The sequence below is a fragment of the Glycine max genome, chromosome 20, assembly GCF_000004515.6.
Source record: "Glycine max cultivar Williams 82 chromosome 20, Glycine_max_v4.0, whole genome shotgun sequence".
Taxonomy (NCBI): domain Eukaryota; kingdom Viridiplantae; phylum Streptophyta; class Magnoliopsida; order Fabales; family Fabaceae; genus Glycine; species Glycine max.
In genome coordinates, this window is record NC_038256.2 from 39,811,488 (window position 1) to 39,862,525 (window position 51,038).

At 31.9% G+C, this 51,038-nt stretch overlaps 7 protein-coding genes, 1 long non-coding RNA gene and 1 pseudogene across 13 annotated transcripts in view; 4 read left to right on the forward strand and 5 right to left on the reverse strand.

Moving 5' to 3' along the window:
* The window catches only part of LOC100794453 (pectin acetylesterase 9), a 9,957-nt gene extending 6,912 nt beyond the window's left edge, over window positions 1-3,045 (reverse strand). Inside the window, exons 1-2 of one of the 2 annotated variants that reach the window (XM_006606059.4) lie at window positions 2,372-3,041; window positions 2,206-2,288 (exon numbers count right to left, since the gene is read on the reverse strand). In XM_006606059.4, coding sequence (XP_006606122.1) covers window positions 2,206-2,288; window positions 2,372-2,507 — 219 coding nt within the window. In that variant the 5' untranslated portion in view covers window positions 2,508-3,041. Of the gene's footprint in view, window positions 1-2,205; window positions 2,289-2,371 lie in introns of both variants that reach the window. The other variant, XM_014772930.3, reaches the window with a different exon arrangement.
* Window positions 3,046-10,406: 7,361 nt separating this feature from the next.
* Window positions 10,407-14,292, forward strand: LOC100794976 (signal peptide peptidase-like 1-like). Of its 3 annotated transcripts, none has more exons than NM_001289268.2 (4): window positions 10,407-10,474; window positions 10,951-11,876; window positions 12,563-12,763; window positions 14,079-14,292. In NM_001289268.2, exons 2-4 carry the CDS (start codon window positions 11,076-11,078, stop codon window positions 14,193-14,195), a joined length of 1,119 nt encoding a protein of 372 aa, NP_001276197.2. In that variant the 5' UTR covers window positions 10,407-10,474; window positions 10,951-11,075; the 3' UTR covers window positions 14,196-14,292. The 3 variants fall into 3 exon arrangements, with proteins under 3 accessions (NP_001276197.2, XP_006606124.1, XP_040868990.1); XM_006606061.4 differs by having other exon boundaries at window positions 10,473-10,763; XM_041013056.1 differs by lacking the exon at window positions 10,407-10,474 and adding an exon at window positions 10,506-10,622.
* Window positions 14,293-20,492: 6,200 nt separating this feature from the next.
* Window positions 20,493-25,295, forward strand: LOC100785821 (protein NLP6). 3 transcript variants are annotated; one of them, XM_006606062.4, is made up of 5 exons: window positions 20,493-20,935; window positions 21,652-22,223; window positions 22,443-22,490; window positions 22,609-23,545; window positions 23,885-25,295. In XM_006606062.4, exons 1-5 carry the CDS (start codon window positions 20,668-20,670, stop codon window positions 25,033-25,035), a joined length of 2,976 nt encoding a protein of 991 aa, XP_006606125.1. In that variant the 5' UTR covers window positions 20,493-20,667; the 3' UTR covers window positions 25,036-25,295. The 3 variants fall into 3 exon arrangements, with proteins under 3 accessions (XP_006606125.1, XP_014628304.1, XP_006606126.1); XM_014772818.3 differs by having other exon boundaries at window positions 20,529-20,935; window positions 21,670-22,223; XM_006606063.4 differs by having other exon boundaries at window positions 20,561-20,935; window positions 21,639-22,223.
* Window positions 25,296-29,122: 3,827 nt separating this feature from the next.
* On the forward strand, window positions 29,123-34,350 carry LOC100786338 (uncharacterized; annotated as a pseudogene).
* A 515-nt stretch (window positions 34,351-34,865) lies between these two features.
* Window positions 34,866-36,362, reverse strand: LOC100795507 (60S ribosomal protein L36-3). The gene is made up of 4 exons (XM_006606064.4): window positions 36,230-36,362; window positions 35,998-36,103; window positions 35,161-35,360; window positions 34,866-35,057 (listed from the first exon to the last, which is right to left on the reverse strand). The coding sequence occupies exons 2-4, from the start codon at window positions 36,097-36,099 to the stop codon at window positions 35,027-35,029; spliced, it is 333 nt and encodes a 110-aa protein (XP_006606127.1). The 5' UTR covers window positions 36,100-36,103; window positions 36,230-36,362; the 3' UTR covers window positions 34,866-35,026.
* Window positions 36,363-38,092: 1,730 nt separating this feature from the next.
* On the reverse strand, window positions 38,093-39,695 carry LOC100796037 (60S ribosomal protein L36-3). The gene is made up of 4 exons (XM_003556064.5): window positions 39,539-39,695; window positions 39,315-39,420; window positions 38,416-38,615; window positions 38,093-38,288 (listed from the first exon to the last, which is right to left on the reverse strand). Exons 2-4 carry the CDS (start codon window positions 39,414-39,416, stop codon window positions 38,258-38,260), a joined length of 333 nt encoding a protein of 110 aa, XP_003556112.1. The 5' UTR covers window positions 39,417-39,420; window positions 39,539-39,695; the 3' UTR covers window positions 38,093-38,257.
* A 3,851-nt stretch (window positions 39,696-43,546) lies between these two features.
* Window positions 43,547-45,059, reverse strand: LOC100786871 (histone-lysine N-methyltransferase SUVR3). Its single transcript, XM_003555337.4, has 2 exons — window positions 44,411-45,059; window positions 43,547-43,999 (listed from the first exon to the last, which is right to left on the reverse strand). The coding sequence occupies exons 1-2, from the start codon at window positions 45,057-45,059 to the stop codon at window positions 43,611-43,613; spliced, it is 1,038 nt and encodes a 345-aa protein (XP_003555385.2). The 3' UTR covers window positions 43,547-43,610.
* Window positions 45,060-45,125: 66 nt separating this feature from the next.
* Window positions 45,126-47,198, forward strand: LOC121174304 (uncharacterized). Its single transcript, XR_005890300.1, has 3 exons — window positions 45,126-45,793; window positions 46,044-46,172; window positions 46,708-47,198. It is a non-coding gene; the product is annotated as an uncharacterized lncRNA (long non-coding RNA).
* A 208-nt stretch (window positions 47,199-47,406) lies between these two features.
* Window positions 47,407-50,566, reverse strand: LOC100787413 (uncharacterized protein At3g49055). Its single transcript, XM_006606065.4, has 5 exons — window positions 49,634-50,566; window positions 49,206-49,282; window positions 48,791-48,902; window positions 48,579-48,695; window positions 47,407-47,865 (listed from the first exon to the last, which is right to left on the reverse strand). The coding sequence occupies exons 1-5, from the start codon at window positions 50,312-50,314 to the stop codon at window positions 47,524-47,526; spliced, it is 1,329 nt and encodes a 442-aa protein (XP_006606128.1). The 5' UTR covers window positions 50,315-50,566; the 3' UTR covers window positions 47,407-47,523.
* Window positions 50,567-51,038: the final 472 nt, after the last annotated feature.

A 51,038-nucleotide genomic window follows, 5' to 3' on the forward strand; every position in this document is an offset into this window, starting at 1 on the left:
TAATTTAATACCAAGACCTCCATTTTAATTGAATGGGTTTACTAAAACAAATATTATATTGTAGACAAGAGTTAACTTAAATTAGAGGAATCAACATGTTATTAGGTTGAATAAAGATGAATTTGAATTTATTAAGCAAATTTTCATGTTTAAGCCGGGTGCATAGAAAAAATATTGTGTAAAAAAAAGATTGCATTAAAGTTGATTGATTAAATCATTTGACAAAAATAAATCATCAACAAAATCAATAAATATTTTATATTATTAGCAAGATGACCTAAAAATTAAATATAAAAAGAATTAATATTAATAATATAAATTTAACGTAAATTTTCAAACTTATTTTATTTAAAGACAATCTTAATTAATCATAAATAAATTTTAACTTTTTTACAATTGTTAAAATTCAGCCTTTTCTAAACATTTTTATGATAAATTATATCATTTTATTATAATATTTATTAAATATATTTTATTTTTGAAATTATATATAAATTTAATTGAAAGTATAAGTAATATAAAATTAAGTATAATATTGTTAATATAAAATTAGAAAATAATAAAATAAAAAGTTCAAGAAAATAAATGAAAATTTAATTTAAAAATAAAACTTTAAAAATAAAACTTTAAAATCATTACTAATTTAAGCATTTATTAAAATATAAAATACATAGAATATAATGATAAAATCATGTATCACAAGAATAAATAATATATAATATAATACATATTCATGTTTAAAAATGACTAATCAAGCAGCATGAAAAAATGGCTAATCAAGTATATAATTTAAAATTTTACCCAAAAAAAATTATAATTTAAAACTTGATAACTTTTACTAATTAAATATTTTATCATATAATATAGCATTGCATTAAACAAATTGGCTCTATGAATTTTATTTATAATATTATTTATTAGTTTAAATATCTTTAAGGAATATAAATTTAAGTATGAAAGATTAAATATAAAAATTTATAAAAAATAATAATTTTAGAGAAGAAATATTTAAGATTTGAGAGAAGAAAAGAAATTGTAAGAGAAAAGGAATTTAAAAAAAATAAAGCTGTGAATTAGAAAGTTAAAGTTTAAATTTTAAAATTGAATACATATATAACATTTAAAATATTAATAATTTAAGATTTTATAAAAACATACAATAAATGTATGTATCACAAAATAAATAAAATATAATAATAAGCATCTTCACGTTTAAAAATGATTAATCAAATATATTGTATACAAATTGACAAGTTTTGATAATATTTTATCACAAAACCTAACATTATATTAAAACATTGATTATATAAACTTTATTTATAAAATTATAGTACATCGTTTTAAAACTATTAATTATCCTTTTTATTAATATATTAAGATTAACTAACATATATTATCAATACATAAAAATAAAATAAAAAATCATATTTTAATCATTAATTACTTTTCAGTTTTCAAAAAATTTTACAAAAATATAATATTACTACCTATTACTCTTAAAGTTTTTCATATAAATTAAGAAAATAAATATTTCAAAAAAAATAATATTTATTAGGAAATAATTTTATTGAAATTTGTATTATTTTTCTTAATTTCAATAAATGTTATCAACATTTTCAACATAATATCATTTATCACAAAATAAAATTAAAATAAATATTTAAATATGTCGTTAGAATATGAATCAAATTAGAAATACTAGTACAAGATTACTGGATTTCCTAGAGATAAACTAACAAAACTCTATCCGCCAATAAAGATCGAGCACGTAAGCAAAGATTGTATCTGTTGGACCTGTGTAGCGTGTAGTTAAACAGCAGATTCCAGTTCCCCAAAGCACTGCGCGCGCAAAACTCTAGGCAGACGACAAAAAAGCCACTGTCGTATGGCATTTCGAAACCAACCAATAATCAATCATCCCTCTCACGGCGGTCTCACCCCCTTCTCCCCACCATCGCCACTTTTTCAAACGCCACCAAAAAACAACACTGCAACTTACTCGTTTTATTCTTTTTCAACACAATTAGTCAATTACACTAGCAAGATGCAAACAACTCATACACAACAAAAATGAATAAATATATTACATATCATATCATATAATATGAGTAGTATATTACTATATCCTTCCCATACACATGGCATGAACATGTTTTAATTAATTTTTCGATCTTATTTTGAAGAGGTAGAGGAAGTTCGGCGTACCTCAAATTGTAGAAGCCAGTTGTCTTTACCAGCTCCAAATCCTCTGTGCAAGTGATACGCCGGTAAACTTCCGTCCAAACAAACTACAAGATAATTCCGATTCTCCAAATTTTAATAAATAATAATAATGATAATAATACAAATTAATTAATTATCATGAACTTACGAGCGCCACTAGCACGAGCGCTTGGAACGAGCGTCATGTTCACGAGAAGCCTCTGTTGTTGTTGTTGCGAGCAAACGCGCCATGGCTCCACCGTGAATAGACACAAGAATGCGAACGCGAGATTCATCTTGATCATCTTCGTAGAGAAGAAAGGAATCGTGTGTTATTGTTGTTTTTTTTCGGGGATTCGGAGTCGCTTGGGAAAAGGAGAATCGAGAAAGCTGAGATCTAGAAATAAGCGCGTTGTTTTGCTTTTTGTCTGGACTTGGAGGAATGAATAATCAACAATGGATTCAGATTAACGGAGTTTCCTCATGTATAGTGTTTGGAAATCCACGTAAGTGAAGTGGACGCCACATGAATTGCTTCAACGCAATGGATAAAGATTAATTCGGGTCGCAATCAGCGTTATAAAAATAGTTTGGCGCAAGCGGAATATGAGAGCTAGAAAGGGGAAAAAGGAAACCGTGGAAGGAATGGAACTGGAGAATATGTGAGTGTGGAGTTCCGAATTGCGGTTAATGGAAGCTTACGAAACGGCGTCGTTTTGGTCAGTGTTGGTGTTGGAGATAGAAAAGAAAAGAGAGGAGGGGGGAAGGAGTTGGAGATTGGGACAAGGTGGACGTGAAGGCGTGAAGGGGAATTAAGGAGGGAAAATGGATGAGAAGGAAGGAAATGGACGAAAGCTTTGAGGTTCCAAGTGTGTGGAATGGACCCACCACGTAACAGAATATGGACCAAGATGATGGCAACCAAACCATGTTTGCTGCTGCCGTGGGGCTTGGTTTTTGGTGAAATTCAATCTTCAAGCAATAGTTCACTTTTTTGTACAAATAAATTAAGATCAAAATTCCTAATTAAAATAAAGTGTAAAGATATAAATTTTATTATTTATTTCTCCCCTTTTAAATTCTCTTTTCCAGCAAACAAACTGCTAGACGCTAAATCTAAATGCATTATATAGAGAAAGATAATTGTACTCGAATCAAGTATGAAACTTTCTTTTTAAATATCTAATTCAGATTACTAATTATAATGAAGTAATTTTGCATCAATTCATCCCTCAAGGAGTGGTATTAATGTAGTAATCTAATAGATGCAAAATTAGTCACTCTAGAAATCCTTAACATGTTATTATTGATGTTTCAATGATAAATATTTTTATAGATTGTTCTTTTTTACAAGATTGTATTCATCTTATAAGCTCAACTCAGTTATATTTTTCATTTCTTTTAATGTACATGATGCGATCATTTGTTTTTAATTTTGGTTAATAATGGCAGGGTCTAGAAATTTAGTTTCTCAATTATTAGTGTACAGATATTCTGTTAAAACCCTCCAATGTTATCACATGACTTTAGAACTACAATTTATGGAACGTGGCGTGAGTAATGGACATATATATATATATATATATATATATATATATATAAGTGGGAATTTCGGGTAAGTAACCACTTTCTTTGAAGTGTAGACTTAATTGTACAGCTGTGTTGTCTTTGATGAGACGAGGCTGGAAAAAGAAAGCAAGAGGTGTAGACTTTTGTAGTCTGGGGACTTATCGTGGTAGGTCCATTTTGTTGGCCAACTTGTGTTGTGCGTATAACTAATCTCACTTGGTGCATGACTCTAGGGTTGATGAAGCACTTAGATTAATGTTTTTTTTTTTTTACTAAGACAATTATATTGGAGTTGATAAGATTTTTATGGATGAAAAATTTTCTCATAAATATTTAATACAATTATTCACATATGAGACATCTAATTATTTTGTTTTTTTATCACAAATAATGTGAGTGATGAGGATATAATCTTTTTACTTCTTCCTTGTATGAATGCGATAAGATCGATTTTGACGGTAAGCAAAGAGATCATTGGTATAACTAACTAAATTAGGCAGGATGCCCCTTCTAATTAAAGCGCAGACATGTATTTTAATTTTTAAAGGACAAAATATATTATGAGTGTGACTGTGTGAGAGAGAAAGAGAGTTTTTTCTTCCTTTTTTTTTTTTACATGTGTCTTTTTTTGGTTACAAGAGAAAGAGAGTTTGGAAACGGAAAATACTTCCATAATTTTTCAATAAATTAATTGATATCATACTATCAGTATTTTTTTTTTCTGAACGTCGTACTACTATCAGCTATATTAGTGTTATTTTTTTAATCAAAACTAATAATTTGTTTTAATAGTTAATATCTTAATTCTCTTAAAAAATAATTGCTATCTTAATATTTTGAGTTTTGTTTAAGTTTTAAAAAGTGAATTTAAATATGTATAAAAAAAATATTTTTATTAATAAGTACACAAATAGTCATTTAATGTTCATTTTTTAATCTAATTGATTTTTTCAACGCTTTTTTTTTTTATCAAAATCCAAAATTAAAATATTATCTATTCTGTTATTTTATCTATCTCTACCTGTGATAAAATAGTTTAGATTTGATAAATTTCTTCATAATTCTTGAAGTTGCTTTTTTATTAGTTCATTAAATTTATTTATCATTTTCTCTTAAATAACACCATTTTACTAATCAAATATATATAGTGTATTTAATCAATTGCCTAATCACATGTATATTTATAATAAAGATAAGAACATGGAAAAAAAGATAATAAAAAGGTATTTTCCCTTCTTTAAATGTTTGAAAATTGTTAAAGAAATTGCAATTTATTATTTCCAAAATACGATGGAAGATATATAAAACTCACCTTTTGTGTTATGTTTCCTTTTCTATTTGTTAAATTTTAATCTAGAATTTATAAAAGATGATATCATGGAAAGAAAGTTGATAAAATTAAATAAGTATTTTTCCTTGTTTAAAAGTTTGAAATTTTGTTAAAAAAATTAAAATTTATTAATTCAAAAATACAATGGCAAGTATATAAAAATCACCTTTTTGTGTTATGTTTCCTTTTCTGTGGTGTTGAAATTTTAATCTTTAATCTATAAAAGATGATATCATGGAAACAAAGTTAATAAAAATAAGTCTTTTTTCTTGTCTAAATGTTTGAAAATTTATAGAGAAATTACAATTTATCATGTGAAAAATACACATGGCAAGGATATAAAACTCACTTAACTAAGTTGTACACTGGACCGTCATGATTTTTTTTTCTAATAAAAGACGTTTTGATGGGTTGAGGCAAAAGAATTTTATAAACAACTTGTAACCTCAACTTTTAAGTGAGGTGAGATTTTATAAATATCGTGACATCACTTTTTAGGTTAAGTTTTCTTTCATTTATTGTTCAAATTTTAATCAATAATTTATCGTTTATAACAATTATAATAGGAATACCCTATTTTGGTGTCCATTTTGTAGACACTTTTACCATTCTTTTTCATTAAATAACTACCACATTTTGTCATACTTCATTTTCTATTTAGCTTTCTCTCTCTCATTATAGAATTAGATATTCGGAGCGCCTCTTTTTCCTTTAATACATATAAAGGTTAAAATACACTTTTGTTTTTTTTATTGTAAAAATCTATTTTGACCTTTTGTATTTTTTAAAGATTATTTTGATTTTTTAACTTTTGAATTTAAGTCAATATTATCCTTTTTGTTACTGTTTCAAAGTAATCCTTTTAGTATTTTATATTTTGTAGTGGTTATGAAACACATTTTGTGGTGGTTATAAACTATCAAATAGTTTCTTTCAAAAAAATAAAAATAAACTATCAAGTAGTTAAAATATCAGAATGATTGAGTTAAAAAGATAAAAGGACCAAAAATTATTTAGATGATATATATTATTAATTTAAAGAAAATGGTTTAATTGGTACTAAAACTTAATCTCCTTAGATAAATTATCGGTTCAAATATTATAAATGAAAAACACATAATTTGAAGCAAAAATCTCATCATGGTGGTGAATCAAGTAAATTAATTTAGACTTTAATAACTTATCAAATTTTTTCTCCAACAGTGGTATAGTCATTCTTTCCATGATTACACACAACTGAAAATAAGGATAAGTAGTTACAAAAGGAACTCTACGCTTATGTTAGATAAAATTTCACTAGAGTAACAGTAAAGAAAGAAAAGAAACATAATTTCACCAAACTAAACATGAAGTCTACATAGGCCGGGTAAATCTCAATCCAATTTAGTTCCTTCTCCTCGTGAAAAAGATAATTATATTTCCGCTATAGAAAAACTAATTGTAAACCTTGATTGTTGGGTGATACAATTGAAAGATATATTTCAACCATACACGATAATATTGAGAGATTCTTTTATATATATTGAAAGAGATAGTTTAATTTTACTTTTAATAGTAAAGATACTTCTCTACACTAGGTCTTGTGATTTTTCTTAACTCACATTCAGAAAATTTTCAAGTTAAAAATTCCGAATATATGCCATTTTTCTACTCTTACTTTCATTTACCTAGTACTAGCATAAAAACTGGAAGCAAAGAGAAAGGGGTTGAGGGATGGGAACTGATAACATGTATCAAGGTCCAAGACAAGAAGCACACAGTTGTTGAGCTTTTAAACCTAAGAAAAAAAAACAAAGTCTATTCATTTTATTAAGTAAATTATGTTGTAATGAATGAAAAATAATTGAAATAATTCGAACCACATTTTCTCTTTTGGTTTCTTTATCACCCTTTATTGTTCCTATCAAAGAATTTTCTATGAAGAGCATCTCAATGATAAATGGAGAAGCCTGAGAAAACATATATGTTGAGTTTGATCTTCTAAGTGACCTGCAACATTTCAAATTGAGTCAGACAATGGAGCTTAAAAGTCACCAAGATATCCAATTAATATTGCTATATCTTTCACATAAACAATTAATTAAACATGGCCGACTTTTAATTAATTTTTCTAATTTGTTTTAATAGAGAACGATCAGTGTATAGTATAGTACCTTAAATTGTCTTTGCCAGCTCCAAATCTTCTGTCCAAATGATACGCAGGTAAAGTCCCGTCCAACCAAACTACAAAATTTCCGATTCTCCAAATTTTAATAATAATAAATCATGAAACGAAGAAAATAAATAAAAATGAATATCTTACAAGCATTGCTAGCACTAGCGTTCGAAACTAACGTTTTGATCACGAGAAGCCTCTCTTCTGAGAGAACACGACGAGGTTCATGTTCGAATGAAAATAGCCAATAGGAGAGGGGAAGGAGGTAGAGTTTGAATGTTTGATACAGAAGAAATTAAATGATTATTTTTTACATACTGAATATTTATATGTCTCTGCTATTTAATAACATTTAATTGATTTATTTAGTATTTAACTTTTTAAGTTTTTATATCCTCTTAATGTCAGTTTTATATAATATTTAGATTTTTTTATTTGTAGAAATAAAAAATAATGTAAGAAATTTACAACAATACATTCTGTTGTCCTAATTAAATGCAAAAATTAATTTCTATTTTTTTTAGTTTACGCCAAAGTTCACAAAAATAAAGTTTACACTAATGATTTTTTTTTATGCGTCAGAAAAACTAAAACAACAAAAGGAAAGGACTAAAATCTAATATGGGTTACACCCATGCTGTCTGTCAGAAGGAAGGTTGATATCTCTGGAGGGTAGATTATTTTAATATTTTATATTTAAATTTATTTTGAAAATTAAATTTTCCTCTAAAAATCTTCCATTACAAATTTACAATACGCTCTTCACCTATCGATGACACTGATATAATTCTTCATCCATTTTTTTTTAGTTTACGAAATTGCTTTGTGAATTTATAAATGATTCTTCAAATGTAAAAATTAAAATTGCCAAAGCTCATTTTTAATTTTAATTTCTAATTTCAAAATTAAATCTAGGTATAAAATATTTACCTCAATTAAAACCATTATTGATCCAAAGGTGCACATTTAATACAAACTACCTGTATTTTCTATACACGATAAAATTATTTTTTTGAATATTTAACTACTTACTCAAATTGATTAAGTAGAATTATAGAACTCTCTTGAAAAAAGTAGAATTACAGAGCTAGCGGCAATATCAGCAAAAAAATAAATAATAATTATCCATTTATTTCCCAAATTATTTTAAATAATTCAGTTTAGCGCCTAAATTTTTAAATAGTTCAATTTGAATTCAATTTCTTAAAAAAAATCAATTTAATTTTCAAATTTTTAAAAGATTCAATTTAATTTTTAAAATTTTAAAAATAGATCAATTTAGTTTCAATTTTTTTAAGAATTACAAGATGAAATTGAATTATTTAAAATAATTTGAAAATCAAATAGATTCATTTTTAAGAATTTAAAGATTAAATTAAACTTTTTAAAAATTTAGGAATGAAATTAAACTATTTAAAAAGAATTTGGTTCCAAATTGATAATTAATAAAAAAAAAACAGAGCTAGTGGAAAGGGATTGGTCTTTGTCTTCTGGTTTTGTTTACTGGGATTGGTGCATTCTTGTTTTTATTTTTTATTTTTTATTTTTGGTGAATAACATGAAAATAAAGGCCTAAAAGCTTCTAGGAAAACAAACTTGAGCCATGTCAGCTGGTAAAGCATGAAGACGAATTGCCACATGAGGATCCGAATCAACTCTAATTTTTCTGTAACCCTTGAACTAGGCCATCTTAATACCCAACAAAATAGCCTTCAGCTCCTAAAAAGAAACAAACTGCCATAGATGATCACAAAACAGCTTTGCCACTGCCCCATCACAGTTCAACACCACCTGCTCTATTTGCGGAAACCAACCATCTAATATGCTCCATATCAGTATTAATCTGATGCAAGTTCTTGAATGGCCCACCTCTCTTTTGTAATTGAATAAAATAAATGATTATGAAGAAATAATTGTGTTACTTAATTTATGTACTTAGTTAGTCATGTAATGAATTTCTCCAAATTTTTGTATATAAAAAAATTGGTTAAGTTAATTTTCAGGTCTATAAATTATTTAACAAAATTTAATTAGGTTTCTGATTCTTTTTTGCCAATTGGGTTTTTATGTTTATTTTTTTAATTAAATTTTTGCCGTTAATTTTCATTAACAGGATTGACTACATGGACCTAATTAAAAAAAAAAAACAAATACAAGTTTAAGAATTCAATTAAAAAAATTGTCCCAGGACTAATAAAAAAATTTCAAATATTTCAAGAACCTATTGAGTAATTCTCAAATTCTACTTAGGCATTTACAATATTCTTCTTAAGCTTTTGTAAGCTACTTGTGAATATAGTATTGCCATTTTTATAAGTCTATATTGAATATTTTTATCTCTCCATGGCGGTATTATCGCTTCTATATATGCGTCAATATTATCACTTTTGCATGTTATAAACTCAACATTCTCAAAAGTAGATCAATTTTCAGAGTAGATCATTTCCTTGACTGCATTCCTGGGTTCCCCTTAAAGGTTCTATTTGGTAGACTTAATGCACTCATTCTGAATAAATTATTCAATCAAGAGATATTCTTTGTACGCTTTTTAATTTACTTTTAAATCACTTAGTAAGTTCCTAAATTATTTTTAAAAAAAATTCAATTAGATTCTTAAACTTTTTTTATATTTAGGTCATTGTCATTAATTTTCCTTAAGAAGTTACTGATAAGGACCTAATTATAAAATAAATATAAGTTCAAACTCAATTAAAAAATAGCTCAAGAAACTAATTAAAAATTGACAAATAATTTAAACCCGAGGATTAATTTAACAAAAATATTTATTGAAATATATGAGTTCTTTAAAGTTTAAATAAATATCATATGAAAGAATTAGTACATATTTGATTTACAGATAAAATTGTTATAATATGCATGTTAATACAATCCAATAAATAAAAATAAAAACAAAGATTATAATCCTTTTATAAAACATTTTTACTTCCAAAATATTTGTAATTTAATTTCCAAACATGCTCGTAGTCTTCAACTTTTCACCAAGATTAGTTCACATTTTTCCACCATGGCACCTGCCACGTTAGGAAATTAAAGCAAAACGAGGGGACACATGGAAAATAGCTGAAAATAGTGGGTTGAAAAATGAAAATATGGATCGATTGACATTCACATCACTTGCGAGAAATGGGTGGTATCCCCAATTCCCCATTGAGCGCACCGAAAGCAAAGTGTCTCTCTAACCTCTGCAAAAGTCCAAGGTCAGTCTTTCCTCTAAACCCTAATTTCCCAATCCCCTCCTCCTCCTTCTTCCACAACACACTTCGCTTCAATCTCGGTGATGGGTTAGATCATCGTTTGTGTGCACAATTTTTGTTCTCCGATTCAAAAAAAATTAACTTTTGCGATGTCAGTAGGTGGTCGTGCGTTTTTGTTTCTTGGGTTAATCCATGTGATCGTGAGAAGTGAAATTAGGGGTTGATTGGAATTTTGGGTGCAATACTCGGTTTAATTGCTTTGTAGAATGAAATTATCGAGCTTCAATTTAGGGTATATAAAACAATAATGTGAACATGTTCTGATGGTTTGTTACTTTGTTTTGTTTTAGATGGATGATACTCTTCCTACTCCTATAGTGGGTAGACCTGAGAGAAGTTTTTTTTTGTGTGTGTGTATGTGTGTGTGGTAGGAATGAAAATACTTACATGTGCTTACAAGTTCCATTTGCTATATGCAGGTTGCACGGTTTTAACTGCTTAGGTTTTTGTCTTCAAAATTAAAACTGTGCAACTTTGGTTGCAAAGTCATAGGGGTTAAGTTGTGTTTGCATGAAAGTGGGCTTGAGATAATTGTGCCTCTTGTATGATGGAATCCCTTTGGAAGCTTTTGTATTTGCTGGAGCCTGCGCCTGTCACACTTATCACTACAGCTGTGGCTGTGACATTTGGTGCTGCTTTTCGAGCTCTAAACTATGGGAAAGAAATGGAGCGTAATCGGGACTTCTCTGAAGCATCGATTACATTGGATAGGTCTCAGGCATTGATGATCCCAGTGATGAGCTCTTTTAGCTTGCTTTTGATGTTCTACTTGTTCTCATCTGTCTCACAGCTTCTCACTGCATTCACTGCTGTTGCTTCTGCGTCCTCCCTTTTCTTCTGCTTGTCTCCTTATGCTGCCTATTTGAAGGCACAGTTTGGTTTAGCTGATCCATTTGTTTCACGCTGTTGTTCAAAATCTTTCACACGTATCCAAGCAATACTATTGTTAGTGTGCTCTTTCACGGTGGCTGCTTGGCTTGTTTCTGGTCATTGGATACTGAACAATTTGTTAGGCATATCTATATGCGTCGCGTTTGTAAGCCATGTGCGTCTCCCAAACATCAAAATTTGTGCAATGCTCCTTCTTTGTCTATTCGTGTATGACATTTTTTGGGTTTTCTTCTCTGAAAGATTTTTTGGTGCAAATGTCATGGTATCGGTGGCAACACAACAAGCATCAAATCCTGTGCACACCGTTGCCAATAGTATCGGTCTTCCTGGGTTGCAACTGATAACTAAGAAATTAGAGTTGCCTGTAAAGATTGTTTTTCCTAGAAATTTGTTGGGTGGTGTTGTTCCTGGAGAGAATGCGACAGACTTCATGATGCTTGGTTTAGGAGACATGGTATGACATTCTTACTCTCTAAGATCTCTTACTGTATGAGAACATGTCCTTAACTGTTTCCAAGTTTTAGATTGTCTTTTCATTTGGTTACTTTCATATGAAGTAGTATGGTGTGTTGGATTTACTGTGTGAAATCATTGGAACTATGGAAGGCTGCATTTACTTGATTTAAATTGATTTTGCCTGTGAAATGCTGTGCATTTCTTTCTTTCGTTTTCCTGCTGGATCATGCCTTGCTATGTTTTATGTAGGTTAAGTGGGTTGACATTTATTATGATTATGATTTTGAATACCTCGTGTAAATTTTATGCAAGAGCAATAAAAAATTAAATAAGAAAGAGATAGTCCTTGTTCACTGCACTCTAGTTGTCGCTGGAACCTCCCTCCCCTCCCCTTTTCTTCCATTTCCCCTGCATCAATTTATATTTGATTGAATTTTGAAAGGGTTCTTGTGCTGCATGGTGATTTGATTTGAATGAAAGTTATGTTGTGTCTCCGGTGCATCATGTTGTATACATTGTATCAATTACTGCATTTATAATATCATTACATTTGCTATATAAAATAAAATATCATTACATTTCTGTGTCAACCTAAGCTTGCCAAGATTTTAATAAATTTTTAAAATTCTAATTCTTCAAAATTTATGTGTTTGTTGTTTTATAATTTTTGCTCATCTTTTGTAGGCTATCCCAGGCATGCTACTGGCTTTAGTCCTCTGCTTTGATTATCGCAAGAGCAGGGATACAGTAAATCTCTTAGAGTTACATTCCTCAAAGGGGCACAAATACATATGGTATGCGCTACCCGGGTATGCCATTGGCCTGGTAACTGCTTTGGCTGCTGGTGTCTTGACTCACTCACCTCAACCTGCACTTCTTTATCTGGTACTTCTGTTTTTCTATTTGTTCTTGTCATAATACTGGTTTCTTTGCTACCTTTACTTTCTCCAACCTTTATTCATCATTTATACCAGAATTTCTGTTCTTATTATCTTATTTTATCAAGGGTTTTTATGTTTGTGTCCTCAGGAGCAGTGAAAGCATTCAATACACCCTATGAAATGCTTAAGTTACTTAAAATTTAAAAATGCAAGTATAGGATGACTTTTTGGAAATTATGGTTGGCACAACAGATAAAAGAAAGTAGTCACTGTGATTGTTTAATCTAAATGATTTTAACTTTGGTTATTTCTCTTTCTTGTCTATAAGTATTGTATACCAACTTGAAGAATTGCCATCTAGAAATTCAAACTTATGAGTTTGACTTGAGTATATGATTTTACTGGGTTAAACTAAATAGGTCAAAACTGGAGATTGTGCCTCCATCCATTATCTATGTGAGGTGATCATTGTCCGTTGGATGGATCATAAAAACTTGCTTCTTACTTTTTCCCTCCCTTTTTTACCAGCATTTGTAGCTATCATATTGATAGCTGTTGTGTATAACCCTTGCTCTTGTAAAAGTGGATTTTGTGTTCCTACTAGGTGCAGTTAGCAATAAAAGATACATTTGCAAGATTTGCATTGGAGCAGTAAACTGAAATTGTTAAACATATTTTTACAACCAAATTCTGATTTCAGTAGGGAGAGATTCATGGATAAGTATGTTGTATATTGAGTTTGCACACTGAGCCATTTGGATCATGCAATTAGTTTGTCATCTGTTTTCTAGGATCCAAGTCTGAAAATGTCAGAACTACTTTCACTTTCTAGTGGTCCATTGCATAAACTACGTGGTACATCAAATTCATGTCTATCTGTGTATTTTTCTAAGTTAATTTGCTTGGCTGAATTTCAAACTCTGTGAAACCCAATCCATTGTTCTGATTCCCATGATTGTTAATGGTGCATCATTCTTAAGGATTTGAATATTCATCTTATATAATGATGAACAATATTTAAACTAGAACCTATCTCATTTTGTATTCTTGTTTCCCTTGACCATGGCACAGACATTAATATCTCTTGATTGATACAAGGAAATCAGGGCTTTGACACACAGAAAATGAAAACTAAGCTTACTCCTGGCATAAACTTAAGTTTATATTATCAATTAATGACAATTTTAAATTACTCTTGTAAACCCTGGTGCAGCTGATTTTCATGTTTAGGTGATTTTATGCTTTAGGTGGTATGTGGATTCCAATACATAAATAAATTGGTTTCACTTTAACAATGTTCCTTTTCTTGGTTTATGTAGGTGCCTTCTACTTTGGGACCTGTAGTTGTGATCTCTTGGATGAAAAGGGAACTACTTGAGTTGTGGGAAGGAAACACCCCAAATCTCAATGATAAAGATCGCGAAATAGAAGTTTAGTCTAGTGACAGGTGGTTTATAGCCAAACAGAAAGCTGTAAATTTACTGAGAATCTTTAATCGTCAGACTCATCAAGAAAATTTACATTAAATGTTCATTTTGCTCTGTCTTGATGTTTCTATTTATGCACCATGCATAATTTGAGGGAAAGAAGTTTATAAGAACTCTCCTTCGTGATAAAAAAAAATAAAAAATTGCAGTCTTAATGTAAAGACGAACCTTAAATACACCTAGTGCTTAGGGATAGTGATAATGACCGAAAATTACATTTTCCACTATATAAAGTACAACAATTAGGTACAGCCTTTACTAGAGAGGTATGGTGAAGTTGATCAGTAACGAAATTCATTTACATAACATGCCACAAATGAAAGTTATTAAATTACAAGTCAGAGTAGCCAAGACAAGACGAGTGTGACATGGTTAGGGTTGCATATATTCGAGCTATCCAAGATATATATGATAGGGTATCGACTAGTTTATATAAATTAGTAAGATCGTGGATTGGTTGATCTGTCTATTTTAAGTTTGACTTTCGTCACATTATTTTGGGAACGCATGTGCTGGTTATTGTTCTTATGGAAATGCTAAAATTGCTGGGAATTACGTTGCTTTGCTAAGTATAAGCAACCTAGCAATATATATATATATATATATGCTTTTAGTTTTAACTCAGATCATATATATCTCTTCCTTTTGTTTATTATGGCCGTTCTGGGTGGGTGCTTAATTTTGCGACAATATACATGATGATGAAGAACTGGATCTTCACTTCTAATGAAATGGATTAGTACCAGAAACTCTTCTCAAAACTACAAATTTGTAATTGGATCTCTACCTTACTATTATAGCTGCTTATAAACGCAAAGTTATTTTCAACAATAATAATAAGAACATTAATTTTATGTACTGTTTAGTTCTCAAAAGGAGGAAAGATGAGAGATTTTAATATATATCGAGGGTGGAAGGGACGTAAACTTTATTTGTTTTTTTTTAAATAGAGAGCAAAAATTAATTAACTTACTATTATATCTTTAAAATAATTAAATACAATTACTACATACGTTAAGAATAATTTAGTTTAATTAGTCAAAAAATTCTCTTCCATTTTTTCCCCAATTTTTTTAGGGAGAGGGAATAGGGAAGAGAGATTTTGTCTCCCTCTATTTCTTCCCCTTTCTAAAATTTTAAACTAAATAATAAAGATATATCAAAATCGTTATCCTATTTTTTTTCTCCCTTTCATTTTCTTCCAACCAAATAGATGAATAAAAATGAGTAAGGGATCACATACAATAGTTTTTTTTTAACAACCAAAAGGAGATTTTTATATAACCATTACTTGGTACCAGTGGTACCTAAGTCATACTACAACATGTTATCAATAAACAATTTTAATCCCGTATATTCTCTCCCATCCAACAGATCGACTACAAATATAATTCATTCTTAAAAATATAACACGTGTATCCAATAGCTATCCCAACGAATCCCAACCCTCCAGCTAGTTAATGCTAACCAAAATTACATACAAGCTATACAACATATATAATGTTTATCCTGCAAGTTGTAACAATTACCAAGCAAACATCAAGAAGTCAGAGTTTGAATACAATAACTAGATTCACGTACCCATCAGAAAAAGAATAGGAAAGTTCTTTACTTTCACAGAAAATCATGACCATATTTTATATCGTATTAATTTCACTGTTGCATGCATACAACTGTTGTTTTTGTACTTGTAGTTTGTGACTTACATCTATCCCTATAGTTTTTGTCCCTTTCTTCATCTCACGTATGATTTTGGATGCCTCTCCTGGGGGGAAAAATCCTAACCTAGGTTTGTTTAGGGTTTGTACGACGTTTTGTTAGCATTCTACAATTATATATGCCAAATGTCTAACAACTAGGTGATATTACAAATCAAAATATAATCCCAAATTGTATAAAACTAATAATATCAAACGGTGTAGCCAGGATCTTTGTATCAATATTTTTATTAAACATGTACTACATATTTATATATCTATCTATATTTTACGTAATTATAAAAAAGGTACTACCACCTGTACCAATTATATTGCTTTGCCATCAGAGATGATCACTTCAATTAGTATAAACTAATGTGTAGAATGATGTTTATGTCATGTCTAGGACCATCTATATATTTCCAACAGTCATCCTGCGTTGAGGGTGGTGAATGAATCATACATCTCACTCACGATCTCGTTGCGCTGAATATTGCATATTTAAAAACGAATATATATTTTGTAATGATTGAGGACCTTTCACGATAGTTAAAAAAACCAAAAGCAAAACATAATCTAATTCACTTAGTCAACATTATAAATGCCATAAAATCTAGATAATTAAACAAGTGCAACATGCAGGTAGCTGAGAGCAGTGTGATTCTGGGGTGGCAATATATCCAAGATATATCGATCCTATCCGGTGCAGGTATTATCGATCAGTTTTTCTTTATCTTAAAGCAATTACTAAGTTTAACCTTTTCACTTTTTTGTTAGAAAATTAAAGAGGAACATTAGAAATAACGAATCTAATGTAACATATAAAGTGACTTTATTTTACCATTCAAATATTTTATATTATAAATTGTTGACACTGTAAAATTTGGAAAGCAACAAAACTTTAGACTAATGGTCAATTTGGTTTGATGGAAAAGGAAAAGAAGGGAAATAAAATATGTCAATTTTTAATTATTTTACTGTTTGGAAATTTCGGAAAGAATGAAGGAAGAGATCAATAAATTAGAGGATCTGCTGATAAAAAAAATAATTAGAGGATCCAATTTCTTTCTTCTAATTCGAGCAGAAAAAGAAAAAGAATAGAAAGTGTGTAAATGTATAAAAATTAAATTACTCTCATGCATCACATCCTTTTTTTATTTGATCAGACACACATACTTTAACTTCATCTTCTAGGGTTCTCTTAAACCCCTTTATTCCCAATGTCAACTCATCCTAACATTAAGGCAAAAAAAATTCAATTTCCACAAAAAAAAAAGTTTGTTATCATTAATGATTTTGTATTTCCAAATATTGGAGAAATCGCTTTTATAATGATTTATGTATTTTTTTTTAGGTGATGGGCAACCATTTTATAACTAGAGAAAATGTTTTATATGTAATCAAATGTGTTATTTTTTAAATAAAATTGTGTTTATTTTATAAAAAAATACTATATTTACATTTTAAAATACTTATGCATGAGAAAAAGAGGATCATTATCTATTATTTCATTTTGGGTTCGCATAATCTCCAGGCTGACCTTTAAAAAATTTTACAGGAGAACATTACATATTACATTGCACGTATTATTACATCACTTCTTAAATTAATAAAAATATCAATAACAATAAAATTATATTTTATTTTAAATTTATATGTAACACAATTTTTTTTATATTTTTAATAAATATAATTCTGTAATTATTATTATAATTTATATTTAATTTCTGTTATTTAATGCCACATGCAGCTAGGAGCTACCGAGCTATGGGAGGTCACATTGTACCTGCTGACGATCGAGACATCATTTTTGACAATAATCTGCATTCAATCATTCTGCTTCCAATAACAGATCCATTATCTAATTTCTAGTCCATTTATATGGAACTTTTTACTTACTATTTATATTTTTTACAATTTTACTACAGCACTGGCGGCTTTTTTTTTATAAAATGTTTATGATGATAATAAATAAAAGGAGGGTTATTAAACTAATGGTTACAACTCACTTAACAACACACGGTTGAGCTTATAAAAAATTTGCGTTTGATTTCTACATAAAACATCTTTGAAAAGAAATAAATTTTTTGAAAAGTGATTAAATTCCAATCAAAAATTAATCTTATAGTCAATCTAAAGAATTAAAATTTATGAGAATATCTTGAAATACCAACCTAAGATCCTATGATAGTTATCAAATAAAAAAAGTGGTAATAATATACTATCTCATACTATTTTTTTAGATATATTTTTTTTGTTGAATGAAATTTATTAAAAATTATGAGTAAAATTTATAAAATAAAGTATATAATTCACCAAATTTTATGATTTCAAACTATGATCATGATCATAGAAACAGATTATAACATATTCAATTTATGTAACTTAGCTGGTAATATATAAAACTTAGAAGGAAAAATCTCAATTTGATTTCCTCATAATATATTTTTGAAGTGTGGTGATGAGTTGACTAAATTTTGAATCAAAAAATAATATTATAGTTGGCCTAAAAGATTAAAAGCTTGTCAAAATGTTCGATCGGAGTGTTAAAAAAATGAAATCTGATCATAAAACTCTTCATAGTTTCGTATCAACTATTGATAGTCATATTTCTCGTCTTTGTGAATTAAATAAATCAGTTAATTTTTCCCATCCAAATTGATTGATTTTATGCTTTATTGTTTTCTCCACTATTGTCAGAAAAACATTGTTTTGTCAATAAAAAATGGCTTGCTGAAGTGTGAAATTTCTTTTTGACTTGCTCGCTTTTTTTTTATTAGGATAAATTCTATGTACGCTACAACGTTAAATGCGTTGGATTATTAAATTAATAGGAGATTTTATTTAATAATGAAAAGTTAAAAAAATATAACTGCTATATTTTTTAATTTATGAATAGACTAATTAATAAGTAATTCATGAGTTGCAGATTTACGTGACGCAAATGTCCATATCTGTAATGAGTGATGATTCATTAATAAAAAGATGCATTTTTTTCAATGATAATCCGATATATATACAATTATATATCTTAATCATCTTCCTCTTTGATTTCTTCTTTCATTCTTTCTTATTCTTTTCTTTGAGTACGCAAAACGTCAAATAATCACTTATCATTCTGTGGCAATAACTCACAAGCAAACATTATCCATCATCAAACCAAAAACTATAGTGCCTTATTGGATCCCTTGAATGAATCAATTAATTGCGCATTGACCTTACATACATATGTTGCATTTTACTATTTTACTATGATTTTCTTCATCGACTTCCACTTATTCGGTCACTATTTTATGGAATAGTAAATTGGAAAATTTGTTCTTGTACTCCCTGTAGCCACAAGTGGGAAAATTTACAATGCTTTTCCTCTGGCTTGTGTGTGTGCTCATGTGAGAAAGGGTTCAAAATTAAATGCATAGATCAGAGAAGTACAAGAGATTAAGTATCACAATAATTGTTGCTTTCAAGGGACTAAGCTAGCCAACCAATTTTATCTAAATTAATTAATAAAGAAACTTTTTAACAATCTCCACTATCTTACTTTTTTTTTCTCTCTCGTTGTCGCATTGGTAGATGCAGTGATGCACCAAGCCTCTTTTCCATCAAATATATTTTATTTAGATACTGTTAGACATTTATAAAAGATAAAAATAAGAACATAAAATGAATTAAATTTATCTTATAAACTAAAATTAATTTATGCAATTTGGTTCTTAAAGAAGTTTAATTTTTTTTTATAAAAGTCAAATGCATACGTTGATTTAAACTTATAAAATAAACTCAATGTCGACATGACAAAATAATTAAATTTAATTCTTAAAAAAGTTAATTGGATGTTTTAATATTTTACACTACTGATTCTCTTTTCAAAGAGTCGTGTAATGCTTTAAAAATTTTAGTCAAATACCTTATATCATGTTCCCTTGTGTAGTCACTCAATTCATTAATAGATATCTCTCCAATATTTTGAGGCTTCCAAATGTACCAACGAATAATAAGTTTTTAAAATTAATTGTTCGTATAATATTTCTCATTATCAAATATCAATATTATATTTCCCTATTTTCTTGTTATTTCCGTGATGGTGTTTTATTTATTATATGTTTTTCATCAATAAAGTAATATTAAATTATTATCAATAATAAGATAATAAATATAATAGCTTTTTTTATTAGAGGTTTAGCTTACTAGGTTGTATTTTATTATAAATTTTCTAGTATTTATCTTTGATTCCCACATATAAAAAAATATATAAACAATTATTTTTGTAAATTAAATGTTCTAAAATCATCACATAAGAAATAATTAATGTAATTTATAAAATATTTTAATTACCTAAAAAGGAAAATATTGAATAAATTTTCAAAATAATGCATTTCATCCTCTAATTTATAACTAGATCTTTTATATGTGCCAGAGGGAAAACATCAACAGATATTTGTTTACAGCCTTTTGTTTAATTATTTTTTTTAAATATATATGTGAAAGCCTGACGCTAATGATAGTGTTGTTAAAATTAATATATTGAATAATTTATTGACACTTTGTCGCAACATGCAAGTGGAAGGGAGTTGTAAAATTTTTTACATGGAATCACAAACTCTATCTATGCATTATTCTCCAGAGTTTTACCCATCATCATCTATTCTACGCTTTCCTAGTCAAACTTCTCTTCACGAAGTTCATATTTTCACCACAAAACCTTTAGCAGTTGTGAGAAGAAAATGCCAGAATCTGAGGAAGAAAACCAAGACTATGTTCCCAGGTCAAAGCCATCAGAGGAAGCTGGTGGTGGCTGCACCATGGACTTCGATCTGGACTTAGAAACTTCATGGCCTTTGGATCACATGGCCTTTGGCTCCAACCCCATGTCACCTTTTTTGTTCTCCACTTCCTCTGACCAACCTTACTCTCCCCTTTGGGCTTTCTCTGATGGAGAAGACCCCAAGCTTCCAGCTTCTGCCTTCTCTGATTGCCACAAGATCTTCTCTTGTATGTTTTCAGTTTGGTTTTCTGTTGACTTCGGTTTTGGAATTTTCATTCTTCTTTTGGACTTGGTGATATCCTTTTGAATGTAACTTGAATAGATGCTGCCGAATTTGGTTTTGTTGATTTACAAATGTAATATGGTGGGGGTTTAGTTTCTGTGTTGTATGTTCTTTTCATGTCTAGAGTTTTCTTTTGCCTATTTTTAGCTTGAAGTTTCTGAAAATTGAAAGGAAAAAAAAACATTTTTCTTAAAAAAAGGAATTTTAATAGCCAATTACTGTGCTTGAAGCTCTATGTGATTGTTGAGGAACTTGATTATAAGGCATAGGTGATACATGGATGGAGTTTATGGGATTGAAGCTGGATTTCTTTTATCTGTCTCTTCTAAACTCAACAGGTGAAGCTTCATTGTTTCACATGTTTGTACTCCTTTCTGTATTGTTCAAGGAAGCTAATGTTTACAGGCCAGAGTTTTGTCTGTAATTGCTTCCTTGGGATTTTACCTTTGCCTTTGTGTGCTACATTTTTTTCATATGATTCTGGGAGTATTTATAAGGTTTGGAGATTGTAGATATATTGTGATGTTGAGCTCAAATGTGTTATTACAATAACTGTGAAGTGTTCAAAGTCTACTCCAGTACCATATCTGGTGCTAATTGTGTGTTTTGTTGTTTCTGCTGGGTGCTGCATTTCTTCAAACTTAAAGCTACTCTTTTTAGGTGATTCAAATTCAATAGCTGAAAAGCCAGTGGAGAATGATGACAACAAAAAACTTTTGCCACCACTTGTTCCTATTTCACCAGTGGAAAATTTGGATGGTTATTGTGTAATCAAGGAAAGGATGACACAAGCACTTCGTTACTTCAAAGAGTTGACTGAATTGAATGTTCTGGCTCAAGTTTGGGCACCTGTGAAGAATGGTAATCGGTATGTGCTTACAACTTCAGGTCAACCCTTTGTTCTTGATCCACATAGTAATGGGCTCTATCAGTATAGAACGGTCTCTCTGATGTACATGTTTTCTGTGGATGGAGAGAATGATGGAAGTTTGGGACTCCCTGGTCGGGTTTTTCAGCAGAAATTACCGGAATGGACTCCCAATGTTTTGTATTATTCTAGTAAAGAGTATCCACGCCGAGATCATGCTCAACATTACAATGTTCGTGGAACGTTGGCTTTGCCTGTGTTTGAACCTTCAATACAGTCATGTGTTGGTGTATTGGAGTTGATAATGACTTCACAGAAAATTAACTATGCTCCCGAGGTTGATAAAATCTGCAAAGCCCTTGAGGTTGGGTTTCTTTTAACTTTGCTAATTATACCCATGTATTATAGTTTCCTCATGTTTGGCAAATATCACGTGATGCTACAAATTATAGTATATCAAGATTGAATTTCACAAGGGTAATTCCAATGGGATTATTTAACTATAGTACTAGCTTGTTAAAAATTTTATATGATAACAAACTTATTTAGATTCATCAATCACCTGCTGTCAGTTTCCTTGCAGACAGTAAATTTGAGGAGTTCGGAAATTTTGGATCATCCACACACTCAGGTGATTTTAACCATCATGCATGACAAATCCCTATCTGTTATATCTAGGTTATATTGCTGTTGTTCTTTATCTTACCCTCTATTCTCACAGATATAACTTGGTAATGCTTTTAAACCAGATTTGTAATGAAGGTCGTCAGAATGCATTATCAGAGATCTTGGAGATATTGACAGTGGTATGTGAAACTCACAATTTACCTCTGGCCCAGACATGGATTCCCTGTAAGCATCGAAGTGTTTTGGCCCAAGGTGGTGGTGTAAAGAAAAGTTGTTCTAGTTTTGATGGTAGATGCATGGGGAAAGTTTGCATGTCTACAACTGACATAGCATTTTATATTATAGATGCTCATTTATGGGGTTTTCGTGAGGCCTGTGTTGAGCATCACTTACAACAAGGTCAAGGGGTTGCTGGGAGGGCTTTTTTGTCCCACGGCATGTGCTTCTGTTCAAACATTACCCAATTCTACAAAACTGATTACCCCTTAGTTCATTATGCTCTCATGTTTGGGTTAACAAGCTGTTTTGCAATATGTTTACGAAGCTCTCATACAGGAAATGATGATTATGTATTAGAGTTTTTTCTGCCTCCTAGAATAACACACATTCATGAACAAAAGACTTTGTTGGGATCCATATTGGCAATAATGAAACAGCATTTCCAGAGTCTTCATATTGCTTCTGGTGTAGAACCTGAGGATGGTTCAATTGAAATTATTGAAGCAACAATCGAAAGAGTTCATACGAGGCTTGAATCTATTCCTATTGCTTCATCTATTAAATCACCACCTAGACCTGATACCTCACCAAACATGGGGGAGGAAGTGCCACAGGATCCATCAGAACAACAAATATTGATGTACTGTAATGACATCAATAATGGAGGGAGTCTTGGTGAAAATGCAGCCAGAAACATTGATCACATGCCCTCCTTAGAGACTAAAAACATAAATAAACCCTTAGAGAGGAAACGTGGAAAAACTGAGAAATCAATTAGTCTTGAAGTCTTGCAACGTTATTTTGCTGGGAGTCTAAAAGATGCTGCAAAGAGCCTTGGTGGTATGTTCATACTCTAAAATATATTTATAAGCAATAGTTTTGTTTGTTATCTTTATGAATATGCTGCTATCTTGAAACAAATATTTTCCTAAGAATAATATTAATTTTTTTCCATGAATACAAATGTTTTCTCTACCACAATAAATTTTGTCTCTAAGAATCTGCTGGTATCTGGAGATTTTTAATTATTAAAAAATGTACTATGCAACTAAAATATGCAAAAGGCAAAAATGTTTTTCTTTCCCCCAAGTAGTAGCAGCAGCTCTTTTGCCTAGAGAGAAAAAGGAAAGTAAGTAGTGTCTCAAACATACTGTTCTTAGATATATTTTTACTGTACAGTTTGCCCTACCACAATGAAGCGCATCTGCAGGCAGCATGGGATATCCCGTTGGCCATCTAGAAAGATCAACAAGGTTAACCGTTCCCTGTCGAAGCTCAAGCGTGTTATTGAATCTGTCCAAGGTGCTGAAGGAGCATTTGGTTTGAATTCTCTGAGCAAAAGTCCACTTCCCATTGCTGTTGGTTCCTTTCCTGAGCCTTCTACTCCAAACAAGTTCAGCCTGCCAGCCTCATTAAGTATTAATCCATCAGAGCCTCAGATCAAAGAGAATGAATTGAATGCCTCCAAAGCATTAGAAACAAACAGTCAGGCTGTAATGGAAGAAGATCGATTGCTAGGAGGCAGGACACCACATCTTGAGAAAGTAATTAACGATAAAGGTAGGCATACTCGAGAGGTTGGGAAAGAACCAAAGAGGACTAGAACTGGGAGTGGCTCAAGTGAGGATAGCACAAATCCTACTTCTCATGGTTCATGCCATGACAGTCCCCCAAATGAAAGTTCACCGGTGAAGAATATATTCATTACTTCCAATAATGATCAATGTGCTGGGCTAAAGAGATCACCAGAGTCAACATTGCAGCTAACTACTAATACGCCAAACCGGCCAGCTGCTTACCCTATGCCCGACTTTGTGGCCGCAGAACTTCAAGAGCCATTTGGTGGGATGCTAATAGAGGATGCTGGTAGTTCTAAAGACTTAAGAAATTTGTGTCCTTCAGTAGCTGAGACCATTTTGGAGGATATGGTTCCAGAAGCTTGTGGGACTAATATTCCAGGTCCAGATTTGTCTCCTAAGCAAAGCATGGGTACTCCTAACAAAGCAGTGACACCTTTTGTAGCTATGAAAGAAATGAAGACAGTGACAATCAAGGCAACATACAGAGAAGATATCATAAGATTTCGGGTCTCGTTGACCTGTGGCATTGTTGAACTGAAAGAAGAAGTTGCCAAAAGATTGAAACTAGAGGTGGGTACATTTGAAATCAAGTACCTGGATGATGATCACGAATGGGTTTTGATAGCCTGTGATGCAGACCTACAGGAGTGCATGGATGTTTCAAGATCATCAGGAAGCAAAATAATCAGGGTTTTGGTGCATGACATAACTTCAAATCTTGGAAGCTCATGCGAGAGCTCGGGGGAGTGAGAACTGGCTGTATATAGGTTGAGTCTCTACTCTAATTATATAGGTTCTTGTGGTGTTTAGGACAATAGGGAAGGAAAATAGGTTTGGTGATCTGCTCAAATTGTAAGAAACTTGAGAGGTTTAGATCAGATAAAAGGAGTTTGAATCTTTGGTATCACTCAACAAAAGTAAGTTCCTGACTCATCATGAGGAAAAGCGAGGATTCTTTGGTGACACATAATGTGGTCAGCTTTTGAAATAAAATCGTGTTGGCATTCAAATTTATAACTGTTCGGTTCATATCTTGGATGAAGGGGAAATTATTTTTGTTGCAAAAACATGTCATTTCTCAATGAACAAATGCAGTGTCACATGTGCTTTCAGTGAAGCCATGGTTTGGCCTAATGGCTAAGGACCTGTTTAGATTCAAGGTATAAGTACTTTTGAGAGTTACTCTACTGAAAATATAGTTTTTTTTTTTCAGTAGAGAAGCTCTCAAGAGCTATCAAAAGGACTTTTAATCTTGTATCCAAACAGATCCTAAATAGCACCAAGCAGAGGGTCCCGATTGTTATGCCCCACATCTTCTTTTTGTTTTCATTATCTGTTGTTGTTTTCTTCTTGTCATGCTGTTGACTTGTTGTCTTCGTTCGGTGAATGTGAAAAGATTTTAGTTTTCTCAACACAAAAAATTTGAGGGGAAACATCTTAGTTCTGTCATAATGGTGTGCTTTCTGGATTAAAAATGTAGCTAACTTTGAAACCTTGTCCTGTTGTCTTCTGTAAGGTTGATTGTTCAAAGCATTGTAGGCATAAGATGTTAGCACAGTTGGCCGCACTAAGGAACCTGAAGAAAGTTCGTTTCAAATTCCTAGTACTAGTAAAAGCCACATTGACAAGTACTCAAGTAGCATCTTTTGTTCTTTAAGAACAAAGACATAAAGACTGAATTTAACAGTTATTTCCTCTGTTGATAATTTGTTTGAGTAGTTTGTAAGCTAAGTTAACTAAAATAGAAGAGGTATTTGCTAATTAACTTTATCTCACTGGCTTATTTGATTATCTTATAAACATGTTTGACTTGGTAAATGAGCTTATATCTAGTAGAAACTAATTAGAAATTAAGCTATAGAATGGAAATATACATGAGGGATACGCTGAAGCAACAATGCTCGATACATATTATATAGTAGGATTGACCACAAAATTATTCAATCGTTCATGTCTCCCTGAGATGATTATGATTTTGAGTCTCTAATGGTTGGCCTGGGTAAACTTTGGAAATCATAATAGAATTGATTGGATATATTTCATATAGATCCTACTTGATTAAAAAAAATTACTTTCAGTAAAAAATACAAGTAATCTAGACAAAACTAACGTGCAACAATTACATTACTGACCGAGACAATCTAGTAACCATATAGTTCCACCTTTTCATGAATTATGGTTTGTACATAATTGATTTGAAGATGAACCCATAGTTGCTCTATTATGAAAATGGTTTATAAGCTTTTAGAATCAATCCCAGTGTTACACGCATGGGGTTGGGTGCGCAATTGCATTGTGACTGGCGGACAAAGGTTCGAGTTCGCAGGACATAACTTTATAGAAAGGACTTAGCCGTATCACTCATGCCGAAAATGATTTGGTGTTATATTCGAAAAGTGTAGATATCAGCCTTTGCTTAATTGTTTTTCGTATAAGTTGATTAAGTATAACATACTAGCCCATCTTTAACCCCATTTTACTTGTTTGATGGTTTTTCTTTTATTATTCCTTCTCATTGTGTTTTTTTTTTTACTTCTCCAACAATGTTAAAAGTGTGAGATTAAGGATAGTGAGGACTAGGATACAATGAGGTAAGTCACGCAACAATTAATTTTGTGACTTTTGTAGTGTTTGACTTCACCTTTCGAATTTGATTTTCAAAAGTTAATAATTATAATTTTCAAATCTCAAGTGTGATTTTTTTTCATTCTCAATGAATTACTAAACACTATTCATTCTAATTGTTTTAAAGTGCGCTCTTGTCAATTTAATGCAAATTGTTAGGTCACTAGTTTTTTTTTAAAAAATAGAACTAGTTAGCTTGAATTGTACTAAATTGTTTACAAATTTGATGAAATAAGTTGTGTGACTTGATCATGTGTAGATTGAAGAATCAATCATATGTGGAAATCCATAAATCTGAGCCTTAAGATTTAATAAAGTTGATGGTGGATTCATAGACATGGAGATCCCTTATATTGAAAGTCTTTCTGACAGAGCTTTCCTACCAAAACTACTCTTGAAGCGATATAATTAATTTTTCTCTATTTAATATTATTCTAGTTATCACCTATATCTATTAATGTACTTTAACCGCGATTCCTCACATGAGAGAGCCTAATTCTCCTAATTTCTTTCTTAATCCCTCAAGAACTAAATTAGTTGAACTGCATGACTAATGGAGATGCATAAATAGGCTAAACCACCTCACACTATCCCTAGCAATGAAGTATTTAGATATTTTTTCCGATTCTAAGGATTAAAAACATTTCTAATGACTAAACCCTAAACATAGCATATATATGGGTGATCAAACCAAATACATATGATTAAGCACAAAAAGATACAATGAAATTGAAAATAACATTAAATAGATAGTCAAAATCATTACATCAAGAGAGTTTGATGAAAAGCTTCCCAACAATTAGTGGTTTAGTCTCTCATTGTCATGAGAGACTTTACTATACAGAAAATGATGAAAATGTGTGGAGGAATGGAAGGAAGACGGGTGTGGAGGTAGTCAGTGGCTCTCAATGGTTGTCTTTTTCTTCTTCGAGCTCTAGATTTTTACGTTGTGCCCTAATCAGTCATACCCCTTTTTTTCCTTAAAAATCATCCTGGGCTAAGTTTTCGCGATTTTCGCATTAAACGCGCACTAATTACGAGTAGTAAGTGACTGGGTGTTAAGCGTGCAACACGCACTAAATGCATCTTCACGTGACATCAAGCTCTTCAAGTAGCTTTCTCACGCTAAGCGGCATCAACGTGCTAAGTGAGCCTAATGCGCTAAGCGAAAATCATCAAGCTTCAACTTTTCATCCAATCCCTTAGCTGTATTTCTACAAAACAAAAACCACCAAAACAATATAAATCTAACCGTTTAGGCATATACTACACAAAAATTTTAAGGATGCCATAATTCCAATGATTCATACAAAAAGAAACAATAAAAGAGGAAAAAATTAATAATTCTTATATGTCTTAATTACAGTTTATGCGCATCAGTTATCAATTTCACAGGTGTTATGATGATTCTGCGTACATGATATTTGTATGCAATGGTTGCTGTTTACCCTAATGACATCTTGCATCGTCATATAAGAAATTGAAGGTAATAAATATAGAGTTATACTATTTTATCTACTTATTTGGTGTGTATATTTACTAAATATAGAATAAATAAATAAAAATCCAACATTTGATGTATGGAAAAAAGCCAGGGAGGAAAATAAATGAGATAAATAAAAGATGAAAAAATTATCATCCTTAAATATAAAGTCTTGTGCAAATTACAGATAGGTGAATATCTTAAATATGTTAAGATTATATGTACAGATAAATAAAAGATGAAAAAATTATCATCCTTAAATATAAAGTCTTGTGCAAACTACAAATAGATGAATATCTTAAATATGTTAAGATTATATGTACATATAAGAGTGACTTTTTAGAGAAAAATAAAAGTTATTTTTAATAATTTTTATGTCTCAATAAGTAAACACTAGTATTACGAGAAATTACTTTTTGCCACCGGATTGGAGATAGCCTGGTTTCATAAAAAAATGTGATTTTTTTTTTAATTTTTATAATAATTTTAAAAATCATATTTATATTGGTTAACAGTTTTACCTTTTACGAAATTAAACTTTTGAAATATTTACTCAAAACCTGTTTTGCAGTGAGAAATATAATTTGTAAAATAAAATGTACAATTTGTATAATTAAGAGAGAGAAATAAAGAAATATAAAATATAATAAAGATGATAGAAAGAGATACTGAACAATTAAATGTATAAATTTGTATTAAACTAAAAAATAGATGCAATTAGTAAAGTGTTCATAAGATTGGTATAATAAATCCAGACCAAGTTTCATTCTGTGTGTTTATGAATATCACTTCCCACTTTGGTTCTTCATCTTTATGTTTGTTTGGCTTTGGCACAACACAGAATTAAACAAAGACATCAACATCCATCATCTTTGGATGGCGTCGATAACTGCTCCGAACTCTCCCCAAATTCGATTAGTTTTCAGTGCCTCCAATTCCACCAAATTTACAATCTTTCTACACTCACGTTTCCCCCACTTCGATCCTCGTCGGGTTCGCCTTTTCTGTGTTGCAAAAAATGGAGATGGGTCGGGCTCTGTTCCCGTTCGGGTCGGGTCGGACGGATCTCCCAATTCGGCGGTTAAGAAAATAAATCATATAATGGAGGTGAGACTGAGGGAGGTTCTTTAATTTCGAGTTCTTTCTATTGTTGTCTCTTTTGGATCAAGGTCAACGATTCTAAGCTAACACTACTAATTGTAAAATTAAAGTGTTCCATTTTTGTTTTTGCTTGATTAACAAGTTATTATTGAGTGTGCTAATCATTAAAAATTTTAGAAAATTGAAGCGCTCGTGGCTGCATGTGAAATGTTTGGTTGCGTTGTTGCTCTTAGTGGGGTTGGTTTTTGAATCATTTGTTTGCCTTGTACTAGACGGCACCTGCTTCTTGGATTCACATGTTTGTGTTGATTTGTGAGGTTGCCATTTTGACGTACAATTGGGGAGTTACTGAAAAAAAAAATCAAATATTAACATTTTGTTGGTACCAGTAATTTCTCACTACTTGAAACTTAACAGTTGACACTTTTGAAGTAGCTTGTTTTCAGGAGTTGTGGGAGTGGGAGTGGCTGGAATTCTTCTTCTTTCAGGGCTTGCTTTTGCTGCCTTGTTTGTCAGCAGACGAAACAGTGCCAGTAAGTGTTTTTTTTTTTGCTTCTGCTTCTGTCGTGCACTAACCATCAAGTCTTCTCGTGAGGGAATTTGTGTGTTTGGGTGAGCCAGTTAAGCCTACACATGCTTAACATTGTACCTTCTCTGTTGGATCGTATTTGACTTTGTGCAGGACAAATGAAGCCCCTGACTACACATCAGGAAGTGCTTTTGTCTTCTGATGAAATAGAACATATAAATGCTGGCAACGAGGTGGATCAAGGAAATGGTAATGTGGAAGGTCGGATAGATGTATCCAGGGATTGTTCATCTCCTGAGTCTGATAAGATTCCCGAGTCCCATAGAATCATTGATGATTTCAATGTAGGATCTCAGTTGGTATATGATATTCATAACAAGGACATTGATACTGATGCCACGAAGCACAAATCTGTTCAAGAAGAATTAAAGATTGGATCAGCTGCTGATGAGGAGTCAGTTCCCCGTCAGAGTGCAATGGTGCTTAATGGTTCTGAATCTGAAAATCCAGTTGATTCATTTGATAGCAGCACTGCTGTAGATTCACAGAACTCTATTGCTGAACTTAAGGAGAACCCATCCTTTGTTGAACCAAGAAAAGTGTCCAACTTTGATGCTGAACCCCTACCTGTTATAAGTGAGCAGCAGGATGAAATTACTGATTCAAGTGGCAATAGAAGTTCTGGTATTGTAGCCCATAATGAAAGTGTACTTGTCAATATTGCTGTCAGTAACCAGTCAAATACAACAACTTTCAGATCCTGAGGTTATTCCTGAAGATTTGGAAGAGAGTGCTCTCAATCAGTTTCAACCAAAGAAAATCTTGACCTGAATAACATGCCGCAGGTCTTAGACCAGTCATCCTTGGCAGAGCAGAGCTTTTCAGAAAATGACCTGTTTACAAAACCATTTGTCTCGTCAACCAATACATTTATAGACGAGCAGGTTAAAAATGATAATAATGAGGTTGATATATGTAGATCCGAAACTCCAAATTTTGGAGCTTTTTACTCTTCTCCTGGTATTCCTGCTCCATCAGCAGTTTCTTCAGCTGTACAGGTGCTTACTGGAAAGGTTATGGTTCCTGTAGCTGTCGCTCAGGGACAAGCATTAGCTGCTTTGCAAGCTCTAAAGGTATTTCTTTGTTCTTATTTGCATTTTTAATGGGATAGTAGGTCAAACATTATTTTTGTGATGCTAAATGACTGCATATTGAAGAACTTATGAAAGATGGACTTGACATCATAGATATAGTTTGGTTTTTTTTACAGTAAAATATTCCAGTTGGTCTGATCATTAATATAAAATTTCTACTGTTCACCTGAAAATTTGCTACATAATCAGGTCATTGAACCTGATGTTCAGCCCAGTGATTTATGCACACACCATGAGTATGCTCAATGGTTAGTGTCTGCTAGTAGTGCTCTATCAAGGTAGTTGGTTATTTCTTCTTCCTCTGATTACTATGTGAAATAACAAGATATAAAAAAGTTTAGCTATTTGCTATTATTGTAATATGTGGCGATATCTGTGCCTTTCTGATTACCTTTTTAGGAAAACAATCTCAAAGGTATATCCTGCCACGTACATAGACAATGTTACTGGGCATGCATTTGATGATATCACCCCTGAGGACCCTGATTTTTCTTGCACTCAAGGTCAGTAGGATATTTGAAGTTTGTGTTTTAATACTACAGCTGGTCAGTATGTATGACTTTCTTCTAGCATATCATGTCTATAGAATATGGATATTACAGGCCTGGCAGAAGCTGGACTTATTGAAAGCAGGCTTTCAAGATGTTGTGATAGACCGTTGTCTACAGACGAAGACTATGGCCCATTTTACTTCTCCCCTGAAAGGTATGCATTAATCAATTTGGAATTGGATATCTGATTTCTGGTTACCTTCTTCCACTGGGGCAACACGGTTATTATTCAACATTATTGGAGTTCTCCCTTTTTTTTAAGTATTCACAATTTCACATGGTATCCTCCTTTCTTTTCATCTTGTAACTTTGTATACCATAGGCTATGATTGTGATTTCCCTACTCTCCTATATTCATTTCTTGCAGCCCTTCATCACATCAGGATGTTGTTAGTTGGAAAATTGACCTAGAGAAAAGACAGCTTCCAGAAGCAGATAGAAAGTTTTCTTAAAGTTGTTGCCTGATCTGATGTACTTTAGCTCCCTTTTTTTTTTTTGAGAGAGAGAGAGAAGTGATGTACTTTATCTATTTGTGTTTTTCTAGTTGTACTGTAAAAGCAATTTGTTTGCTTCAAATATGATGATCGATGGGCAGATGCTGTGCCAACTTTCTGGTTTTATAGACACTGATAAGATACACACTGATGCATGCCCTGCACTTGTAGCTGATGTATCTGCTGGGGAGCACGGAATAATAGTTCTTGCATTTGGTAAGTCATATTCTCTTTTTAAGTCTTTGAGAATGCATACCTGCATTGTTGTGAACTTGTGTTATTCTTTCATTTCTTATCCGCATTTGATTTTAACTGTTTTCTCTTCTTTTTTCGGGGGGTTAAGGTTATACACGATTGTTCTAGCCACATAAACCGGTTACAAAGGCCCAAACAGCCATAGCCCTTGCTGCTGGAAATGCTTTTGACCTAGTTAATGAAGAGCTTGCATGCACTGTTGCTTCTCAGAGTGTCTTAGTAGTTCAAGTTGAGAAGGATATCAATGCAAGTTTGGAACAGAAGCTTTCCAGAGAGGGAAAAGATCAATGCTGTTGAAAGAATGGCTGAAGAGGCAAGATGCGAGTTAGAAAGGTTGAGAGATGATAGAGAAAAGGATAGAATTTCCTTGATAAAGGAACAAGCTGTTATTGAATCAGAAAGGAATGCTTTTTCTTGGTTAAGACATGAGGTGGAAGATCAACTACAAAACCTTATTAGTGACAAGGTAAAAATAGCTTATGAAAAAGACAAGATTAGTAAGCTTCAGGAGCTAGCAGAAGTTCAAAACAAGGAAATTACACAATTGCAGTATGAGCTAGAGGTTGAACGAAAAGCCTTGTCAATGGCCAGGTAAAATTATAAAACTTCATAAAGCAACTAAATTTGTTTGATCATCTTTATGTTCTGGTTTTATTGAAATGGTAAAAGCATAAAATAATTGTGGGAAGGACTGACATATTTTTTTTCTTCTTCACATTTTATTGTTTGTAGTCTATGTTCATATGCAATTGGTCATTTGATATGTGCATCCATAATTCCAGCTATATTAATCGGTTGATCCATTCATGTTTCTTGATTTGATGCTTTCTACCTAGTCAAAATATTTTCTTGTTTCTACTTCTATTTGGAGATTTTCTGCATTTTTATCCTGACAAATTCCTCATAACGGAAGAGTTTAATGATCATGCACTAACAACGTAAATTAGTCTATTTTCTCGTAACTGAATTCTAACTTTTGGTATTTTTTGCTGTCAAAAAAAAAACTTAGGTTTATTTTTTACATTGACTGAGTTACATGTACTACCTCAAACATGGTTCTTAAAGTGTTTCATGAAATATGAATTGCAGTCATTAATGATGTTAATGGCCAAAATCAATCACAAACCACTATTATTCTTCAATACCATAAAATCAGTGGGACTGATAATTTTTTATTTGCCAAATACATTGGTCATTTTGGCATAATAGATATCGTAGGTTAATATGCTTGACATAGTTTGTTATTTGTTATCACAGTTAAACAAAACAGTTCAGAAGCACTCATTTGTTTCTTGTATAGTCCTGTCGTAAAATTATACTTGCTTATTCGTCATCACAACCCAAGTGTTTTGGTTTCAGGGCATGGGCTGAGGATGAGGCCAAACGAGTAGGCGAACATGCTTCGGACTTGGAGAGCGCTAGTGATAGTTGGGAGAGGAATGAAAGCAAAGTGGCAGTTGATGATGACTTCCACGAGCTGTAGTTACATTGTTCAATACTGAGGAGCAGTTATCGGTTAAGACACAGTTTACAGGGCTGAAAACCTACTGGACAAGCTAAAAAAATGGCAGTGAAGCTGCCATCTCAAAGGCAGGTAAGTCAGCTCAGGAGGAGCAGCAAAGTGCTCATGAATTCGGATTTACTATCAAAGAAGGGGCAAACCGATTTGCAGGTGATTGTAGAGGAGTTGAGAAGCTCACTCAAAAGTTCAAGACGTGATCTCTCCCTTTTTGGTGCGTTGCCATGTTCTTTGTATAATTTGTAGAGGGTAGACTAAAAACCAGTTCTTATTCAACACGTTATCTTCATGACTAGATCATATTTGTAGTTCATTCCTTTATGTAAAGAACTACACCCAAGGAAAAATTCAAGACCTCGCCTTGAAGCACGCTGAGTAGACTTGCAATATAAATTACATTAAAAAATTATGCTCGTCAATTTTTACATTGAAAAATACACAACGTTCATGTAGCCATTAAAAATTGTGAAGACATTTTGCACATAAAGCATTACGAATTAAACTAGAATGTTCATTACTTATCACAAAAGAATAATATATATTCAAATTACATTTTTCACAATAACATTCTTTTTCTAGTTCTATCGCATCTATCAATCCTCTCTTTCTCTTTTAAGTTTGTTATAAAAAAATAAAACGTCCAAATAACATAGCTCTTACAAAATAAACACATCCCTTCCTGGCGACACCAAAAATAAACACATCCCATATAACTCATTTGGTTTTGACCAATAAGGCATGCAAAAGCATCACAGCTTGCAATATAACTAACCCTTGGGATTCAATGAAATATTACCCTCAGGATACTAATAAGATGCAAAGTTCCCTTGAAAAAGGATTATAACTCTCATTTCTAGTAAAACAGAAAATAATCCAATCTAGCTTCTTCCATAAATCATGTCTCAGTTAAGCAAAACATATTTCTCAAACAAAATCTTGAAGTAAACTAATTGAACCAAAGCAAAAATATGAAAGCTCGTCCATCAATACACAGGTCCATCTAGTGAATCTGGAAAACAGTAAATAAGACTTATTTCTTCTTGTCTCCAGCACCACCAGCCCTGCACAAAAATGAAAACAGCATCATAAGTAATAGCAACTACTGCCAATCAGATTTATAAATTATATTGTATGCATAATATGAACAAAAGAACATAGAACAACCTCATCTTCCTGAGAACACTGGACATTTCCTCACGCTTCTTCTTTGCGCGTTTGTGTGTTCCGAGCTTTCTCTTTGCAACCTTCAGTGCCCTCTTATCCTTCCCAACCTTCAGCAACTCAGTTATACGCTTTTCATAGGGTGCAAAACCGGCTACCTCTCTTATGAGGTTCCTCACAAAGTGCACCCTCTTGCTTGTTTTCTGTTTTGAATCCATATAATTGTAGGACCACATATAGACCACATAATTTAAAACACTTTCAAGAAAAATCAATCAAATACACTTCCAACACCATAATCTGCCTGATATGTCTATAGAATGAATGCATTAATAAAAGGGAGAGTGAATGCATTCACTTTCAAGCCTTATTAAGAGCGAATGAATTAATAAAAGGGAAAATAGATCACCAAAGATTGAGATCAGTTCGGAAAATAAATTGACGCAAATATGGGTTCAAAATCTTACTTCTCCCCACAAAGAACACCTATAGTAAGAACTAAAAGTAACAATTTTCAAAGTTTGGCTTCTATGTTTGCAATCTTTTCTAATGTCTAGGAAAAGTAATTGTCATAAAAAATAGGAGTTACCCTCGTATAAGAAAACTACTAAAATTGATCAGAAACCCAACAGAAACAATAGTAGGAACAGAAAATTGCAAAACACAAACAGACTCTTTGTTATTCAGAACTTAGAAAGACGCCCACTTATTCTAAAAAGACAGCCACTGCATTTTATGACACTTTGATTCCAACACCACCACTTACAATCTAAAAAAGGTTCAAATATGAGAATAAAAAAACTGAATCACATTTGAAAAAGAAACATTGAAAAAACTTACCCCCTTACGATCTGAGGGGCGTGGAGGCAATTCCTTCTTGGTGACGACGTGACCCTTGTTCAGTCCAACAAACAGACCCGTACTAGGCGGTTTGGGAGCCATTTCCCTGTCCCAAAAACAAACACGCTTCAGAATTGTTTCGCTTATGGCTCATGCAATCACAAGTTAATGTTGAACAGTGATTTTCAATTTCGCATTAAACCGAGCAAGGATCAGAAGCAGCCATTATTACCTCTAGGTGGAGAAACCCTACGAGCAGAGTGTATGCGGAGAGGGAGAAAAGAGCAACTAGGGTTTTTGTAGAGGCTGTTTCCCTTTTTATTTGAGACTCAAGTCGGGTCGCTGATCCAACTTCAATTGGGCCGAACTACAAGTAGAATTGTCAAAAAAACAATCACAGAAAAAAAAATGCACGATTATATCAATCTATAATAATACGTCCAAAAATAATTTTTAATAGGAATGTTTATACATGTCATCCTCAAGAGTTCTAAACAATAAATTTATTTTATTTTAAAAAAAATCATTTTAAATTATATAATAGTTGTAATGTCATTATAATAATTGATTAGAATCAGATTTTTTATGATTACAATACTGAAAATGATTAACAATTATCTATCACAATTATACATATTATATTTTTTATTGCATACTTATTATTATTATTATTATATAAGTAATAACAGATGCTTTAATTGCCAATAATGAATATGAAATTACTTAAAATATTTTATACACATTTTTTTATTGAATTTAAATGTATTTTGGTTTTCTTATTTTCACAATTTTGATATTTTCATTTTAAAGTAGAGACATTTGTTTACTCTATTTAAAAAAAAATCTATCATTTTAATGCTCATGTTTGAAAATAGAGACATTTTGTTCTATTTTAAAAAACTCACAATTTTGGTCAACATATTTTAACAAATTTATGTTTTATTTTTTACATTATAATTAATTAAATTATTTTTTATAACATCTTAAATGAATGTGTTACCTTTATAGTTCAATTAGTTCAATTGTATTAAAATAAAATAAATAATTGTAGGTAAAATTGAAGATTTGACTAAAATTATAATTTTTTTAAAATAAAAGAATTAAATATCTTTATTTTAAAATAAATAATTAAAATCACATTTTTTTTTAAATATATACAGCAAATATCTCTAATTTAAAATGAAAAAACTAGAATTATGGATTGAAAGGAAGACTAAAATTGTATTTAAGAATTTTGAATAAATATTTGTCAATTTTGAACGATAACCTTCTTTGCTAATTAAAGAAGTTGATATTTAAATTAAGTAAAAAAATTGATATCAATAGAAGAAACTTTAATATTTAAAAACAAATAGAAATATCTTCTATTTGCATAATAAATTAACAAAATTTAAATTTGATTTAATTGATTTATAGGCTAAAATACATAATTTTATTTTTTATGAAGAAATAGATAATTCTATAAAATAAAAATATTCCACATGAAATACAAAGGAGCAAAGCAAGTTGCAGGTGATTGTAGAGGAGTTAAGAAGCTCAATAAAAAGTTTAAGACCTGATCTCCCTTTTTGGTGCGTTGCCATGTTCAGCAAATTTTGGAATACATTACTTATGTAAATAAGTCAATTTTTTGTATAAGTTGGAATACAATAAGGATGGCGAAAACATTTTGCACATGACGCATTACGAGAGTTAAACTAAAATATTCATTACTTATCACAAAAGAATAATATTACTTCAAATTACATTTTCCACAGTAATATTCTTTCTCTAGTTCTAACGCATCTAACAATCCTATCTTCTTCTCTTATGTTTTTTTTTAAAAAAAATGCATAAAAAAAAAATACGCCCAAATAACATAACTCTTAAAAAAAATATCACCATCCCTTCCTGGCGGCACCAAAAATAAACACATCCCATGTAAGTCATTTGGTTTGCAAAGCATCACAGCTTGCAATAAGGCATGCAAAGCATCACAGCTTGCAATATAAGCAACCCTTAGGCTTTAGCATGAAATATTACCCTCGGGCAACTAATAAGATGCAAAGTTCACTTGAAAAAGGATTATAACTCTCATTTCTAGCAAAACAGAAAATAATCCAATCTAGCTTCTTCCATAAATCATGTCTCAATTAAGCAAAACATATTTCTCAAACAAAATCTTGAAATAAACTAATTGAACCAAAGCAAAAATATGAAAGCTCGTCCATCAATACACAGGTCCATCTAGTGAATCTGGAAAAGAGTAAATAAATAAGACTTATTTCTTCTTGTCTCCAGCACCACCAGCCCTGCACAAAAATGAAAACAGCATCATAAGTAATAGCAACCACTACCAAGAAACTACCATTCAAGAATGCCAATCACGTTTATATATTACATTGTATGCATAATATGAACAAAAGAACATAGAACAACCTCATCTTCCTGAGAACACTGGACATTTCCTCACGCTTCTTCTTTGCACGTTTGTGGGTTCCAAGCTTTCTCTTTGCAACCTTCAGTGCCCTCTTATCCTTCCCAACCTTCAGCAACTCAGTTATACGCTTTTCATAGGGTGCAAAACCAGCAACCTCTCTTATGAGGTTCCTCACAAAGTGCACCCTCTTGCTTGTTTTCTGTTTTGAATCAATATAATATTATGACCACATATAAGATATAAAAACAAAGTTTCTGATGCCTTTCTTAATTATTTCTATAGTGGATGAGGATGAATTACCCATCTAGTTTTTCCTCCCATTCTTTCATCTTATCCATCACACGGCATGATTTAAAACATTTTAACATAGATCCATTAGAAGCTTCCAACGTTTAATCTTAATAGTCATTTTAAAGGTCAACGCATTTATAAAAGAAAGAGGATATAGGTCTCCAAAGATTGGGATCAGTTTGGAAGAAAAAACGACGAAAATATGGGTTCAAAATTTGAGTGCTTACTGGCAAACAACACCTGAAGTAAGAACTGAAAGTAAAAAAAAGAAGATCAAATCTTTGCTGCTGTATCACAGTTTTTTTCTAATGTATAGACAAAGTAATTGTAGTGAAAAAGGGGGACTTGGACTCATAAGAAAGTAACTAAACTTAATCAGAAACTTGATATATACAATAGAAGGGACAGAAAGTTGTAAAACCCAAATAGCCTCTTTGTTAAATAAATGCCTCTGTCATCATTCTAATTAGAAAGACAACCACGTATTCTAAAAAGACAGACAATGCATTGGATGACACTTTGATTCCAACACCACCACTTACAATCTAAAAAAAGGTGCAAACATATAACTGAATCACATTTGAAAAAAAGAACTGAAAAAACTTACCCCCTTACGATCTGAGGGGCGTGGGGGCAATTCCTTCTTGGTGACGACGTGACCCTTGTTCAGTCCAACAAACAGACCCGTACTAGGCGGTTTGGGAGCCATTTCCCTGTCCCATAAACAAACGCGCTTCAGAATCGTTTCGCTTATGGTTTATGCAATCACAAGTTAATGTTGAAATTGGTAATTTAGAATTAAACTGAGCAAGGATCAGAAGCAGCAAATACCTCACTCGAAGGAGAAACCCTAGGAGCAGAGAGTGTGCGGTGGAAGAGAGAGAGAACAGCAACTAGGGTTACTGAAGAAGCTGTTTCCGTTTTATTAGAGAGACCCATGTCGGGGTCGCCGATCCAACTTCAATTGGGCCGAACTACAAGTAGAATTGTCAAAAAAACAATCACAATATTAAAAAAAATGTACAATTATATTAGAAGTGACTAGGGAAAAGAGGCTGCCTCTTTACATCTTTTAAATAATAATAAAAAAGTTAAATATAAGTAATTAAAAAGTGACAGAATAAAAAAAATTGTCTTGTATTATATATATATATATATATATATATATATATTTGTAAAAGAAATATTATTATAATTATAAGTATTATATTTTGGTGAATATTTATATCTTATATCTACATAGATGTACCACGTAAATTAAATATTATACGTAAAAGCATATTAATATTAAAATTATAGGAATACAACAAATATTAAATTTTACAAAAACAAGGACTCTGGAAAAAAAAATAGCATACATCTATTATTTATGAAAAAAATGTTTTACCACATCAAGACATCGACTAATGTGCATGCCAACTCCTCCTTAATTATTTTCTAGCTTAGTATAACCTTTAATTTTTTATTTTACTTAAATTGTGGGTTTACACTCAATTAAATCTCTTGCAAATTTGGTATAATTTTTTATTACTAATTTGTTATCATTATTTTCACTTGTTTCTTACTAATTAGAAATATATTTTTAAAACTTAATTGACAACACGTCTAATTATAACTAATGATAACAAAATATTTTACATAATGTTTTTTAATGAAACTCGATAGAATTTTTTACTTCATTTTTCCTAATTTATCCGTAATATGAAATGGGATTTATAAATTGTAACTTATTTGAATAGATATTTGAATATATCTTTAATATTATATTAAATTGTAGCCTTTTTCAAATAATTTGGTAGAAAAATTTTCAATAAATGCATATATTTTTTTAATAAGTAAATAAGGATATTTAACATCTATCAATGTTTTTTAATAACCTCTATAAATGTTTAATTTTTTTTGTCTATACTATCATTTTGGTTCATTATGTTGTTGCATTTTTTTCCATTTTGATGCTTTTTATATTTTAAAAGTCATATTTCGATCCTTATATTTGTGAATGGATCCAAAATTGTCCTTGTATCAATTTTACTAGTGTCTTTTCATTTTAAATAATTAATTTAAATATAATAATGGTTAAAAATTAATGATAATGATGGTGATAACAATGCAATAATTATCATGATGATGAAAGTGATAATCATAATAATAATACTGAGTTAGTAATAATTGAGATGTTTTAAAACAAAATAATTGATATCTTTTATATTTATTTTTTTGAATTTTTTAAAGATATAAAAGTTATACTAGCTTTTAATTTGAATTTTTAGATTTTTAATTTTAATCATCTATTATTTTTAATTTTAATCTAATAATTATCATTAAGTATTCTTATATTCTGAGATAAAAAAAATATTCTAACACGAGTCATATATATATTTAGAACCGAAAACTCCCTCATCTCTTTAAATTTAATTCATTCATTTGAGGGATATTACAGTAATTAAATGTCTTTTTTTATTTTTAAAAAACTTAGTTTCTCTCTCCTCCCTCACTTGTTGACGCAACATGAACTGTACCAAGGGCTCTCATCTAACGGATCACCAATTGTAAAAAGGGACTTTCTGATTCTTTGCGTTTCTGGAAGAAGTTCCTGCCATCGCTGTCTTTTAAATTTATCATTTTCTACTTTGTATGTTTTATCCCCAATTATCATCAGTCGCATTTAGGAGAATAAAGGTCCCAAATTGAATTCCATTTTTCAAACAAAAATATTGCAGAGAAGACATACGTTTCAGCTATGCTTCTAAAAGGAAAAAATCAAATCATGCATCAAAATTAAATTGGAGACACTAGTTGCATAACTATCAAATGCCTCTGTTAACGTAATAAACTGATCAAGCTTAAAACTCTCAGATTCGTGAACTTTTGGCTTAAAAAATATTAAAACTCTCGAACATGTTCAGATATAATGGCTTCAAACGCGGTGGTAGTTGATAATTGTTTCTCATAATTATATTTGAATTACACTTAATAGAATAATTATGGACTTTTTTTTCTTAATTTTGTTTAATTTAGTCTCGATTAGTTAAAATTTAGTGTCTTATGGAACTTTAGGTCGGAAAATAAAACTTTAAGATTTTTCTTTTAATCTATGTCTTTTTCAAGATTTTTGGATCACTAAGAGAGGAAGAAGAAATTATTATAGTAAAGAAGACTTGTCTAGTAAGTTATGCTCGCCCAACAAATGAGGTCATTCTGAAGAGTACACATAACAACTTGAGAATGGAGGAAGAGGGTTCAAATTATTTTCACAACTCGTCTAACAAGTAAAACAAACTATAGGATGACTTTTGAAATTTGCGAATAATTTACCCCATGAGTATTGCGTCCTTTGGAGTAATTATAAAAGAAACATTGCCTTGTGATCATGGAGAATTAGCTTAGGGCACAATGAGGAACAAAACACAACACTCTAGGCTTCTTCCTTGTTCTTTACCATTTTCTCTCCTTCCACTCTTGTATTTCTCCATTTTGTAAGGCCTCTCATAACAATGAGAGACTAAATCACTCATTGTTAGGGACATGATGCACTAAACACTTCAATGTAATTATCTTTACTATTTATTCAATGTTATTGCTTACTTTCTTTTATTATTGTCTTGTTATGATTTGATTACCCATAAATATGTTTATATAGTGTGAGAGTAATTGGAAAATGATATCATTACTAAGAACTGAAAGTAGCTTTTAATGAGCTCATGTCTAAGGATAAAATGATGTTTATTAGTTATATTTTAATCCTTATTTTGATCTAAGTTACTTGGTTTAACTTGCTAAGAGATTAGGAGTCAAGCTAAGTGATTTAAGCCTTTATACCAAAGGAATCTTGATTAGGATATTTTTGTGGATTAAAGTAACACTTGAATGAACATTGAGTAGTGAAAAATCATTAAACCGCACCAAGAGTGGTTTAGTAAGGCGAAACACCCAACAACTTCACATATTTTCCACTTCCCCAGTTTTTACCTTGTAAGTTTTGTGTTTTTGCTTTTATAGTCATGTCCTATTTTGACTTATTATTTAATGCTTGTTGATTTTATGTTACTTTTAATTTTTGCACTATAGTTCCAAAAACCAATTTTTCATTTATTTTTATTGCTTAGAATTTGGTTACACAAAGCTATTTTACACATATGAAGTCCTTGTGAACATGACACTCAATCTTCCCGTATATTTATTATCGTGTGATTTGCTTCACTTATCAATCGATTAACAATAATGGGTGGGAGAAAATGGAAGATCATTGACATGGTGGCCAATGGTGGATGGGAGAAGATGAAAGGGTAGAAGAAAATAGAGTATCCATGAGAAGACTAAGATGTGTTGACAAACAAGAGAAAAAGGAAATAAAAAATTATGTTTTTATTTTTAAAACACAGTTAACTATTATAATGTTCCTCAAATTAATGAATTGAATTAAAAGAGATGATTGAATTTTTTCCCATAAAATTTCAACCATCAAAATAATAGACAAATAAGATCCCTATAAGAATATTTTTTATGTGAGAACATGAGAATAATTAATAACAACTATCAAATTAAGATTAAAATATCCAAAAATTCAAATATAATATAACCATCAAATTTCCAGAAAATTCACCAAACAAGTCATGTCCTAAATTATCTCAACTATCATTTTTATTATCATCACCATCAATATCATCATCCTGATTGTCACCACCTTCATCGCCATGACAGTTATTATCATCGTTGCCGCCATCACTAACCGTCGTCGTATGTGAAGCTAGTTTTTTTTTAGCAGCTCTAATGACAAGGATATTTGTGATGCCTGTTAAGACCTATCATCAAATTTATAAAAAAAACTACCCTTTCCTAAAACCGAAATTCCTTTGACAATTAACATAGAATACATCTTTAGAATAGCTATGTATCTCAACTTTCAAGTGTTTTCAGAGGGCAATGTTCCAAAGCAAGAAGGGCTATTGCAAAAGCATGGCAACCCATTAGGCCTTTTCCTGATTTCTCCATAGCTAAAAGTAAGCTCTTCATCTACTTGGATATCTTTCGAAGCAAAGAAGCAGAGGCGGGGGAACAAAGCTCCTGAACTTCTAACTAGCTTTGTGCTCAAATTACCACCGTCACATGAATGATTCACAAACCGTGCAACATTTCCTATTCTCGTCGCATCGATATTCAATCTCAGACAAGCCTTCCCAGAAGGAAGATGTTCCCTTACAACCAAAAGAGCAGAAGAGAAACCACCCCGTGAAGCCAGCTCATCATAATGTTGATGTCTCTTTTGTGCCTCCTTGGTTGTCAAGAGTTCACCTTTTATTATACAGAAAGGGCATCATTTAATTCCATACACATGCATAGGGATTAAAAACAACCATGCACAAGAAAAAACAACTTCACTATCAATCTACCAATCAAAGAATAAAGGAAGTATCATTGACACACATTCAACTTAGCAAACAGTGGAAAGTAGTTTCTACCAATCTTCTTCATACAATTCTTTAACTCACACACATTCAACTTCACTATCATACATTCTATATATTTCAATTCTCATCAAAAGAAAGTACCATTCAAAGATGTATAAAGTTAGCTTGGTGGTGAAGGAAGAATGAGAAAGAAGTTGTGGATTCAAATCTTCTACTAACAAACTAACATCTAGCATCATAAAAAAAGAGAGTATAGCCAGTAAAAAAATGCTAATTAAAATTATTTCGGTAATACCTGAATATTCAAATAGGAACTCTCCTTTAGCAATGAACTGGTCCGCTTTCAAGCCCCATCCTTTTTTCTCATCTCTCACAATCCTCACCTTTACCGCAAGCCCATTCCTGGTGAACCGGTTCCCGCACTCGGGCCCGCAGCGGCAGCCCGGCCCACACTCTCGGCCCACGTCATCCATGCCATCCAGGCCAGCACAGGGACACGTGGGGCCCGCACACGCCTCGCAGTCGCAGCCCGACGCGGCCCGGCCAGAGGCATCAACGAAGCCCACCGATTCGGCACGAAGGTGAGTCGGCGAGGAGGGGGAAATCACGGAAGAGCCCCAGGGCTGGCGAGGGAGGAGCGGGAGCGGGGAGGGGAGGAGGAGGGAGCGCGTGTAGAGGAAGTGCGCGTAGGGGTGGGCGTCGATGGTGTTGAGAAACGGGACCGGAAGGGTCTCGAAGGCTCTGGAAGCGTCGGAGGCGCGTCGCAGGGTGATGGCGCGTGAGAGTTTGAGGAGGGATTTGCAGGTGGAAGAGACGTTGGCGAGTTCTGACTGGGTTAGATACGGTAACACAAGCTCTGCGCATTGGACAAGAAGAGCCTCCTCTTTCGCGTTGCAACTCCAACGCTTCTTGGGCACACTTTCACTTTCTTCCGCCATTACCATTGCTTGCGGTTGCTGTGCGCCAGTGCGGATAGATGGAACCAAAACGTCGTCGTCGTTATCCTAAAAATAGTTCGAAAATTATTACTCCGAAAAAACCCTTAATTGACCGTGCTCACTTTTTTTTTACTACAATAATAATTCATAGATCAGTACCAAAAAATATTATTTTAAAACATTTTCTCCATATATGTAAAAATAATTAATTTTTCATCTAAAACTAAAATCTCCTACGATATAAAAATTAAAAATATTACTATTAAGATATATTTAACATCATTATATTGTTGTTGACCATTAATAGTATGATGGATATATGTGGAAAAAAAATACAGATTTGTTTGGGAATAAAAAATGATGAATTATGAATATATAGCTCCACAACCTTAAAATACAAGCTATAATTTTCATTTAGTTTATTGTTTGGCGAGAATTTGTTGTCATAGGTACAGTCTGCAGATCAATACAGATATTCTAAATTCTAATAAATCATTCCATTAATATATGTGATTATAGAGGAGCATCATTGGATGATAAAATAAAATTTTAGTCGGGTATCTGTTGAGCATAAGTTGCATCTATCTAGTAATCTCCTCGTAATTAATTACTTCCTTGTCTTGATTCATGCCAATTGCCAAATCTTGTATTTTGAAATTAACTGCTCTTTTCCTTGATCAGGATAACTTTTTACCTAGGACAGCCAATCCATTGGAAGATATATTCAAGTCTCTTTTCTGGTATGTCATAAGGCCCTTTATAAGAGTAGCTCCCTTTTTATCCTGCTTGATATACAAGGGTAGAGTGTGTTTGATGGTAACAAGCTTATTTGTAAGGTTCTTCAGCTTAAGGAGCACTAGGGTAGTATTGAGAAATATGAATTAACAGTGTCAATATGGTTGTGATTAGTTGAGGTCAACATTTAATGGAAATGATTGTCACAGTAATTTTAATGTTTCTATTGTAAGATATTTTTTCTTGGTTTTGCAGTTTGCCATGCTTATTGTGCTTGAGGTGCATGAAGGATACATGTATACCAGAGGAGAAGATGCTGAAAGATCCAAGGAGACTCTATGCTCCCGGTCGCCTTTATCATATTGTTGAGAGAAAGCCTTTCAGGTATGGTTAAGGTTCCAATAAGAGCTTATGCATTGCAGAATTTTACTGTACTTTTAGAAATCACCAGCAGTTTAAGGCCCTGGCTACAATTGTTTTCCCTTTAGACGGCATACAGTAATATGAATTTTAAGAAAGCTATTAGACTCACATTTTTTCAGCCAGAAAGTAATGCCAATTTTATGCCTCTGCAACATGCCAACATCTCCCTCATGTAGCAAGAATTAGAAGAAAAAGAAATTCAACATTTTATTCTTCAGACCTTCAAGTATGCATTTAATTTTCATAAATCTTCAAATTATCTCATACAAATTTGATCTTCTAGTTGGCATGTGTAAGTGATCAGGTTCTGTTAATAGGAATGACCAAGTCCATCTCAATCATATCTGTTCTCCTACAAAACAGGAATTAACAGATGTGATAAGGTCCATAAGGATTTGGTTTTTAGCTCTTTGAATTCCAATATCTTATGGGCATATTCAGAATACCTTTCTACTACTATTGCCAAGCTTTGCCATTTTGTTTTTGCCAACTGCAGTTGATGAAAGAGAAAGATAATACAATAGAAATACCTGCAAATCAAATCATGGAGCGGCAAGAAACATTAGCTAGACACAATGAAGAATACAAAGAAGCATTGCAGAGGGCTAAAACATTAGATGTTCCACATGCTTATACACCAGTGTCACAATATGGAACTTTTGACGAGGAGGGAGAGGGCAGTTCAAGAAGGTCACAAGGTAAATCTTCTTTCGGTTCAACTTATAGAGGTACAGTGGATGAAACTTGGGATGAAATGATTGAGCATCTTTTTGATAAGGATGAGCTTATGTGGCCAAGAGATAATGGTTATGTAATTTATGCGGACTAGTTTACAATTTATTGTAGAGAATAACTAAATTCGTTCATTTTTTTTTGTGATTTTTCTTGGTGTGTAGTTGTAGCTCAAGGATGAAATAACATGTAAAGAAGATTAACAGATTTGTTAGAAATTGTTTAGCTAATGTTATCCTAGTAAATCTGATGGCAGATGAGATATTTTAGGAAATTTAGATTGATTGTAGGCCTATACATAGGCTTTTTTTTTTTTTTATAAGTTTCAATGACAATTTTCCTTCTTCAATTTCAATCTCTCAATTTCTCTGCAAGTTCCAATATTTTTATTGTTTTCCTCAAAAGATTTCCAACAGTTTTGAAAATTTTAGTGATGTTTGCGTATGATGTCCAAACAACTTCAACAATACAAAATCTCACATTTACAAGAACAAAAGTGATTATTACACGAGAAAGTGAAGTTAAAGATGAATCAACTCATTGTTTTGGAAAAATTATGTTATATATACATTTCAGTTCATTAAATTAAGGCTTGCATTTCTGGTAGCATCCTTTTGGCATTTCCAACTCTAGTGCTTGCTATATTGCTAGAGCTCATTTTGAAAACTTGCCATGGCCAACATATGCGTCTCACTTTATGGCTATTGCCTTCATGTTTCTCTGCTTCTTCTAGTTGTCTGGTTAGTTCTTCAACCTGTCGACGAAGTTCAACTGCTCTAGTATCAGCCAGCCGCAAAGACCTCTCTGCTGCTTCCTGTGCAGCTATTGCAGTGATTGCAAGTTCCTCTTTGAGCCTTAATTTTCCATTGGATATGTCCAAAGCAGCCTTTGTTTTGTGTAGTTCTTGTTTCAAAGCAGCCACCTCAAGGAACAATGACATATCATTAATAGACAAAGAAATAGAGTAATTATAAATTAATTTAGCATCCAAGGCATGTCAATTAGAAAAAGAAAGATTATTCAATATTGAGACTATAATCATTTTTAGTATCACTGTTCTTAAATTTCACCATCTATTGTTAAGGATGAAATAATCATTCTAAATTCTCCTACAATATTTTCCTTTCTACTTACCAAACAACGAAAAAATTGAATACATTTTATGTTTCTAAATATTAAATGTATTATTTTCTCATTTAATACTTCTTTATAAAGTATTAAGAGAATTAGTTGAATGAATTAGAAGAAAACAGATCAAGATCCTCTATGCACATGTTGTGATGACAAAGAAAGACACTAAGTTCAAGTAAGACTCATTCGTTAGATGAATCCCACTTGAATCCCATGTCTTTCTCTCTTCTTCTCATTACAGGTGCATGAGGAGAGGGATAAGTGGAATAACGACAAAGACAAAATTTAAATACAGTTTCTTAAGTATTTTTTATACTTTCCTTCAAACAGAATTAGAATTTCACAACATTGGGAACTGTAAATATAAAACATTTATTATGCAGATTTTTGAAATAAAACTCTAATTCTAATTGAAGAATAATACATAAAACACATAAAAAAACAACATCTATGTTTTGCCTTAAAGCATATACTAACACTAAACAGCATGAAACAAGTTTTTACCACTTTGTTACGCTCTCCAATCTCTTTCTTTCCAGCTTCAACTTCCAACTCACAAGCTTCCTTCCATCTAGCAACTTCTTCTTCCGCTGCTTTGATTTCCATAAAAAACTCCTCTACCTTTTCACAAGTCAGACAAAAAGGAAAAGGCTAGTAAGAAAAAGAGCTTTGATTAGGGAACTATTATTTCAGTAATTGATCAAGTAGGTGATTACATTTTGAGCCAAAATTCTCTCTCTATCTTCTAACTCCTTAATGTAGAGTTTGTTTTCTTCAATTTCTTTGGCCTGTTTCTCTGTGAGACACTGGAGGCGCTCTGTGTCTGACCTGACATGAGGTTCATGATAAATAATCCAAAACCAAGGAATATGAACTCAATAACCTTATAAATTGTAGCAGCAGGCCACAATTCAGCAATAAGCTCAAATAGTCTAATCAATATATAAGCCAAGAGAGAAGAAATTACTCATTTCTATCTAGCACTATCAAAGAAAAGTAGTAGGCTCTATGAAAAGTCTTTGCATAAAATGTAATTTCACTTTCTTACTTGCAAATCATGCAGTATCAGCAGAAAACCATATCTCTACGACGACACGAAATACTTCAATATAATATTAGATGGTAAAGTACCTAGATTCTTCCAAAGATCTCCTCAATTGAGTGGTTTCAAGGCGTAGATTCTTCATTATCCTTTCCACTGTTGAGGCCTTGGAAAATGACCATAAATTTCAGAACAGGCTACAACTGTCATCTATAAGAAATGTCACCTTTTTTTTTACACAACACATAAAGATGCGAGAAATATAACTAAATGTAATGGTGAGGTAATAAATCAGCCCGGTGAGATAGAAAAAAAGAGAGTGACTAGCAAATTGTAACAGAAAAAAAGAGAGTATATCTTGGTCCTAATAATATCATAGGTTTGCACTAGTGTGCCTAATGTAACTATCTTTAAGCAATGTTATGATTCCTTCATGATTGTGTCTTTTTTTTTTCTTCCCTGTTGTTAAATGTCAACTATATTATAAGAGAACACCAAGGAATTAATAAGAGCTTACCAGACTAATGACTTCCTCTTCACACTCACTGCTATCTGATTTAACCCCGGAATGCTCTGTTGATTGTTCATTATTCCCACCCCCCATCATCATGAACCCAAACCCAACTTTCTGCAATCCAAACTGCAATAGGGGCATCCTTTTGTGGTCATGTCCCTTTATTCTCTTCTCCAATGCCTCTTTCTCCGACAACGCAATTCTAAGCAAGTTATGGACATCCCTATTCTCCTCAGTTAAACTGATCAAACTACTCTCCAATTCTCTCTTCTCCTTCCTCCTCATCTCCTTGTACCTATCCACCTTTGTCTCCACCTCAATTGCAAGCCTTGATATCAATCTTGCCTCTTCCAACAACATCCTTGATTCCACTCCTGACCACTCCCCAGTAACATTTTCTACAAAAGTTTCATCCTTTTCTCCCTCTAACCCCTCTATGACACTAGACAAGCTTTCCTTCGTTGAAGTGAGAGATTCCAAAGCCTTAAACATGACCCCATTTCTCTCTTCCCTCTCACTCTCCAATCTCTCAACTCTTTCTTTGAAATACTCCACTTCCTTTCCCTCCAACTCCTCTTCTTGTTTTTCTCTCAAAATCACTTCAATGCAAGGGACTCTATCCGAATGAAGAAGATGGTCGGAGACTTGATGGGGTTGAAATGATGGTTGAGAGAGTTGTTCCATGTTGCATATAATAGTGGATGCTTGTTGGGGATCTTCATGAAGAGAGAAGCAGAAAAAAGTTAGAAGATGTGGAAAAAGAAGAGAGTTTCAAAACTACCAGTCAACAGAGGGAAAGGTTGGTAAAAAAGGAGGAGGTTTCAAGTTTTGTGGCGGGGCTGATCTTCAATGTGTAGTTGGAAGTTGGAACTAATAGGCAACACAACACAAACTTGCTTTTGTGGGAGTTTTTCCTCTCACGTGGGTGTTTTTTTTTTTAATAAGTAAGAAATCAAACTCAGATACTAAAAAATTATAATAACTTTTATATATATATATATATATATATATTGTTGACTCAATTGGGCCAGTAACAATGAGTTTGTAATTCTTCTCACTGGTATATATTTCATCTAAAAATTAGGTAATTTAATTAATAAATTTAGTTTTCTTTTTGCTGATCATTAATAGATTTAGTTTATAAATTAAATAAGTTTAACATGAGTTGAAAAATCTGTTAAAAAAAACATGAGGTGAAAAATTAAGTTGATTAATTGAATAATTAAACTTTTTTATAAAAAATATTAAATAATTAAACTTAATGAAAGTATAATTGTCATACACCAATACAATTTACTCATTTCCAACAACCAAGATTCATCAAATGGTCGGAGTTTCCTCCCAATTGCCTCCTCGGTGCCAGGGTCATATTCAAAATAAGTATTTTTATTCTTTTAAAAGGATTATT

Bases quoted from the DNA above. Each gene is read 5' to 3' on its own strand.
- LOC100787413 (XM_006606065.4), bottom strand. From the start codon at position 50,314: ATGGAACAACTCTCTCAACCATCATTTCAACCCCATCAAGTCTCCGAC. The intron at 49,283-49,633 runs GTAAGCTCTTAT...TCATTTTCCAAG, and splicing joins AAGAGGAAGTCATTAGTCTG to GCCTCAACAGTGGAAAGGAT. The intron at 48,696-48,790 runs GTAATCACCTAC...ACTTGTGAAAAG, and splicing joins AGAGAATTTTGGCTCAAAAT to GTAGAGGAGTTTTTTATGGA.
- LOC100795507 (XM_006606064.4), bottom strand. From the start codon at position 36,099: ATGGCTCCCAAACCGCCTAGTACGGGTCTGTTTGTTGGACTGAACAAG. The intron at 35,361-35,997 runs GTAAGTTTTTTC...GATTCAAAACAG, and splicing joins GCCCCTCAGATCGTAAGGGG to AAAACAAGCAAGAGGGTGCA. The intron at 35,058-35,160 runs GTTGTTCTATGT...ATTTTTGTGCAG, and splicing joins AGTGTTCTCAGGAAGATGAG to GGCTGGTGGTGCTGGAGACA.
- LOC100796037 (XM_003556064.5), bottom strand. From the start codon at position 39,416: ATGGCTCCCAAACCGCCTAGTACGGGTCTGTTTGTTGGACTGAACAAG. The intron at 38,616-39,314 runs GTAAGTTTTTTC...GATTCAAAACAG, and splicing joins GCCCCTCAGATCGTAAGGGG to AAAACAAGCAAGAGGGTGCA. The intron at 38,289-38,415 runs GTTGTTCTATGT...ATTTTTGTGCAG, and splicing joins AGTGTTCTCAGGAAGATGAG to GGCTGGTGGTGCTGGAGACA.
- LOC100786871 (XM_003555337.4), bottom strand. From the start codon at position 45,059: ATGGTAATGGCGGAAGAAAGTGAAAGTGTGCCCAAGAAGCGTTGGAGT. The intron at 44,000-44,410 runs GTATTACCGAAA...GTATAATAAAAG, and splicing joins GTTCCTATTTGAATATTCAG to GTGAACTCTTGACAACCAAG.
- LOC100785821 (XM_006606062.4), top strand. From the start codon at position 20,668: ATGCCAGAATCTGAGGAAGAAAACCAAGACTATGTTCCCAGGTCAAAG. The intron at 20,936-21,651 runs GTATGTTTTCAG...TACTCTTTTTAG, and splicing joins TTGCCACAAGATCTTCTCTT to GTGATTCAAATTCAATAGCT. The intron at 22,224-22,442 runs GTTGGGTTTCTT...GTTTCCTTGCAG, and splicing joins AAATCTGCAAAGCCCTTGAG to ACAGTAAATTTGAGGAGTTC.
- LOC100794976 (NM_001289268.2), top strand. From the start codon at position 11,076: ATGATGGAATCCCTTTGGAAGCTTTTGTATTTGCTGGAGCCTGCGCCT. The intron at 11,877-12,562 runs GTATGACATTCT...CATCTTTTGTAG, and splicing joins TGCTTGGTTTAGGAGACATG to GCTATCCCAGGCATGCTACT. The intron at 12,764-14,078 runs GTACTTCTGTTT...TGGTTTATGTAG, and splicing joins AACCTGCACTTCTTTATCTG to GTGCCTTCTACTTTGGGACC.